This window comes from Heptranchias perlo, chromosome 18 (genome assembly GCF_035084215.1).
Source record: "Heptranchias perlo isolate sHepPer1 chromosome 18, sHepPer1.hap1, whole genome shotgun sequence".
NCBI classification, from domain to species: domain Eukaryota; kingdom Metazoa; phylum Chordata; class Chondrichthyes; order Hexanchiformes; family Hexanchidae; genus Heptranchias; species Heptranchias perlo.
This window is the reverse complement of record NC_090342.1, coordinates 46,153,136-46,218,280: the sequence shown is the minus strand read 5'-3', so window position 1 is coordinate 46,218,280 and position 65,145 is coordinate 46,153,136. Positions and strand designations below refer to the sequence as shown.

General features: G+C 42.1%; 1 protein-coding gene across 1 annotated transcript; it reads right to left on the bottom strand.

Annotated features, from left to right (window-relative positions):
- Positions 1 to 4,993: 4,993 nt before the first annotated feature.
- Positions 4,994 to 54,863, bottom strand: fam3c (FAM3 metabolism regulating signaling molecule C). Its single transcript, XM_067999854.1, has 10 exons — positions 54,674 to 54,863; positions 39,016 to 39,068; positions 20,777 to 20,881; positions 16,085 to 16,114; positions 15,104 to 15,227; positions 13,113 to 13,171; positions 12,525 to 12,575; positions 10,144 to 10,228; positions 8,917 to 9,043; positions 4,994 to 6,959 (listed from the first exon to the last, which is right to left on the bottom strand). The coding sequence occupies exons 2-10, from the start codon at positions 39,026 to 39,028 to the stop codon at positions 6,870 to 6,872; spliced, it is 684 nt and encodes a 227-aa protein (XP_067855955.1). The 5' UTR covers positions 39,029 to 39,068; positions 54,674 to 54,863; the 3' UTR covers positions 4,994 to 6,869.
- Positions 54,864 to 65,145: the final 10,282 nt, after the last annotated feature.

Genomic DNA, 65,145 nt, shown 5'->3' with positions numbered 1-65,145 from the left:
CGTTCAACTATTAATTCAGTTAATCAATAAACTTTGTAGTAACCAAACTTTGAATGGCAAATCCTGGCTAAGGCCTTGCTCACCTGGCAATCGGGCCTGAAATCTATTCAGTTGACTAAACTTCTCTGTTGTGAAGAGGCCCTCTGAACATACCTGTTCGATACTCCATACATTGATACATCAATAGTGACAAAAGGGGCAACGACTCTCCTAATCTGGCAATAACTGACATGTTGCTTCTGATTCTTCATCTTGAGATAGGAGGGTCTTTGGTTATTACTAAGTAACAGTAACTACACTTCAAAAGTACTTCATTTGCTGTAAAACGCTTTGGGACATCCTGAGGTCATGAAAGGCGTGATATAAAATGTTTGTTCTTTCTAAGTGAAGCAGCTCAACGGATGAAGCTTTTTTTTATTGTATGTTACCTTGGCTCAATGATAGCATTCTTGACTATCAAAAGCTTGTAGATTCAAGCTTCACTTCAGGATTTGGGCACATAAACTACACTGATGCTTTATTACATAGTACAGTAATATCAGATGTGTATCATTCTGATGAGACATTAAACTCATACCCCATCTGCCTGTCCAGGTGGATGTAAAAGGTCCTGTGGTACTTTTTGGAAGGAGGGCAGGAAGTTCTTCTGGTGTCATGACCAACATTCATCCCTCAACCAACACCACCAAAAATAAATTAGCTCCTCATTCGTCACATTGCAGTTTGTGGAATCTCGCTGTGTACAAATTGGCTGCAGTGTTTACCTATAAAAAGCAGTGTCTACAATTCTAAGTTAATTCACTGGCTGTGAAGCACTTTGAGATGTGAAAGGCACCATATATATGCAAGTTTTATTTTGTATGGCTCCAATCATCCCTATAGATAACCCAGGGGACTTTAAAAGGAGCTAGACAGCAAGCAGGAGTGAAGAAATTGGTTGGGGGGGGTGGTGATAAAGAGACCAAAGTTACACATGCATTTGAGAAAGTATAGAGCAACATTAAGGGTAGGTAGCTGCTCCTGTTCACTGACTTACTTGGTGCTACCTCCTCAAGCTTACTAATTGCGTCCTCCACGATATGGGTGGCTATGCTGGTCTTTGTTGGAGAGGGACACAAGATCCTGACTTGTTCTGACTGGTACTGCTGCCAGGCTGCTTTCCCAGGACTACAATGACAATGTTGACACAAGAGGTACCTTCTAGCAGAGCAGTAATAGTGTGAGATCTTTGCATACTCTTGTGGCAGTGTGTGTTAAGGAGGACATGACATGAGTATATAGTACTAGCCCTTCCCTTGGAGGAAGCGTGTGACTTCACCTTTCCCCTACTCCCTCCAGGCTCATATATACAAGGAACTCCATGGTGGCTCCTCCAAGGGAGTCAAGAGCTTGGGATTTTTGAGTTCTGCTTCAGTTTGGCTCTCTTCCCTTGTATTCTAAGACCATAAGGAATAGGAGCAGGAGTAGGCCATACGGTCCCTCAAGCCTGCTCTGCCATTCAATAAGATCATGGCTGATCTTTGACCTCAACTTGTTTCCCACCCAATCTCCATATCCCTTGATTCCTGAGACCCTTTTTCCTGAGACTATGCTCTCCAGTTCTAGACTGTCGAGCCAGGGAAAATAGCCTCCCAGCATCTACCCAGTCAAGCCCTCTTAGAATCTTGTATGTTTCAATGAAGCTCCTGTGTGATCAGGTTTACAACTAAGTTACCTGATGTATAAAAGATGCTATGAAAGAGCTGTAAAGGAATGTCAAGGCTTGGCATCGGGAGGCAGTAAATGTGAGTTGGCAAGCATTACTTTTTTACATGGAATCTTAGCCCATCTACCTGGTGCATGATAATATTAGGTAATCTGACCGTGCCAAATTCTTTAAAGTGTGCCATCTTCACTCAAATCTGCTCACAGGTACTGCACACAGCATTCAGCCTGGCTGTCACCTCCTGCCAGGTATGGTGCATTGTTGTGTTCTAGCAAGGACAACTTGGACTACCAAACAGGGCAACCCTTCTCTCATCCACCTAATAGCCCAACACATCCATTCTACCAGGCATCACCTACAAATTCCATTTTGTGCCTCCACATTTATTTTGCTAGCCACTTTCTTTGCTCCAGAAAGCATTTGAAAAGGCTGAAAATAACATTTTAAACACTTACAGCCTTTTTTTTTAAGGCTAAAGAAACTTGCTGCTATATGCAGCCACTGACCTTTACGTGATTGCATCCCTTTAATTTCCCCCAAATTTAATAGCTACAGTTTTGTGCTATTTTCTGCCCCCCCTCTTTACAGCAAACTGCTAGTACAAACTAGATAAGTAAATTCAATACATTGACTGACTTCACGAGAAAGAATTTGGACTTTGATGTTTTTAGCAAGTGATACATTTGCAGATTCCAGGCCCCGTCCAGCTTTGCCTGGACCAGAACCTCTACTCTATAGTCTGCAGTTATGGATTGATTTTAAAAAAAAATCTCCATTGATCCATCATTCTATAGTCAACAGGAGGGTTGCTCTCAGGTTTCTGTAATGTAGCTACGAAGATGGCCACTGGAACCAGTGTGGCACAGCCCATTCATGCACGTCGGTGAATTGTGAAGTGACATCTCATTTTGGGGTACAGAGCTGCACTTGAAAATGATGTCCTACAGGTATCTGATCATGCTGGACAACTCAGTAATGGTAGAAAGACACTAGCACAGAGCTGGACAGCAAAGCGGTCAGAAAATCTCTCAGTAAATCAGTCACAGCATGACCGATGGATCTAGGATTTGTCCAGTTTAAATTCATATGAAATTCTATATTTTAATACGTTAATTTATAATAGTTCAAAGAGCAGCATGCTGCTTTAGATGTATATATGTGTGTATGATCTTAATAGCCATGAAAATCTAAACATGCTGTACAAAGCATCATTTTTTTCAACTTGATATATTTTTTCCCTGATCAATAAAACTATTTTAGGTTCCAGTATTCATGTTGTGAAGAACACAACTATTCAAGTTTAAAAGGAATGGAAAAGCATAGTAAACAGGCACACATCCACATAAAGTCATGTAATCGTTAGTGTGGCGACTTTTTAAAAAACTTTGCCAAATTAAATTGGGCCATCCAAGGAATTTCAATCAGTTGATCTTCAGTATGATTTTAACCCATTAAAGATAAGATTCACACTTGCTTTCCCACACTGGATATCAACATGATATCACCAATTTAAATGGTTCTGTCCAGGGACAGTGCCCTCCCCTAAAGGATTACCATTTGTTTTCTCTCTGGAAAACAACAATGAAACTCGGGTAGCACTGTGTCACGGTATAAGATTAAGAACTAGATCCAGCAATCCTCCCGGTCACTAAGGGAAAGCCCGGGTGTAGGAAATAGAGAACGTTGGTTCAGTGTATATAATTAAATAAATTATATGAAATGTTGTTTTCCCTTTGTTGGCCATTTCAAGGACAAGGCAAAACGCAGGGAACGATGTGCAACCTGCCAGGGTAGTACGAGAATACAGAATGTGTGAGTTTTGTAGCCTTCAGTGTGTGGAATATCACAACTGGATGAAAGATGGTATGGGAGAATGAGTGTTGCTCACTAGAAGCTATTCTGAACAATGTGTCTATGCCGCTCCATTAGAACATCATGATTCTACATGTCCACCTCCTCCTCTTCCTTCCCCTTTTGGTGTGGGCCTGCAGTATACTTGTCTCTTTGAAATTGTGCAGCATATAGCAGACACCAATGATTTTGCACAGCTCAGATGGACTGTACAGCAGCGTTCCATCTGATCAGTTTAATCGGTACTGTTGCTTCAGCGTCCGAAGTGTTCCAACATTGATTCAAGTGGTGCAATAAGCCTTGTTGGATCTAGACTCTACTGCTGTGATGGGGTTTCAAAATGGGGAAGAGCCTTGGTTCCTCAAAAAACACTCATTCTGTTGGCACCAAACAATGCGGGCACTGTCGACTACTGCAGAATGAAAGCATCATGGGTGCTCCAGGAATAACAGCAGTAACATGAAGGACATCAAAAGGAGTGGTATCCTTTCTGTTGATGTATGCATTGGGGTTGTCTGAGGAGCCCTTATGGACACATAGGGTATCAAAGATCCTCGGTCATAGAAATCTAATGTCATGCTGACAGCAGAAACAGAAAGCACTGACCCAGTCATCTGATGTTGCAGCAGATGGCATAGCATGGTCGCTGCATCTGCAGGGAAGTTGAGATGCTGAAAATAGGTCTTCTGTGACATATCATGGTGGGAGTCACATGGTCTGTACAGACCAATCCTGGATATTAGTGGATGTGTACATATCATATGGCCTCTCTTTAAACCTGCAGATGCCATCCCATCATGAAATGCTCCTCATCCAGATCATGCAGCAGTAGAGGAACTGACACTGCACATCTCATCCTCCCAATCTTCCTAGACGCTATTCGGGTTGCTTCAGTGATCTGCTACTTTAAATACAGGTGCAGCATAGCAAAAGTGATGATGCAAAAAGGCAACTGCAGGGAGCCCAAAATATATTTGCAAAATGTACAATGTAGAACCTTCCAACTGCTCCTAGCAAACAAAAGTTACATAACACAACCCAAGCAACCAGAAACTGCCTAAAGAGGGCCACTGAGCAGTGCACTTAGTCTTTATGGGCAAATCCAGCACTGTGCACAGATCTTCACCTGAATTCAGGAAATGCGATGTGGGGTTTGAATTTGCTTATTTATGTGTGTTAAAAAAAAAGAGGCCAGTGGCTCGAGAAACCCTCAAATCGCATATTGTGAAGCTCAATTCTCCAACCCGTCCCCACTGCCCGTGAGGCCCTACACCACTGGCTGGGCCTCATAAAATGGACCCTAATGTGAATTCTTACTATACCCATTCATTGCATTCAGTGGAGGAGACAGCACATCTAGTAACAAAGCAATAAATCTCTGCACATCCATGCGCTAATTTGTGCTTTGTTTCCAAAGCTTAAAAAAAACATACACAGTTAATTTCAATTTGATTTATTTATCTCTATATTATAATGTTATTTTGAATTCCATTTGAGTTCTGTTTTTAAAACCAATTAGTGTAAAGAAAGCCAAATTCATACATATTGCTTCTAATCTTTTACAATTAGTAAAAAAGAAGCCCAAAATGTCTGACTTAGAAAATGACTGGAAAATTCCATTCCCCCCTTCCGAAAAACACAAACAACCATTTTGTTTTACCTCTATTTACATTTCCCTTATGCATCGATAGATGGTTTCTAAACATATCAATATTCACAGTTAAACAGTGGAGTGCTCTCAATTACACACCAAAATGATGAACCTAACACACTGTGCAATGGGCCAGTGATTCATTTTGTAAGTAAACAGAAACAAGCAGAAAAGCAATCACACTTTACACTGAACGATGTCCGCATCATTACAAAAATGCATAGTGGCCTTTGCAGCAGTTAGTCTGCGCAGGATTTTCTCAACAGATGATTATAAAAATTACTGAGATGGTCTGGTAGAATTATTCACATAACTGAAAAATGGAAAGTACTCAGTTCTGAAGGAAGTTCTTCTACAAAGGATTATTAAAAGCCGTGGTTTCACTTACATTTCCATGTATATTAATACACAAATTTTGAAATTGGGGCCGCTGGGCCTTCGGATTTCTGTCATCAACTTTTTGCACTGCTTTTGTGTTCGTTGACTGATTAACACATTTCTTTAAAATTAGGATACAGTAACAGAAATAGACATCTCCTGCAACAATTGTTTTTCCTTAGGGTTAGGTGACACTGTCTTGTGGAAATTAGGCAATGGGGTTCTCCAGGAATGTCATATCATGGGGTTCCCTCCCCACACAAAGTCTGAAAACCAGCATGCTAACATTGATGAGCTTTGCTTAGACAGGGAAGCTACTAAATCAGATGTGCTGTATTACAGAAGCACCAGAAAGTTGCTTCATTTGGTCTCAGCATTAAACCAAAAATAAGTATTTTTCACTACTTCCACACCTACAAGGCTTTAAAAAACAGAATAAATAAATATACCCAAACATTACTTCTCATCGGTCTGTAATGCTGCATAAATTCACTTGCGTTCAGAAGTACACAATCACAACTCACTATATTGGGGGGGGAGAAAACATTTAAGAGTAGAATAATCATTTTTTGTTGCAAGCATTAGGAATAGAGAATTATTTATTTTAAGGACAATTATAAATCAATTATACGCTTAGTTACAAGTGCTGCTGATCAGCTGATGCCCATTTCAGAACACTGTTCCCAGACACAGCAACGGGCTACTATTTTGACATGCTAGCTTTGCAAGATCAACTTCAAGTATAAAAACTGTCGACAATATATTTCATTTGCCATGATCTCCTGTATATTTGTAGACCAGCAAACTGCAATACAATGGATCATTTAAATTCAGCCTTTAGGAAAACATAACGGGCAACTCATTTCCAACCAATTTTATTCACATTCTTTGCAGTTTGTATGAAACAGACTGCAGGAGTGAATCCAGCTTAAAACATCACACAGGCACATCTAGTTCAACAAAATATTTGTTGTAGAAAAAGAGAACACATTAACTTTTTTGTTCAAGTATGGACCCCAGATTCAGACACAAAGGTTCAGCAGATTTTTAAAAAAAATCTAAGCAGAAGTATTATCAGAACAACTGAAAACGGTACAACTCCAAGCACTTAAAAAAAAATGTTTAGCTCCCATTTCAGGGCCAAGGGTCTAAACTGCTGATCAATCAACCGTTAATTTTAAAATAAAAATGGATTTGAGACTTAATAACCAGCTTTGGACAACACGAAACAAGGAAAATTATAACTTCAAAATACAACTTTTTTTTGCCATGGTGTACATGGCTTTATTCCTTTTTCAGAGGAACACATCCTTCCATTTCTAAAACTTCTGGCCAGCCTTCGTATTTGTTTGTATCTTTATTATTCTTTATGTGCTGCAAGTGAAAAAGATTTATATTAGAACGCACACAATGCAGTCCAATCTATAATGTTAGGAAATCTTATGACTGCCTGTCTCCAAAATCTTACTTCCTGTTTATGTGTCAACTTTTATCACAATAAATTCCTATGTCCACATTTATAATGGAAACCACCGATGTAAATCTGTCACACTGTAATTGCACACTCCCACCAGTGGTGGCTCTATAGCACCTCAGTTTTGCATCTCCCAACTCCTCAAGCAGTACTGCACAGAAACTCCTGTGCTCCAACCAACTCTACTTCCCAAATTACCCAATATTTTGTTATACTATAAATAATATGGACACAGTTTATGACTTTGAAATGGGGACTGTATTACATCTGCATGCCCTGGTCCAATTATTTCATGCCCTTTAACCCTACATCACCTGAACTCTACAGTTGGCCTTGACTCTCTATGGGCAACACCACAAGATAAATCTTAGTCATTAATCTTCTGCTATAGGTGGGGCATTGAGAAAAGTTTTCATGGCCATAGTTCCCTAAGTTCTCATCCAGGTCAGGGAAGAAAATAACAATTTAAGCAAAATCCCAGAAACATGTTTAAATGCTCCACCACACAGACAAGAAAGGACCATGGTTTAATCTGAGCTAAGTATGCTGATCCCAGCAAGCATACTGGCACAGTACCCTACAATTGGCCTCACTGTCCTCGGCCTGGGGAAAAAAATTAAAAATCACCAGTCCGGGGGTGGGGGGATATACTATTTCCCCCACCCCCTTTCTTTTTTGAAGGCAGTAACACATGCTATGGGTCATGGCCCTCTGAAAACTGACCCAAGTTGCCATTCTTCATGTGAGCCTCCGCAGCATGTAGCAGCCAGTTAATCAAACATGAGTGAAGTCATCAGGCTGATCCCAACACCTCAGTCAATGTTCATAGGGATCCAGTAGGGTTTGTTGACCAGTAACCATGCACACTAGCTCAGGTCAGTGTTTCCTTCACTGTCAGGGAGGCCAATCATAGGGCCATTATTGGTGCCGTGGCAGATATCAACTAACTCAGCCCTGGTCAGAGATCAAATCTGAGGCCCCTCTGCTCTGTGTGGCTTAATTTCACACCATGCAGAGCATTTACCTGCTGAGCTGAAAAATAATTTGTGATCTTAAGTTTATTCCCAATACACCCACGTAATATCAAAATATTAACCTTACTATGTTTTCCTAACCAGTTTAAAAATACAATGTGTGGCAATGTCACTCTGGATCTTTTTTTAATACCCTAATTTAAATGTGATTCAAAATGCAAATATTGTTCATAGGTTAAAATAAAAGATAATGCACTGACGTCCTTACTTTGCTTGGCAACCTTTACTGAGCACAGGGAGACGCAAGGCTGTGGTTTTCAAGAGTTTTACACCACAGATATACTGAACACATTCTTCAAAGAAGTCCACTTCCCTCCCACTGGGAATTTCAGGAAAACCACTTTAAAATACAGTACTGCTGAAATTACATTGATATGTAATAGTTTTTACAACTCCCTTCGCCCCCATACAAGGTTGCATTCTTAATATTTAACACAATGTCCCTCGGGAGTCTTACATAGTCTCATCGTGACATTGAATCCCATTAAAGGAACTTGCATGATACGCTGGGATAAGTACAGATGCAAATATTCAAGAAAACATTCCCCTTCTCCTCCCCCTCCCCAAAAAAATCTCCCCCATTCTAACCAAAACTATCATACAAGCTGTGTACTTATTTATTTTAGCTTTCTCAGCACTAAAAATAGACCAACACCACATACAACGGTCTGATACTGCCATCTTGAAATTGCCATTGCAGAAAACTCAGTTTATGAGGCAAAATAGCATAGCTCAGCAAAGTTACAGGTCAAGGGAAAAAGCATAAAAATTCCCTTTAATATTTAACTTTTTTTAAAAAAAAGCTTTGAGACACTCAATTTACCTGTTCAAAAGGGCTCTTTGATTGAATCCCTTTCGCACCAACAAAAATCCAGTTGTCTCTGAAGCCGAGATTTGTGAAAGATGCACTCCCCAAGTCACTTACAAGCTTCCGTGCTTCATCATTAAGTCTGCAGCAAAGCAAAGATCATTTGAAACAAAACTAAAATAATCCACTTTTGCTGGAGTTAACTTAGCTCTAATGAACACACAATGCTTAGTTTAAAAGTGCACGATAGATTGACATGTGATTACAAGAATGCTTACTCTACCACAAATGAGCAAAATCAAATGTACATTGCTGACAGAATCAAAGTACAGCATCAGCACCCAACATTGGAAAAAGTACGCACGACGCTTGCAAATTGCCCTACAAATACAGACGGTTGTGTGGAAAAACGTGCACGTGAAGGCAAAGTGCCACAGGAAGTGCACAAAGAGAACCAATAAAGTCAAAAGATAGTTTAAAAAATAACACTTAAAATAAGTTTTGTACGCTGGCACGGTATTTTTAATAATGGGTTTCTACTTGAAGATACTAATTTCAAAAACAGCATTGTAAACCATTGGTCTTTTGAATAACATTTAAAAGATATGGAGGGGGGGATTTTTCTCTTTTGCACTTGGGCAGAAGCAACTGCCTGGGTGGAGTACACAGAGGAAAAATCAGGCAGGGTCTGTTGCGGGTGTGCAATCCTCTCTATCCAATTTACCTAGACCATTATTTAGCGCCCAAGAGAAAACCTTATCAGTCTCTCCTCTCTTAGGCCACTACTTGACCAAGAAGGTGGGCAGGCAAATAACCTTTGAGCCAATATCTATGCTGTTGTCCAATTTGTGAGCTTATTTCACCTCACAATCTTATTCCTTTACACCTCCACTGTAAATAAAGTGCGGTTTTCAGTCCTGCAATATTCTTGATTCGCATACTTCCCATATCCAACAATGACTCACTGAATTGACCTTTGGAGTTTGTAAACCCTCATATCTCAGAGGCCATTTACAAAATTTAAACATACATTATATAAAATATGCATGTATTTTAACATTGGATTTCCTTAATTTTTTAAAAAACATCTTTCCAACTCACAACAGAGTCACTTTGGAAAATGGTTGATTTAACAAGCTATTTTTTCAGATTAGTGCGTCACTGGAAATAAATTGACAGACTCTTCCTTGTTTAACTGGGCATAATACATTCTTCATTCATAAGGAGCTGGTAATTACTAACTTGGTTGCACTATCGTCATAAGTAGCCATAAACACTATTGTTCCATCCTGCAAGGTCTTCAGGAAATCAACGAAAGGCATTACATCTGTGGGGAAGACAAAGGTAACTCCATTATACTCAGATCGATATTCAACTGTGTCTACATTTACAAATACTGAATCAAATATTCCTCCCTAATTTGGAGTACAGCACTTAAGGCTCACTGTACTGTTTACAATTTAATAAATGCCAGTAGTGTATTGTAAACAACCATAAAGGGGTAAATTAATTCTTCCCCTCCCCCACCCTTTTAAAATTGTATTTCACTATAATTGGCTACCATGAAACCACTCAAGTGTCGAAATGTGATTCATTATAGGCACTGAGAGAAGTAGAGTTAAATAAATAGTACGGTTAAGTAAATGATACCGAAAGCAGTGCATCATTAATACTGATTACACCTCCTCCATCTGAGTTTATCACAAATATCAGATAAAAGGGAAGGAGGGAGAGTGATAAAGAGGGGCCATGACAGGCAGTTTATACCACCCAAGTGAAATAAGATTGAGTCATTTTTACTAGGGACTTATCACCTTTGTGGGTTATTACAGCTAAATTGAATTGGGGAAAAATTATAAAATTAGCAGCGCAAAACAGGATGATGAAACATAGCTTGTGTCCAAGCTTTGAAGCCATTTGATTTTTATGCAATGCTGCATTGAAAACAATGTACAAAAACATTCAAAGGGGGAAGTTACTCCATCATCACATTAGAACTACCCCGATGTAACAATTAGCAGTCTGTTTTAATAAAACAGCTCAAATCCTTAACAGCTGCCAGTTTAAGCAATGTTTATAATTACTATGGCTCCTTTTTTACACCATTCCCCACCTTAAAACAAACATGTGCCCACTCCTCTAAAAGCCCTTTCCAACCATAATCCCATCCTTAATCTCCCTTTCCTCTCCAGGGTCCTCAAACATGTAGTCACCGCCCAGGTCCACGCTCACCTCTTCCAACATGACCAGTTCAAATCTCTCCAGTCTGGTTTCCATGAAGACCATTTTGATCAAACTCACAGAAGACATCTTTAACGATGGTTATAATGACACGTTATTTCCCTTATCGTCTCTGCAGTATTTCTGTAGTGTTAACGCAATGACCACTTCATTTTCCTCAACAACTTCTCTATACTACCTCTCCTCTGTGATCCACCCTCACTTTGTTCCATCTACCTATCCCAACGCAGCCAGCACATCACCTGCATGGCTTCTTCTATCGCCCCTGCATAGTTACCTCCGAAGTAACAGAGATTCCATCCTTGGCCCCCTTATATTCCTTGACTTCGTGCTACCTCTTACTGACATCAATGACACCAAACTCTACCTATCTGCATGATAACCACTGTGCTGTCTGACATTAAGTCATGGGAAGAGTCAAAACTTTCACCAACTTAACGCTGACAAGAGCAAACCCATCTGTTCAGCTCCCAAATACACCACACCCTAGCACCTGATTCCATCCCCTCCCCAAATGGTTGTTCAGGCTAAACCCAATTGTGGGCAACTTTAATGTCCTGCTTGACACTCAGCTGAACTTCAAACCCCCTAACCGATTCATCACAGAACTTAATTCCGCAACATTGCCTGCCTCCACCTTCACCACTATAGTTGAAACTCTCAAACATGCCTATGCCAACTCTAGCCTCCTGAGCTCCATCCTACAAAAATGAATTCCAACACATTCATAACTCCTCGGCCTGCATCCTGTCCTGGGCAAATTCACCTATCACTCCAGTCCTCATCTGTTCCTCAATGCACTGAATACAAAATCTTTGTTCTTGCTTACAAATTCCCTCACATATTTGCCCCACCCTACCTCTGCAATCTTTCAGTCCTATGACTCAGTTTACATCCTCCACTCTTCCAGCTCGAGTCTTCTGTGCATCCACCCACCTTCTCTACTCCATTATCAGTGGCAGAGCACTCAACTGTTTCCACTCCACATTCTGGTATTCTCTCCCCAGCTTCAAAAGACTCCTCAAACACTACATCTTCGCATATGCATTGGGTCACGTACCCACAAATCATTTACTAGTGCTTCGTGCCCATTTCTCCTTTGTGAGGTGCCTTGGGACATTTAACTTTGTTGGAGATATATGAATGCAACTTGTGGTTAAAATAGAATTGTAGTGAGAACAACATTTTCTATTAACACAAAATCTGGGAAACCTCCAGCATGTGCACTTTTAATTATGTCTTCAAGATGCTTCTTCAAACTGCGAAATTTAAGTGCACTGAGCCTTTTCAAATATCCTCATGAATAACCAAAGCGTTGAAGATTATTAATAAGTTAAGAGTTTTTTTTAAAAACGACATAATCAAAAATGTAAAATCCATACCTGCACCCCACAGGTCGAAAACTTTAGTATCCAATAATTCACCAGTTTTACCTGAAAACAATCACAAATAGGAATAAACAAAAATGTACTAAAGCAACATAGAGAAGTTATTAAAGAAAAAAGGTACAAAAATACACAAAGACTACTTAACTGTAAAATTAACAATGGTCATGTTGCTAAGTAAATCAGCCGAGTTCAAAACCTAAGATTTTTTTCAATCTTTGAGGGGGGGGGGGGGGGGCTAGTGCTGCTTGTTAATATTCATTCTCCCAGCTAAGCATTGGGCCCTCATTCAAAATGGGTCACATATCTGTAAATGTCATGTGAATGATATCCAACAATTATGAATCAGGGTCTCGTTGATAGAGTTGTAAATAGAAAGCATGAAAATGTAAAATGACAAAAAAATAAGGAAACAACCAGATAAAGAAAAACAAAAAGAAAATAGGTCATTCGAACAAAAGCAAAGCTAATTAAATTTTCAGGAATCCGACTCTCTGATCTTACACAAAAAAAGCAGGATATTGCTGTATGAAGTAATTTTAATAACTAATCAGCAATTCAAACAGAAGAAGTTGATTCACTTACCATTTACTGTAGCAATATTCATTCCCCGACCAACATTGTTTTTAACACCACTCATTATTCTGCAATATAGTGAATTATCAGATTTCAGTAAAGGTTTATTTTCATGTTATTTACTCCACTTATAAAGGCTTATTTGTGGTCAAGTATACTTGCAGAGATCATGTTAACAGAATGCATGACAAGCCCCAGAAGTTCTGTTGTGTCCAGATAGAACTTAAATAAATGATTCCATTTTAACTGCATTTTTCTGCTCAAGGTAGGGAATTAGTTTGCATAGGGTGTAGTGTTCTTTGCTTGTTCTGAAAGCGTTGTGCATGTGAACCAACTGGTCTTATGTTGCATCTGCAGCACAAATGTAGTTCTGTGAAACAAAGGTTATCACACCAGTGCAGCACTGCTCGAGACACCTCGGTCAGTGTGGAGGGCAGTGCAGTAAGGGACGCCACAGTATTAGGAAATGCATTCTTTTACTTTTAAGTGGTGTTGACATGAATTTTACTTGATCCAAATTCAATTGAAAAAGATACATTTTTTAAACTACAATAGGGGCAAAGAATTTTATTTTAGTTATTTTTGATAAAATGTTGAACTTAAATGATTAGATTTATCACTCAATGACTTGTACTGTACTAGTCCAGTAGCATTTTTATCTACCTCATGAATGTGATTTTGATTCCTGTCTAAACAAATCAATTACATTCCCTCCCTCCCCACTTCCCCATGCTAATTAGTGTAATGGGAGACAGCAAAAGAGAAGTTTTGCTCAAAGTGAGGGATCTTATTACTGAGGATCAAACAATTTCCTACTTTTGCATGCAGTGTCAAGAGCTCTGAGTCAGGTGCAGCACTGGACAAATTCTAAGGTAATTTACACAGCCCCAACTGAGTAATCTGACCCCAAATTCAGAAGAGTACCTCTTCTACACTGGTGTAAATAATTCCTTCATCCACACCAACAATCCTTGGGGCCTTTCTGAGCAAAACCGCCAGTTAATTTTGTACTGGGGACTTGCACTCAAGAGGAATTAGTTCAAGGCTGCCCAAATCCAATTCACTTCAAGATTCTCACAGCGATCAGAGGGGGAGAAAAGTTTTCATCCCATACATTTCACGGGAGCTCTCCCGGTGTCGTGGTTAACATTTATCCCTTAATCGACAGCATCAAAATACAGATTATCTGACCACTTATCTCATTGTTGTCTGTGGAACCTTGCTATCCACAAAAGTGACTGCCATGTTTGCCTATAAAACAGTGGTTACACTTTTACCAAAAGTAATTCAATGGCTGTAAAATGGCATTGGGACATCTTGAGGTCACAAAAGGTGCTATTTAAAAGCAAGCTCTTTCTTTCTATAGACTTGAACCTAGTCTCCAGGGAACATAGCAACAGGAGTAGGCCATTCAGTCCCTCAAGCCTGCTCCGCCATTCAATTTGATCATGGCTGATCTGTACATCAACTCCATTTACCCATGTTTGCTTCAAATCCCTTGATACCCTTATCTAACAAAAATCTATTTATCTCAGTTTTGAAAGCTCTAATTGTCCCAGCATCCAGCGCCTTTTGGGGAGGGAATTCCAGATTTCTACTACCCTTTGTGTGAAGAAGGGCTTCCTGATTTCGATCCTGGAAGGTCTAAGCTCTAAAGCTCTAATTTTGAGATTATGTCCCCTCATTCAGGATTCCCCCACCAGAGGAAATAATTTCTCCACATCTACCCTAGCAAATCCCTTTAACATTTGAAACACCTCGACCAGATCACCCCTCAATCTTCTGTACTAAGGGAATACAAGCCAAGCTTATGCAACCTGTCCTCATAATTTAACCCTCTAAGCCCCAGGGCAGGGCAAGTCTTTGATACCACAGGGATGAAAACAGACATTAGAATGCCTAAAAATAAATTCCAGGATAATTCTCTAATTATTCCAAGTTACAAAACACTGGTTTATGTCTTTAATGTAATACAGGAGCAGAAATACATCAATACTTACATTCTATCTTCTACGCAGATTTTGGGTCCAACAACGTTTGCTGCTCCACTTGCCATTTTGAATGCAAAATGGTTCTCAGGGCAAGGCTTTGCAAGACTACATTTGTACTTTGGCGGTTTTGTTGCTAAGACAAAGGTTTACAGAACAGTTTCAAAAAAAGGCCTTCTTACCCACATACACAAATCACCAAATTAACAGATTATAACTACAAAAAAACTGAAGCTATTTCTTTGACAGGGCTGCAAGATGACTGATTCGCAGTTGAGGGTTATATCCTTTTGCTCCCTTTCTCCTGCAAAGCCATTTAACTCCCTTATTAGCCAATCAGAATGGGCCTTAAACTGGCTTCACATGTTGCAGAAACAAATGCCATGTTTCAGTTTCAGTATAGAAAGTCTCACCTCCACTTGAGTTGCAACCAAGCTGGTAGCCTGCTGATGGAGTAATGTTGAGTCAGCAGCAGATGGCAAAATGCCCCATACCCTAAATAAAGTTATAGCATGATGCATATTGAAGCTACTGTGAGTCCAATCACCCTGTTCGGTGAGGAACTAGTCATGCACTCATGCTACGTTCTGGCTGTGTGCATTGGGTAATCCTGTTTCTTCTGAACCTTGGAACACCACTTGATAACGAGCAATTACGAGGTGCGTGCATTGCTTTCAAGGCTGCACATGCTCAGTATTGCCGCAGGATATGGCAGAAGGTAGGCCGATTGGGAATTGGAAGGGGCAGGGCAGCATCATTCAACATGCCTCACTTGTGAAAGTTAGGTGTAACAAAGGCATTACTGCACAAGGGTTGCAACAGGGCACTCCCGATGGGCAGGGCACATAATTGAAGGTACAGAGTTACAAGTGTTCCTTTTTTTCTGGGAAGTGTGTTAAATATGCTTTTCCATTATGAAATAAGTTACTTGCTGCTACAGCCCAAGGTTTTTATAATCTTCAGGGTTTATGCTATTATTTGAAAAAAACTTACGCCGTACTTCCACTTCTGCTTGTGATCTAGCTGCAAAATAAAATCATTGAACTGTTAGCATATAAATCTTCCACTGCATGATTAATTTACTGATACAAGCATATATTCTGTAAACCCATAGCTTGAAATTAGACTCTAATTACATTTTCTTATTTTAAATGCATCCTAATGGAAGCTTCCATTAATTTGACATGGAAAGTAAGCATATACAGCTCTCTCCCATTATGCAGATAGGACGTTCACCTTAATGTAGGGAACGCTTTGGGTGCCTTGAAATGTAGAACATAACTGATGAAGTTAAAAGCAGACACTGGTTTCAGCTCTTGAAATAAAATGAAAAGGTTTGTTCTTAGTAATTTGGGTCAATCATGACAAATTACATCGTGGAAATTCATTTACCTGTCACGATGACAGGCTCCCCCAGTGGATAATTTTAACTGGCAAATAGTCCCCAAATTCTGGCTGAAAAAGATCAGCATTGTGGGATACAAGCACAAGCTGATGTATTGATTAATCTGATCTGTTCAAGCCACTTCCTCTAATCACATTATGGCTCTTCTGCTGCTTTATGAGAATGTGAGTGGCTTGCTCACAACTCTGGCAGCTGGTGAAAGGAGTTGTAGATTGTTTCTCCTCTAAAGAAAAGCAGTAAATTTGGACAATGGTAAAAGAATTAAAACCACGATGATTAAAAAGGAAGCAGACAGCCTGATAATGTATCAGTAACTGCTGCTTGACTGCTCGTGTCTGGACAGCATCATGTCCAACTTGTTTGACCTCACAACAACTTGCATTTATATAGCGCCTTTAATGTAGTAAAGCATCCCAAGACACTTCACAGGAGCGTTATCAAACAATATTTGACACCAATCCATATAAGGAGATATCAGGACAGGTGAATATAAGCTTGGTCATAGAGGTAGGTTTTAAGGAGTGTCTTAAAGGAGGAGAGAGGGGTAAGAGAGGCAGAAACATTTAGGAAGGGAATTCCAGAGCTAAGGGGCCTAGGCAGCTAAAGGCACGGCCGCCAATGGTGGAGCAATTAAAATCAGGGTTGAGCAGCATGTCGACACTCACTGCCCAAGCACATGAAGAATGGCCACTTGGGCAAAGCACTGGAGGGCACTCTTGAAACTGAACCCCAGTATGAGTCAGTACCTTGAAGTGAAGAAAGGAGAAAACTGGTGAGAGAAAACAAGAACCTATAGGACAGACTATTGTGCCTACGTCTTGAGTTTTGACTGGGCATCCATGAGGCACTGTGGGCCATCAGCAGCAGCAGAACTGTATTCCAGCACAATCTGTAACCTCATGGCCCGGCATATTCCTCACTCTACCATTACCAACAAGCCAGGGGATCAACCCTGGTTCAATGAGGAGTGTCGAAGAGCATGCCAGGAGCAGCACCAGGCGTACCGAAAAATGAGGTGCCAACCTGGTGAAGCTACAACTCAGGACTACATGCATGCTAAACAGCGGAAGCAACATGTTATAGACAGAGCTAAGCAATTCCACAACCAACGGATCAGATCAAAGCTCTGCAGTCCTGCCACATCCAGTCGTGAATGGTGGTGGACAATTAAACAGCTAACGGGAGGAGGAGGCTCTGCAAACATCCCCATTCTCAATGATGGCGGAGTCCAGCACGTGAGTGCAAAAGACAAGGCTGAAGCGTTTGCAACCATCTTCAGCCAGAAGTGCCGAGTGGATAATCCATCTCAGCCTCCTCCCGATATCCCCACCATCACGGAAGCCAGTCTTCGGCCAATTCGATTCACTCCACGTGATATCAAGAAACGGCTGAGTGCACTGGATACAGCAAAGGCTATGGGCCCTGACAACATCCCAGCTGTAGTGCTGAAGACTTGTGCTCCAGAACTAGCTGCACCTCTAGCCAAGCTGTTCCAGTACAGCTACAACACTGGCATCCACCCGACAATGTGGAAAACTGCCCAGGTATGTCCTGTCCACAAAAAGCAGGACAAATCCAATCCGGCCAATTACCGCCCCATCAGTCTACTCTCAATCAGCAGCAAAGTGATGGAAGGTGTCGTCGACAGTGCTATCAAGCGGCACTTACTCACCAATAACCTGCTCACCGATGCTCAGTTTGGGTTCCGCCAGGACCACTCGGCTCCAGACCTCATTACAGCCTTGGTCCAAACATGGACAAAAGAGCTGAATTCCAGAGGTGAGGTGAGAGTGACTGCCCTTGACATCAAGGCAGCATTTGACCGAGTGTGGCACCAAGGAGCCCTAGTAAAATTGAAGTCAATGGGAATCAGGGGGAAAACTCTCCAGTGGCTGGAGTCATACCTAGCACAAAGGAAAATGGTAGTGGTTGTTGGAGGCCAATCATCTCAGCCCCAGGGCATTGCTGCAGGAGTTCCTCAGGGCAGTGTCCTAGGCCCAACCATCTTCAGCTGCTTCATCAATGACCTTCCCTCCATCATAAGGTCAGAAATGGGGATGTTCGCTGATGACTGCACAGTGTTCAGTTCCATTCGCAACCCCTCAGATAATGAAGCAGTCCGAGCCTGCATGCAGCAAGACCTGGACAACATCCAGGCTTGGGCTGATAAGTGGCAAGTAACATTCGCGCCAGATAAGTGCCAGGCAATGACCATCTCCAACAAGAGAGAGTCTAACCACCTCCCCTTGACATTCAACGGCATTACCATCGCCGAATCCTCCACCATCAACATCCTGGGGGTCACCATTGACCAGAAACTTAACTGGACCAGCCATATAAATACTGTGGCTACGAGAGCAGGTCAGAGGCTGGGTATTCTGCGGCGAGTGACTCACCTCCTGACTCCCCAAAGCCTTTCCACCATCTACAAGGCACAAGTCAGGAGTGTGATGGAATACTCTCCACTTGCCTGGATGAGTGCAGCTCCAACAACACTCAAGAAGCTCGACACCATCCAAGATAAAGCAGCCCGCTTGATTGGCACCCCATCCACCACCCTAAACATTCACTCCCTTCACCACCGGCGCACTGTGGCTGCAGTGTGTACCATCCACAGGATGCACTGCAGCAACTCGCCAAGGCTTCTTCGACAGCACCTCCCAAACCCGCGACCTCTACCACCTAGAAGGACAAGGGCAGCAGGCGCATGGGAACAACACCACCTGCACGTTCCCCTCCAAGTCACACACCATCCCGACTTGGAAATATATCGCCGTTCCTTCATTGTCACTGGGTCAAAATCCTGGAACTCCCTTCCTAACAGCACTGTGGGAGAACCGTCACCACACGGACTGCAGCGGTTCAAGAAGGCGGCTCACCACCACCTTCGAGGGCAATTAGGGATGGGCAATAAATGCCGGCCTTGCCAGCGACGCCCACATCCCGTGAACGAATATAAAAAAAAATTTTTAAAAATGGCAAGTGCTGAAAAAATGTCAGATGTCGGCTACCAGAGAAGTTAGAAAAATTTCTTGAGGGTGAGCAAAATGTAAAATTCGCTACCACAAACTGTTGTTGAAACGGTGTCCATAAATTCTTTTTTGAGAGAATTATACAGTTGCTTGAAAGAGGAATATTAAAAGGTATGGGGAATAAGCATGAGTGGAATTAGACCAAGTGGCTAATGGAGAAATACAATGACCTTCTGGTACTTACCCAAGGGGCTATTATTTGTGTGTGGCCTTAAACTGTGGCCAAAGCAGAGCCTGATCCTGTTCTCACCTCATTTCTACACAAATGCACAAGCAACACTGGACAGCTACCAACAGCAGGAAGTGTCCTTGGTCGGAGGACAATGAAGTCAATTGGAGGACCGTCAGCAGTGCCCCAGATGGGATTACAGACTGAATCTGGGAACCTCCTGCTCCAATACCGCACTCAATGGGGAGGATTATATCCTTCCTTTAATCAACATCATACGTTAGAAGTTGTATTCAAAGTTGAAAAGTCCACACCATTGCAGTGATTCATCTGAACAGAAACTGTGTCCAGGTTCCACTAATAATTTTTTCTAGAATGGCTATAATGGCTTCAAATTACCACTCAGTCTTTCTCCTCTCCTGATGGTAAGAGTGCTCCACTGACAAAATTAAAAGCCGCACACAACTATTAACAACATTTGACTTGTGCAGCCAACCATAACTTGCAAGTACCACAGTTCTGCCCGAGGTACCTGGTTTATATTATTTATGGGCTTCCAACTATTAAAATTATTAAACACCAGGTTCTGGAAAATCATTTAATGCACAGAACAAGAGGGAAGAGAGAGAGAGAGAGAAAAAGAATCAGAGAGAAGTGGTCTCTGGGTGAATTCTAGTGTCTGGAGGCAGTTGACTACATAGAGTTCGGCAGTGTATTGGACTCCGGCAATTCACCAAACTGCTAGCCTATAGAGGTGCCAGGCCACAAAGATGGGTATAAACTACAGGGGGTGGGGGGGGGGGGGGAAGTCAGGGGGATACTTAACTAAACACTACTTGGCCAAAAAGAAACCAAAATTCAGTAATCAGCCACTTGACCAGTTTGCATTTAAGAATAATCTCTCAGCAACAGTTGTAACGAAACTTCATAACTGACTTACTATTCAAGCCCTCTACATGTTTATTTGTGAAAACAATTTATTTTTGTTTCATCTTCTGTTCTATGGCAAAACTTTGCATCGCATTTTATAATGAAAACTAGTATTTCAAGGCACCAGGTGTATGTATTAAAATACTTACCAAATATCGATCCTAAATTTGCATCTATTCTGATTTCAAATATTTGGAATGCGACATAACCCACCAACAAAAACACCACACCGACCATCACAAACTTTACTGCACCTGAAATATCAATAGAAAGAAAAACATCAATCTGAAACTCAGTTTCAGGATCCTGAAATAAGATACAACTAAGTTAACCGAGCTGGAAAGTTTTGAATAATATCAATAGGCATTAAGAGGGGAAGTTCCCCCAGTGCACCAGATGTAGCACAATTGTAAATATGTTCTTTCTGAACACATTTATCATTTTGCTACTTTTAGGACACAGGCGAAATCGTCCCCTCAAGTCTCTCCCCTCAGAAATTTACAAATACTGCGACAAATCCAGAAGAGATTAAGTCGTTGTGCAAAGCACTGTTCTCAAGCACAGCCAGTGATTGCTGGAACTAAATGAGGTGCAGTCTAAAGTGAGCATAGCTCTGAGTACACTTGGAAACCAGAACGACATTAAGTACAATAAGACCCAAATCTCTTTCAGCACTGTTGAAAACAGACTAATATTCAGACTCAATTACAACAGTGGATTAAAACCCAAACAATTTGATGTTTCTCTTACATTAGTATTAAAATCAGCAACTCTCTAGCTTGTGAGTTTTAGAAACACGGGAAAACTGGCATTTTAAAAACTGTTGCACACTTTTTTTGCGTACAGATTTTTAGGAAATATTTTACTGAAAACTTAATATTTTCAGTTGTGTTGACTGCATTTTTTGAAAATACTACATTCCAAGCAAACCTGAATGAAATGAGTGAATAATTCCTGCACAGTTTTTTCAGGTGTCCTGTCCTATGGAATAAAATAAAGCATTGAGTTAAATTGTAGTGCACACATAATCCTGGGATTAGTGGCAAATAAAACGTGCCTAAATATCAGTCACCACACTTCAAAAGTAATCTATTGTGTGAAGCTTTTCCAATCATTTCAAAACAAGAAGGTACCATATTAACGCAAGTATTTTATTCAGATCATTTTCTCTGTGTAAGCAGAGTGGTGAAACCAACCATGGGCCCTCAAATGGCATCACAGGAGTTACATACCAGCAAGATCTTGACTGGTATAGCATTTTTTGTAAATCAACCTCACCTTCAATATCTATCTACAATATGCACCCACTGACCTACTAGATTGTAAGATTATTATGTCTGCACACACTTTCTGCCCATCAAACCCAAAGGTCACATTGCTGTTTGGCTCAGGATACAACAGCAATAAATCTGAACCAAGGAGGCAGTGAAAGCGAAGAATGAAGCAGCAAATCAGAAAATATTGAGGATTTATGACAACAATCAATGCTGAATGGTCAGGAGAAAGGCCAATAAAAGAAAGGAGGAGAAAGCAAACCAATCCATTCTCTCCAAAAATTTCCTGCAGTTTGTTTCAATTGCCATCATGAATTTTCCCCCAGCTAGAAATGGCAACTAAAAACATGGATAGCAAACAAACTTTAAAAAATGTTATCGATTGTCATTAAAATACTTATTCTTACTCTCAGAATTAATTGCATAGTCTTTAGAAAATCCTAGAAAACATTTTCTCTCAGAGGCCTATCCCTGGGTCAGCAGCCTGGTGCTAAATTTACAATGACCGGAATCACTTATTTAGGTCAACAGTGCTGCCTTTTTCTTCCCTCTCCAAAATGATTCCAAAGCCAAACTACCCCAGTCCACCCCTATGCTCCCACAACCTGCCATTCCACAATTTTCCTAGCAGAGCTATTAGACAGAGTCCCCACAGTGCTTCCAGTGAGCCAAATCCCACATTCCCCTAGATTCCCCCACTTTTGCCAAACCTCATTCACGTCTCACCAGTACCACCAAAGCCCAGCAGCCTCCCTCCAATACTGCCAAAATCCAACTCCATGGCGTGCTCCCCTTTGGTACCCAGCTCCAGTATGCCCCCATGCTCCCAAACCCTGGGTTAGACATTCTTTGTTGCCAGTTCACCCCACTTCCCAGTGCTACAAAAACTGCTGGTACACACAATACTGCCAAACCCCACAACGATCTCCTCAGTACTGCCAGACCCAAGCACTTCCTCGACAGCGCACAAAATCCCCGGACCCGCCCTCCCACCCTAGTGTTCAAAAACTCTTAGACTCAAGTCCTAGCGCTGGTAGACTCTTGACACTTCCCACACCACAAGTACTCCGAGATCTACTCCCAGTGTTGCCAGACTAGAACCCCAGGCACCAAATTCACCAGACTGGAATTCTCAATGCTCCAGTAGCTTCCCTAATACTTTGAGCCCAGGGTCCATAAGACCATAAGAGATAGGAGCAGGAGTAGGCCATTCGGCCCCTCGAGCCTAATCCGCCATTCAATGAGCTCATGGCTGATCTGATTTTTACCTCAACTTCACTTTCCCGCCCTTTCCCCATATCCTTTAACTCCCTTGCTGATCAAAAATTTGTCTAACTCAGCCTTGAATGTATTCAATGACTCAGCCTCTACAGCTTTTTGGGGTAAAGAATTCCAAAGATTCACGACCCTCTGGGAGAAGAAATTCCTGCTCATTTCAGTCTTAAACGGGCGACCCCTTATTCTGAGACTATGCCCCCTAGTTTTAGATTCCCCCATGAGGGGTAACATCCTCTCAGCATCTACCCTATTGAGTCCCCTCAGAATCTGGTATGTTTCAATAATCTCCTCTCATTCTTCTAAACTCCAATGAGTATAGACCCAACCTGTTCAATCTTTCCTCATAAGACAACCCTTCCATACCCGGAATCAACCTGGTGAACCTTCTCTGAACTGCCTCCAATGCAAGTATGTCCTTCCTTAAATAAGGGCACCAGAACTGTACGCAATACTCCAGGTGTGGTCTCACCAGCAACCTGTACAGTTGTAGCATGACTTCCCTGCTTTTATACTCCATCCCCCTAGAAATAAAGGCCGATATTCCGTTTGCCTTCCGGATTACCTGCTGCACCTGTGTTTCATGTAGGAGGACACCCAGATCCCTCTGAACCGCAGCATTTTGTAGTATTTCTCCATTCAAATAATATTTTGCTTTTTTTATTTTTCCTCCCAAAGTGGATGACTTCACATTTTCCAACATTATATTCCATCTGCCAAATTTTTGCACACTTAACCTGTCAATATCCCTTTGCAGACACTTTGTGTCCTCATCACAACTTGCTTTTCCACCTATCTTTCTTTCATCAGCAAATTTGGCCACAAGACACTGTTCCTTCATCCAAGTCATTGATATATATTGTAAATAGTTGAGGCCCCAGCACTGAGCCCTGCGGCACCCCACTAGGTACAGATTGCCATTTTGAAAATGACCCTTTTATCCTGATTCTGTTTTCTGTTAGTTAGCCAATCCTCTATCCATGCCAGTATATTACCCCCAACATCATGAGCTCTTATCTTGTGCAGTAATCTTTTATGTGGCACCTTATCGAATGCCTTTTGGAAATCCAAATATACTGAATCCTTTGGTTCCCCTTTATCCACCCTGCCCGTTACTTCCTCAAAGAACTCTAATAAATTTGTCAGACATGATTTCCCCTTCATAATACAATCAAGGAGAGTCAACATGGTTTTGAGTCTCCAAATGTCCTGCTACTACTTCCTTAATAATGGATTCTAGCATTTTCCCAATGACAGATGTTAGGCTAACTGGTCTGTAGTTACTTGCTTTCTGTCTCACTCCCTTCTTGAATAGGGATGTTAAGTTTGCGGTTTTCCAATCCGCTGGGACCTTTCCAGAATCTAGTGAATTCTGGAAGATTACAACCAATGCATCCACTATCTCTGTAGCCACTTCCTTTAAGACCCTCAGATGCAAGCCATCAGGTCCAGGGGACTTGTCAGCCTTTAGACCCATTAGTTTACCTAGTACTTTTTCTCTCGTGATAGTTATTGTTTTTAGTTCCTCCCTCCCCTTTGCCCCTTGATTTTCTACTATTATTGGTATATTATTAGTGTCTTCTACTGTGAAGACAGATGCAAAATATCTGTTCAATTCCTCTGCCATTTCCTTGTTTTCGATTATTATTTCCCCAGTCTCATCCTCGAAGGGACCAATGTTTACTTTAGCTACCCTCTTCCTTTTTATATACTTGTAGAAGCTTTTACTGTCAGTTCTTATATTTCTTGCTAGTTTACTCTCAATTTATTTTCTCCCTCTATTATTTTTAGTCATCCTTTGCTGGTTTATAAAGTTTTCCCAATCTTCGGGCTTACCAGTAATGGGTCTCCCCTCAATGCTGTATATCCAGACTGCTACCAGATACTGGGACCACCAACACTGCCAGACCTGAGGCACCACATTCCACTCCGCAGCGCTAAAAAATCCCAGGTTCCCCCTCGGCAGGACTGTCAAACCCCAGAACAAGCCCCCCAATTCCATCAAGTTCCAGAACCCCCAATGCTGCTAAATCCCACAACTCAACCTCGAAACCTCATATCTAATTCCAATGTATTACACGTTGCCTACCATATTCCTGCATTGTCTGCACTAAGATAGATAAAAATTAAAGAAACATTTAATGGCCAATTACAATTTTCACAGAAAAATTACAATCACAGAAAAAAAACTGGTAAAAAAATCCCACATTATGTTATGAAAATACAACAATGTAACTTAATCACCTTAAATTACTCAGATAATAACGCTGTCACATGGCGCAATATCCCTGTCCTTCTAAAGGTGTGTATCCTCTGACTCACTGCGAGCAACATCAGAGACGACTGCCAATATCATAAAAATGATACGCGTGCACACTATTTCAGTCACAATTATGGGCAGATATTTTGTAAACAAAGCAAACTTCTGATTTTGCGCGACAGAAGACAAATACAGAAGACATGCAATTACTGCAAAGACAAACAATTTGACAACAGCTGAAAGCCACACAACCTGCGCTTGAAGTTAAATTTAACACACCCAGCATCATAATTGAAACACCCAACAGCTCATGCCATAAAGGCCACAGAATTGCGACATTTTCGCACAACTGCTCCCCACCCCATTGCACTGCCACTCGTCCTCTCATCCCCGCTGGCTAGGCCCAATGATGCACCGCAGAGTTCCTGGCATGCTTGTTCACTCATTGCCTGTTGTCCTCCTGCAGTCTGCTTACTCCTGCTCATCCTTTTACTTTCCAGCAATTATAAGTTTCTTCCTCCAGTCCTGCTAAGCTCCCCACTTGCTATCGCCCTGCCTTTCAATAAACACTCGTGCCAGTGCTGTTGAGCTTTTTTTTTCCTTTTAACTAAAGCTTCTCCCTCTGCTCCTCCTTTCTCCTCTCATTTCCACGCTTTTTACTTTCCTTCAATTAAAGTTCCACCCTCTGGTATCACTCAGCTTGCTCCTTGGCTACACTCTCCCTTTTACTTAAAGCTGAACTTTCCTGCCACGCTTTCTCATCTACTCACTATCTCCATTACACTATAACTTAAAACAACCTCTAAAGAAAATAAGACCATCAATCTCTCCAATCTGCTGCCCTCTGTAGCACTGAACCTCGTCCGCCGTGGCTCAGTATAGCACTCATCCGATCGTCCGAGTCAGAATGTTGTGGGTTTAAGTCCCACTCCAGAGACTTGAGCACAAAATCTAGACTGATACTCCAGTGCAGTACTGCACTGTCAGAGGTGCAGTCTTTCGGATGAGGCATTAAACCAAGGCCCTGTCTGTCCTCTCAGGTGGACGTAAAAGATCCCATGACACTAATTGAAGAAAAGCAGCGGCGTTCTCCCCGATGTCCTGGCCAATATTTGAACCTCAACCAACATCACTTAAAAAAAAATTATCTGGTCATTTATCACATTGCTGTTTGTGGGAATTCGCTGTGAGCAAATTGGCTGCCGCGTTTCTCACATTACAACAGTGACTACACTTCAAAATTACTTAATTGGTTGAAAAGCGCTTTGGGACATCCTGAGGTCATGAAAGGTGCTATATAAATGCAAGTCTTGCTTTCTTGTCAACAGCAGCAAATGCAGCTACGGTTCAGAGAAAATCCCCAGAATATAAGCCCCAAAATTAAACCCTCCCCGAGTTTCAACCGAACAAATAAAAATAAATACCATGCCTCAGCAACACGCGACACTTCAAATTCATGCAAAATTATCAATAAATGCTCATTAATTTAGCTCACTATCAGAGCCAGTATCTTCTTGGCCTACTCATAAGGCCTCAATCTCACTCTCGCTTTATAATTAGTTTTATGACCCTGAATATTAAATTACATTTCCTAAATAATTAGCATTTCAAACTTTTTCTTCCCTATTTGCAAATGTTAGTTTCAACTGTGTTCTGCATTTTCCTCTAATTTGTTTCATTTTATGTCTTTAACATTCAGAAATGTAATTACATTACCAAATAATTTCCCCAAAGCATTTCTTTTTCAAAAAATACCTATTTCATTCATTTTTCCACTTATCCTCTTGTAGTTAATTAAGACTTTCCATTGCTCAATCTTCGTAACATTTTTTTCTGCCTGCCAACTAAATCTCACCCGTCTCCTGCTCAAAAATTGTGACATACAATCAACGTAACTCGCCTCAGCCTCACCACTGCACTCTGACAGGGCGAGCACTGCTCACCAGAACTGCAAGCTAAACACAGCAACCAAACCCACACTGATCAGTCACCAACACCACACAAGACCCACTAACAAAGAACCTTTTAGATCAAGCGTAGTCACTGTTATATAGGCAAACACAACAGCCAATTTGCACACAGCAAGATCCCACAATTGCAAAACAAATGACCAGTTAATCTGTTTTGGGTGTTGGTTGAGGGATAAATGTTGGCCAGATCACCAGGAGAATTCTTTCAAATAGTCCCATGGGATCTTTTATGACCACCTGACTAGGCAGACAGATCCCTGGTTTAACGTCTCATCCAAAGGATGACACCTCTGATAATGCAGCAATCCCTTAGTACTGAAGTATCAGCCTAAATTATGTGCTCAAGTCCTCAAATAGGGCTTGAACCCACGACCTTCTGACGTAGAGGTGACAGTACTACCACTAAGCCAAGCTGAGAAAATACTTAACTAGTAAATGAACCTATTGCAAATGACGATCTTGTACATCACATATGTGCGTCTATTCTTACACTTAAACTTATAGGTTGTGGTTTGATCTCAGCAAAAGTTACAGGTGCCCATACAACAAACCCAAATGCTTTCCTGATGCAGACTGAATCATTCGTGTTACTTAACCAAAAGGGTCCAAGATTTTGTAACAAGTCAAGTTGCAAAATAAGTTTAGCAAGTTTTTCACCACCTGTGGGATTCTTCGTTGGGAAAATGCTGGAATCCATTATTAAGGAAGTGGTAACAGGTCATTTAGAAAACAATATGATTAGGCAGAGTCAACATGGTTTTATGAAAGGGAAATTGTGTTTGACAAATTTATTAGAGTTTTTTGAGGATGTAACTAGCAGGGTAGATAAAGGGGAACCAGCAGATTTAGTATATTTGGATTTTCAAAAGGCTTTTGATAAGGTGCCACATGAAATGTTAAGCAAGATAAGGGCTCATGGGGATGGGGGAAAATATATTAGTATGGATAGAGAATTGGTTAACAGACAGAAAACAGTCTAGGGATAAACGGGTCATTTTCAGGTTGGCAGGCTGTAACTAGTGGGGTGCCGCAAGGATCAGTGCTTGGGCCTCAACTACTTACAATCTATATTAAAAGACTGAGATGAAGGGACCACGTGTGATGTATCCAAGTTTGCTGACGATACAAAGCCAGGTGGGAAAGTAAGCTGTGAGAAGGATGCAAAGAGTCTGCAAAGGGATAGAGACAGGTTAAGTGAGTGGGCAAAAAGGTGGCAGATGGAGTATAATGTGGGGAAATGTGAGGTTATTCACTTTGGTAGGAAGAATAGAAAAACAGAATATTTTTAAAATGGTGAGAAACTATTAAATGTTGGTGTTCAGAGAGATTTGGGTGTCCTCGTACAAAAAGCAAAGTTAGCATGCAGGTACAGCAAGCAATTAGGAAGGCAACTGGCATATTGGCCTTTATTGTAAGGGAGTCTTGCTACAATTGTACAGGGCTTTGATGAGGCCAAACCTGGAGTACTGTGTACAGTTTTGGTCTCCTTATTTAAGGAAGGATATACTTGCCTTAGAGGCAGTACAACCAAGATTGACTAGATTGATTCCTGGGATGAGAGGGTTGTCCTCTGAGGAGAGATTGAGTAGAATGGATTTATACTCTCTGGAGTTTAGAAGAACGAGAGGTGATCTCATTGAAATAGCTAAGATTCTGAGGGGGTTTGACAAGGCAGATGCTGAGAGGTGGTTTCCATTGGCTGGAGAGTTTAGAACTAGGAGTCATGATCTCAGGATAAGGGGTCAGCCATTTAAGACTGAGATGAGGAAAAATTTCTTCACTCAGAGGGTTGTGAATCTTTGGAATTCTCTACCCTAGAGGGCTGTGGATGCTGAGTCGTTGAGTATATTCAAGGCTGAGATAGATAGATTTTTGGAATCTAGGGGAATCAAGGGATATGGGGATCGGGCAGGAAAGTGGAGTTGAGGTTGAAGATCAGCCATGATCTTAGTGAATGGCGGATCGGGCTTGAGGGGCCGTATGGCCTACTCCTGCTCCTTTTTCTTATGTTCTTGCAGTCTCTTATGACCCAAATAATTACTGTGGCAAAACACCCAATTTATATTTACCGTCTCAATAATATCATTGCCCGGGAACACCATGAGAAATATCTACACCATTCTCAGACTGCATTAGTTAATTCTTCATAAATAATGAACCATTTTACATTGAAAAACAGGTCCGAAATCCAAGCACAGATAGCTGAAAATGTTGCATAAACAGGATTCTGAGATGTTTGTACATAACATTAGAAAATGAAAGAATAAGCCTTTTGTGCAAGGATGAAATATGTACAAACAATGGCAGTATTTTTTTTAAGTTATTTGACTTTTGTATTTAAATTTACTTGTTTTATTGCAGTTACTAGAATCTTGCCTTCCATCCAATCTTATACATGCTGAATTTGAAGGGAAACAGGACCGAAATGAAATTAAATTAAAGCAGTGAGCTGGAAAAAAAAAGCTACTTCTCGGAGAGAAACTGAGCTGAAATACAATCCCTTCCCAATTGTTTACTGCTAATAACATATAAAGTGGAAAAAACAAAAATTTGAGTAATAAAATGTTAACATGAAGATTGGAGCCATAAATGATACATTTTTTTTTAAATAACAGAACAATCTTATTTCTTTTTTTAAAAAATTCGTTCATGGGATGTGGGCGTCACTGGCAAGGCCAGCATTTATTGCCCATCCCTAATTGCCCTCGAGAAGGTGGTGGTGAGCCACCTTCTTGAACCGCTGCAGTCTGTGTGGTGAAGGTTCTCCCACAGTGCTGTTATGTAGGGAGTTCCAGGATTTTGACCCAGCGACAACGAAGGAACAGCGATATATTTCCAAGTCGGGATGGTGTGTGACTTGGAGGGGAACGTGCAGGTGGTTTTGTTCCCATGTGCCTGCTGCCCTTGTCCTTCTCGGTGGTAGAGGTCGTGGGTTTGGGAGGTGCTGTCGAAGAAGCCTTGATGAGTGGCTGCAGTGCATCCTGTGGATGGTACACACTGTAGCCACAGTGCGCCAGTGGTGGTGGAGGGAGTGAGTGAATGTTTAGGGTGGTGGATGGGGTGCCAATCAAGCGGGCTGCTTTGTCCTGGATGGTGTCGAGCTTCTTGAGTGTTGTTGGAGCTGCACTCATCCAGGCAAGTGGAGAGTATTCCATCACACTCCTGACTTGTGCCTTGTAGATGGTGGAAAGGCTTTGGGGAGTCAGGCGAGTCACTCACCGCAGAATACCCAGCCTCTGACCTGCTCTTGTAGCCGCAGTATTTATGTGACTGGTCCAGTTAAGTTTCTGGTCAATGGTGACCCCCAGGATGTTGATGGTGGAGGATTCGGCGATGGTAATGCCGTCGAATGTCATGGGGAGGTGGTTAGATTCTCCCTTGTTGGAGATGGTCATTGCCTGGCACGAATGTTACTTGCCACTTATCAGTCCAAGCCTGAATGTTGTCCAGGTCTTGCTGTATGCGGGCACGGACTGCTTCATTATCTATGGGGTTGCGGATGGAACTGAACACTGTGCAATCAACAGTGAACATCCCCATTTCTGACCTTATGATGGAGAGAAGGTCATTGGTGAAGCAGCTGAAGATGGTTGGGCCTCGGACACTGCCCTGAGGAACTCCTGCAGCAATGTCTTGGGGCTGAGATGATTGGCCTCCAACAACCACTACCATCTTCCTTTGTGCTAGGTATGACTCCAGCCACTGGAGGGTTTTCCCCGATTCCCATTGACTTCAATTTTACTTGGGCTCCTTGGTGCCACACTCGGTCAAATGCTGCCTTGATGTCAAGGGCAGTCACTCTCAACTCACCTCTGGAATTCAGCTCTTTTGTCCATGTTTGGACCAAGGCTGTAATGAGGTCTGGAGCCGAGTGGTCCTGGCAGAACCCAAACTGAGCAGGTTATTGGTGAGTAAGTGCCACTCGACAGCACTATCGACGACACCTTCCATCATTTTGCTGATGATTGAGAGTAGACTGATGGGGTGGTAATTGGCCGGATTGGATTTGTCCTGCTTTTTGTCAACAGGACATACCTGGGCAATTTTCCACATTGTCGGGTGATGCCAGTGTTGTAGCTGAAATGGAACAATTTGGCTAGAGACACGGCTAGTTCTGGAGCACAAGACTTCAGCACTACAGCCGGGATGCTGTTGGGGCCCAGAGCCTTTGTCGTATCCAGTGCACTCAGCCGTTTCTTGATATCACATGGAGTGAATCGAACTGGCTGAAGATTGGCTTCTGTGATGGTGGGGATATCGGGAGGAGGCAGAGATGGATCATCTACTTGGCACTTCTGGCTGAAGGTGGTTGCAACCTGCAACCTGCAACAAAATAACATTGCTTTTAGGAGAGCAAATTAGTCTGCACTTTGTAAAATATCTTTTCATTCCACTGTTTATCCATTTCTTTCATTTTACATAGTCACTAGACTTCTCATCCTACTTTGCTCTCCTTCCTTAGATCAGTTTTTAATGTTTTCTTTTCCCTCTTCGTTCATTCCTTCCTTCCCAGAGTGCTGAGAAATTTGTGAGGCACTGACAATCATGAAGGAGTTTGTGGACACCGGTGAACCAACAATCAACAAAGACAATACAATGTTGAACTAATGTTTATGTATTAGAACATAAGAAATAGGAGTAGAAGTAGGCCACACGGCCCCTCGAGTCTGCTCCGCCATTCAATAAGATCATGGCTGATCTTCTACCTCAACTCCACTTTCCCGCCCTATCCTCATATCCCTCGATTCCTTTAATGTCCAAAAATCTATCGATCTCAGTCTTGAATATACTCAACGACTTGATCATCCACAGCCCTCTGGGGTTGGGAATTCCAAAGAAGTGAAGACTTTTTCCTCATCTCAATCCTAAATGGCCAACCCTTTATCTTGAGACTATGGCCCCTAGTTATAGACTTTCCAGCCAGGGGAAACTTGGGTGCAGTTTTGGGCTCCACACTATAGGAAAAATGTTGAGGTAATAGAGAGAGTACTGCATAGATTCACTCGAAAACTGTCTGGTTAGAGGAAACACAAATAAAGTCTTGTAAAATTGAGGCTGTTTTAATTCAAAGTGTTTAAAATTATGAAGGAAATGGATGGAATAGATAGGCTATTTCAAGCGATTGAGGGGACATAGATACAAGATGAAATGCAAGAGATTTAGGACAGAGAGCAGGAGAAACCTTTCTTTTTACACAGAGGGTTATGAGGGTGTGGAATGCACTACCAGAGTTAGTGATTAAAGCAGAGATCACGTCAACTTTTAAGAATGATTAGACAGGTGGTTAAAGGAAAGGGAAATAAAAGGATATAGGATCAGGGTAGACACATGGGCCTAGGATTACTGCTCTAGTAGAGAATAAACTGCAACACAGACTAGTAGTGCCAAATAGCTAGTTTCCATGTTGTAATTTCTATGTAATACATAGAATACAAGTCACAAGAAGTCATGACCAAACTGTATCGTGCTCTGATCAAACCACACTGAGTAATGCATCAGTTTCTGGTCACTGAGGCACAAGGGAGACACTCAAGCACTGGAGGCAGTGCACAGAAGAGTCACAGGGCTGGTCCTTGGTGTCAAAGGTCTGAGTTATAAGGAAAGGCTGGAGAGACTTAAGCTTTTCAGCCTAGAAAGGAGGCATTTGAGAAGTGATGTTACAGGTTCATAAAATAGTTGAGGGAATAAAAAAGCTAAACCTGGAATATTAATGTTAATTAGTAAGGAGGAGGACGAAGGGACATAAATAAATTCAAACTAGTAAAAGGTAAATTTGGGACCCACGTGAAGTGATCAATGAATGGAGTAGTGGAGGCAAGAACTCTGGATTCTATAAAGCAACATTATATACTGAAATGGTGAGACTTCTGGATGGTGAATGAAAATGGTTTGAATGGCCTTCCTTACCTTAACTATCTTGTGATCAGATAATTGAAGCATAGCTGTTAATCTAAACATTTTTTTAAAAATTCGTTATGGGATGTGGGCGTCGCTGGCAAGGCCGGCATTTATTGCCCATCCCTAATTGCCCTTGAGAAAAACATGAAGGCTGTGATTTGCAACTAAGAAAATGCACTACAATTTTCCCCTGCACATGATTCTCACTTCATTCCATCTCTGCAATGTTTGCATACAAGTACATTTGGTTTCCATTCCAATTTTCAATGCAAAGTGGTGCAGCCATATGCAGAAAAAACTGTAAGAGCCTCCAAGTTTGCCAGCCTAAGCTGAGGAAATCATAATTGTTGACGTGGCTGGAATTAACAGACAGAAATAAACTATAAAACTCCCCGTTTCAATAGAAAAATTATATAGGCTATAAATAACCCAGTCTGATCAAAGTCACCACAAAAGCAAGTCTGTCAATCAGAATTATATAAGACTTCACTAAGCACACGTCACTTAGTGTCAAAGTTGACACTAAACCTTCAGGTCAAAAAACATTCGTACTGCAGCTTGTTACCATGGTTTGGGCAACACTAACAGTCAGTATAACCTTTTAAAAAGCAGCATAAGGAAAATCAAATTAGTGGCAAGGTTATTACAATGGATCAATGTACAAATGTAAACAATTTTACAACACCACGTTATAGTCCAACAATTTTTATTTGAAATCTACAAGCTTTCGGAGGCTTCCTCCTTCGTCAGGTAAAATGAAGGAGGAAGCCTCCGAAAGCTTGTAGATTTCAAATAAAAATTGTTGGACTATAACTTGGTGTAGTAAAATTGTTTACAATTGTCAACCCCAGTACATCACCGGCATCTCCACATCAATGTACAAAAGCAAGGAGGGTCACCAAAAGCACACAGTTGGCTGAAGAGAGGGGCATTTTGGAAGGAGAACACGGCTAAAAATTCTGATGGTCAATGAAAAAGGCATATCAACTATTTTAATTATTAATTACTGTAATACTCTCAGTATATGTGACTGCATGAAGCATTCGTAACAAGATAGATGAATTAATGGCACAAAGAGATAAATGGCTTTGATCTAGTAGCCATTATTGAGACGTGGTTGCAGGGTGACCAAGGTTGGGAACTAAATATTGTAGGGTACTTGACTTTTAGAAAAGATAGGAAAAATAGAAAAAGTGTGGGGGAGGGGGGCTGGTGGCCCTGATAATAAAGGAGAGATAATGGCAGTAGTGAGAAGGGATCTTAGCTCAGAAAATCAGGGTGCAGAATCAGTATGGGTGGAGCTAAGAAATAACAAGGGACAGAAAACGCTGGTGGGAGTAATTTATAGGCCCTCAACAGTATTTATAGTGTTGGACAGAGTATAAATCAGGAAATTAGAGGAGCATGTTACAAGGGAAATGCAATAATCGTGGGGACTTCAATCTTCAGATAGACTGGGCAAACCAAATTGGCAAAAGAAGTTTGGAGGACAAGTTCATGGAATGCATTCGAGACAGTTTTCTAGAACAATATGTCGAGGAACCAACTAGAGAACAGGCTATTTTAGACCTTGTATTGTGTAATGAGACAGGGTTAATTAGTAATCTTATAGTAAAGGATCATCTGGGGCAGAGTGATCATAATATGACAGAATTTAATATTGAGTTTGAGAGTGATGTAGTTAAGTCCGAAACTAGGGTCTTAAATTTAAACAAAGCCAATTATGTAGGTATGAGGGGCGAGTTGGCTAAGGTAGATTGGGAAATTAGATTAAAAGACATGACGGTAGATAAGCAATGGCAAATATTTAAAGAAATAATTCATAATTCTCGACGAATATACATTCCCTTGAGGAATAAAAACTCCACAGGAAAAGTGGTCCAACCGCGACTAACTAGAGAAGTTAAGGATAGTATTAGATTAAGAGACTTACAATGTTGCCAAAAAGAGTCGTAAGACTGAGGATTGGGAGGGTTTTTAGAAATCAGCAAAGGATGACCAAAAAATTGATAGAGGGAGAAAACAGGAGAGTAAACTATCAAGAAATATAAAAACAAATTGTAAGACCTCTACAAGTATCCTTTAGCGAAAGCAAACGTGGGTCCCTTGGAGGCAGAGACAAGAGAAATTATAATGGGGAATAAGGAAACGACAGCGACATTAAGCAAATATTTTGTACCTGTCTTCACAGTAGAAGACACAAAAAACATACCAGAAATAGTAGGGAATCAACAGTCTAATGAGAGTGAGGAACTTAAAGTAATTAAGATTAGTAAAGAAAAAGTACTGGAGAAATTATGGGACTAAATGCCTAAAAATCCCCTGGACCTGATCGCCGACATCCTAGGGTTTTAAAAGAGGTGGCTGCAGAGATAGTGGATGCATTGGTTTTGATCTTCCAGAATTCTCTAGATTCTAGAACGGTACCCATGGATTGGAAGATAGCAAATGTAGCACTGCTATTCAAGAAAGGAGGGAGAAAGAAAACAGGGAACTATAGGCCAGTTAGCTGGACATCAATAGTGGGGAAAATGCTAGAATCTATCAAGGACGTACTAACAGGGCACTTAGAAAATCATAGTATAATTAGGCAGAGTCAACACGGTTTTATGAAAACGTGTTTGACAAATCTATTAAGAGTTTTTTTTTGAGGGTGTAACTAGTAGGGTAGAGAAAGGGGAACCAGTGGATGTAGTATATTTGGACTTTCAAAAGGTATTCGTAAAGTGCCACACAAAAGGTTGTTATACAAGATTAGGGCTTATGGGATTGAGGGTAATATATTAGCATTGTCTGAGGATTAGTTAACGGACAGAAAACAGAGAGTAGGAATAAATAGGTTATTTTCGGGTTGGCAGGTTGTAACTCGTGGGGTGCCGCAAGGATCATTGCTTGAGCCTTAGTTATTTACAATCTATATCAATGACTTAGGGACCAAGTGTTATGTATCCAAGTTTGCTGACGACACAAAGCTAGGTGGAAAAGTAAACTGAGGAGGACGCAAAGAGGCTGCAAAGGGATAGAGACAGGTTAAGTGAGTGGGTGAGAAGGTGGCAGTTGGAGTATAATGTGGGGAAATGTGAAATTATCTACTTCGGTAGGAATAGAAAAGCAGAATATTTTTTTAAATGGTGAGAGACTAAGAAATGTTGGTATTCAGAGGGATTTTGGTGTCCTTGTACACGAATCACAGAAAGTTCACATGCATGCACAGCAAGCAATTAGGAAAGCAAATGGTATGTTAGCCTTTATTGCAAGGGGTTGGTGTATAAGAATAAGGAAACCTTGCTGCAATTACATAGGGCTTTGGTGAGATCACACCTAGAGTACTGTGTACAGTTTTAGTCTCCTTACTTAAGGAAGGATATACTTGCCTTAGAGGGTGTGCAACAAAGGTTCACTGGATTGATTCCTGGGATGAGAGGGTTGTCCTGTGAGGATAGATTGAGCCTATATTCTCTGGAGTTTAGAAGAATAAGAGGTGACCTCATTGCAACGTATAAAATTCTTAGAGGACTTGACAGGGTAGATGCTGAGAGGCTGTTTCCCCTGGCTGGAGAATCTAGATCTAGGGGTCGTAGTCTCAGGATTAAGGGGTCAGCCATTTAGGACTACGGTGAGAAGGAATTTCTTCACTCAGAGGGTTGTGAATCTTTGGAATTCTCTACCCCAGAGGGCAGTGGATGCTCAATCGTTGAGTACATTTAAGACCGAGATCGATAGATTTTTGGACACTAAGGGAATCAAGGGATATAGGGATCAGGTGGTAAAGTGGAGTTGAGGTAGAAGATCAACCATGATCTTATTGAATGCAGAGCAGGCTCGAGGGCCTACTCCTGCTCCTACTTCGTATGTTCAGCATGTTGTGTGCCTCCAAAGATATGAAGAAAATGTGGTTTCAGCTGGCAGATTACAGAGCAAAGGCAAGCATTTTGCCCATTGATGCATCCAGTCAACATTAACTTTTGCTTCCCCAAAAAATCTTTTGCAGCTTTATCTTTTTATTGATATGAATTTTGCAGTCATATTAGATCAACAATGCAGTATTTTACTCTTAAAATATTATTACAGAAGATAATCAAAATTAAAATAGTGACTATTATCTTTCCTTCCCTCCACCTTTAGTATTGCGAGCTGCATTTTCCTTCCAAAATATTTATATTTTGGTGCATTATTTTGAAAGGAAGTAAATGAGTGGGAAGAAATCCTTTTTAATCATGCTTCATCTCAGAAATGGGATTTAATAATGTTTCACACATCAAGAGCATCACCACAAATCAAAACCCTCCCCAATATCACTTCACCCAGACCAGGAGCAGCAGCAAGTCAACTGTAATAGGAGTATTTCAAGATTATCCTTGATTGACTAAGCATTCTCTTGGATGCTGAATGAATTTGCTTTTGACTAAAGACAAGAATAGACGTTTTCAAGAGAGTAGACACAAATTGATTGGGACTCGTGCATTTCAAACTGCATTCTCCTTAGCTGGATTTTATAAACTATTAATTTGTTCTATAAAATGCCATTGCAAACATCAAACCTATTGTCATTCTGAACTAGGAAGGGATGTTCTATGCATTGATGTATGCTGGTTTACAAACTAGCAAATAGTCACTGTTTCATGCAATATTCTTATGCAGTAATTCTCATACAGTAATGCAGTAGAGCATGAACAGCTTAAAGCTTAACTGAACTGTCGCTTTGATTATCAATGCACTGGATTTTGAACTCATCTCTTATTAATTCTCAACTAGTTGCTGCCCACTTCTAGATTATACTAATCTTCAACCGTCCATATGCATCTGGACAACAACTTTCTGAATTAGACTCCTAGAAATAGGTGAAGTACTCCAAGAAGTGATACTAAAAATTTACATATAAAAACAAGAAGAATTTGTTTCAGTTTTGAAAAAGTTTATATTATTGCATACAAAGCTGATCCTGAGAGAAGATTAATCAACTACTTCAATTGTACATTGTAAAATTAAGATGGGATCAGACCAATGAAGTGTATCAGAAACAGACCACCAGCTGATTGGGCTCATTTTCAATTAGAGTGCAAATTTACAATAATTTGTTCCCTTGAACAGAAGTGAGCAAAGATATTACATGATACAGTGTGCCCTCAAGTGACAATCTCTTTTTCCTAGGGTTGAAGCCAGGACAGTGCACTTCCTGCACATTCAAGCTAGTCTTTCAAGCAAGACTCCTAATAACTTCCCAGTAACAATGGTACCAATTAGCATCTGTGTAGGGAGCAGCCCACTTACATTGAGACCCTTGCTCAAAGCATAATGTAAATTTTCAAACTCCCACCCTGATTATTTTTTGTATTCAAGGTGAAGGATATCAGTGCTGAGAAATGGGACACCTTTCCAACTATGGAATCCTTTTGACAGCAATCGTCCCCAAAAACGGTACAATGGCCAGATGCTGAGTAAAATACCCTTATCTCTGCCAAAAATGTATCTTAATTGCACTCTTGTGCCATCAAACCAGTGTGACCTCTTTTACAATTTACCACAAGTCACCTGTATGACCTCAGTGCTGCAGATTGCCAATTTAAAGCAAATCAATGTACAGTATAGGTAGTTCTGTGGTGTCCCAAATTTAATTTCAGATGGTTGTCTTGCTGTGCAACATTTTCCACTGTAAAGCAAAGGCTTATGTAAATGCGATTCAATGCAGCAGATCCTTGGTTGTACCTTACCTCCTAGTCTCATTGTTCCAACTTTAATTGTATGTATCTGCCAGCTCAAATACCTGTAAAGAAAAAAAAAAATCTAAAGTTGATTCCAGTAATATAAAATGCTTTTAAAGAGAAAGAAATCATAATATTTGTGGTTTAAAATAAGACTCCAATAGAACTATTATGAATCTACACATCATGTTTACACTTCCATTGTTCAAGGTATATTGTGCCAGCACTGCTTTTTTTAATTGAAAAACCTAAACCTGAAATACAAGTCTTCACCAATGCTCAGAAAAATAGGAGAGAAAGCAAAGTAAATAGAGCAGTGACTCGACAACAGAAAACGTGTTTTAAAAAACTGTTGCGGCAAGCAGTTCCACAGTCTGAAGGTATGAAACGGTGCAGAGTCTCAAGTCTTGACTTCACACAGTGAAGAGGAGAAGGAGGCTATCAGGATTTATTTAGAACTGTAAAAGCTGAAGAGAGTGTAAATGAGCACAACAATCAACTTCAGCATCCCTGGATTAGGAAGGGGGAAAAATAAAAACCAGAGTTCCCACGACTGATCGCTATCCATTATCGCCTAGATCATGTACAGACATGAACTAATTACTTGGGTGTCACCTTTGACCGGTTGCTAACCTACAAAAACCAACTTCTGTAAACTGCTGAGAAAGTAAAAACCGGAAATAACCGAATCGCCAAACTTGCCGGCTCTAACTCGGGTGCAAACGCCTCCACTTTACTGATCTGATCCCGCTCTTTGCTATTCAGTTGCGGAATATTGCGTTCCTGTTTGGGCTCACTCACCACATACTAAGCTGGTGGATACTCAACTGCATGCTACTGTGCATCCTGTGTCTGATGCATTGCCCCAACTCCCCTCCCACGGTTATCCTCCACATCTTTGCCATTCAGATGTAGTAACATAATTGGTGAATAGACTTTGTGACAAAATTATGTTGCCAATTCACTCTGATTTGTTCTATGTACCAACAGTGCGGCTCTCTTCAACACCCCCAATATGGTCAACCTTTCTTGATTCCTTTGACTTTTCCTTACCAACACGGTGGTGTGAAGAGTGGACAGCAGATGCTCCTAGAAATCATATCATCTCCAACTCTAGACTGACAACCAAGTTTCAACTGACCAGGTCAGAGGTTGGGCACTTCTCAACCACTTTCAAACTGGACAAGGACAGTGCAACTCAAATCTTCACCTCTGGGACCTTTGTGACGATGACAAACGCCCTTGCTGACAAATACAAACCATGTCTCATGTAGGTTTTAGACACATTAACATAAATGTCTAATGTACATTCACATAAAATGGCTGATCTAACATGCATTATGGGAAAATGAAGCTAGCTCAAGTTAGAAATACGGTCAAGAATTTCAATGCAGAGACGTAGCCAAGGCAACACTGATAAGACTTTGCTGAGATTGGCTAGCTAAAATCTTTCATGAGATAAGGAATAAGAACAGGACAATGCCCACCATTAACCATAATATGCTTAATAAAGAGTGAGTAATAAAATATATTGTGGGATTTTATACCTATGATTGTAAAATTTAAGAAATAATAGCATTAATAGTAGACAAAGTTAGTTATGGGATAATGAGAAAATTACTGAAGGAAAGCAACTGAATGCTGCGAGGCACCAAGAAACATGTCTGTGTGAAATATAGATAAGAAAGGAATCCAGTTGCAGCACTGTCACCAAGCTTAAAATCAAGGTCTGTCACATGACTAGGATTGTTCACAAGAGAGTATAAAAGTGAGGGTAACTGATGTAAGGGGGCAGCTTGAACTGAAGACACAAAAGGTTCAATCCAGCAGGCTGACTGTTTTAGATTACTGTAGATGCGCAGAACTTGCATGTTTACCATAATTGATGTATCATGGTAAACATGCAAGTTCCGCGCAGTAGACAGGAAATCTGCTAATTTTATAATTTCTTAATAAAGTATTAAAGTTGCTGACACTAGACACTCAAACCTATTAGTCAGCTAGAATCTTAGTGAATCTTACATCCCACATCATCGAATCATGCCCACTAACTAAACTACCTGGTGGCCTATGCACCTCACATGCTGATGATGACAACACTCTAAGGTGGCTGGAATTATACGCCGTGTCTGCATATGCAAAATAAATAAATGCATGAACACTGGGCGAGATTAGGGTGGCCTTGGCTGGGATATGCAGCCCTCTCCCCCAATGTCACTGTCTAGTCTCAGACATGGAAAATGACATTAACATGAGCTAGCAGCTTCAGGAGAGCAGGGGAATGAAAAAAACCATTAAAATTGGCTGTAGGATTTCCCCCCTCCTCTTTTCCTCATTGCCTCAAGAGGAGAAACACTTCCTGGAACCCTGCCATTGCATATTCCCTGGTAAACACAATAGGTTTAGTACAAATGTAAAGAAAAGCCTGCAAATCTGAAAGAAAATGCTGGAAATACACAGAAGGTCCACCCGCATCTATAAATAGAAAAGACAGGTTAACGTTTTCAGTGCAGACCCTCCGTCAGAGCTGTTCCAGCAGAGGGACTACACTCGAAACATTAACCTATCTTTTCTATTTATAAATGTTAAATGACTGAGTACTGACAGCATCTTTTGGTTTTATTTCACAATAGGTTTAGTGCTGGGTCTGTCACCGGAGAGGTGATATGACTAGCACAGTGAAAAGGCATACTGCAGCAACTCAGACAAAGGTCAAAAAAAGGGCCCAAGAAACCTTTAGCCTGACTGCATAAAGGCTCTATTTCAAGATTTAAAAGATTCAGCCACCTGGACTTTTGTTTGTATTTGCTTTGGATAGTCAAGCCTAAAAATATTTGTTTGACAAAATACTGAAGAACCAAATGTCATAACACAAAGGCTTGATTCACACTGTAAAAAACACCTATGGAAATACCCCATTAATAGCAAGATGCTTCACCTGATGACCCACTGATAACTTGTCAATACCTTGTGTATAGCCTCATTCAAATCCTTAGTGAGTTGCGAAGTAACATCTCATACTGCAGACAACAATGCCATTCCTCTACTGGTTCATCAAAATCAAAAGGCAAATTGTGCAATGCTATAAATACATAGATAGAAGATTAGATACAAGAGATTTAGGACAGAGAGTAGGAGAGTTGTGAGGCATGGAATGCACTAGTGAGTCGATGGATGAAGCAGAGATTACGTCAACTTCTAAGCACAGGTTGGAACGGTGGTTAAAAGAAAGAAATATAGGGGCTTGGGAACATGAGATCGGGGCAACTGCTCACGTGGAGGATAAACGCCAATGCAGATTGGTTGGACTGAACAGCCTGTTTCCCTGTCGTAATTTCCATGTAAGTTGCGTAAATCCTGTCAGCTTGACTCCATTGGTAGCACTCATCATTGTGAGCAACCCATAGATATTACTTGGTAACAAATTGCAAGACAAAATGTCGCCAGAACTCCACCACATGCTTAGAGAAAAGACACAGCACACTGGTTGAACCAATGTAAATATCATATTTTAATGCCAACACTTAAGATTGCATCAGCACACAGATCACACCCGCAGGTCCCCACATCATAAGACAAGTGTCTGCAATAAAGTACTGTTGTAAATTATATCAAGTGAAGCCATAGCTGTGCTCACTGCCACATTACATACAAAAGAGGAACAATTAGGAAAAGTATTTTTGAAAAGATAATTTAATAGTAACATCTACTGACCTTTGGAAAGATAGTTACACATACAGGATAAAGAGGCCCACCCGCCACACATGCGGCCCTCAACTCCCCAATGTGACTGTTCAGAGGACTCAAGGGAACTCCTGAGAGCTACATCTCACACCTGCCCGGGAAAGTGTTACTTTTTTGCTGGTTTCTGATTCATTTGATCAGATTAAGTGTAGAGTTAAAGCCAATCTACTCCATAAACTGCACCCAGGCAAATTCAGATTTGTGGCATTTCGATTAGTAATACTGGAGAGAGAAAAATGTACATTTATACAGCTCTTCAGAACCAACAGATTATATTTGAAGTGCTGCCACTGTTACACCGGCAAATGTGACAGCCAATTTGCCCATAGCAACTAAGACGAATGACCAATTAATCTGTTTGTGGCAGTGCTGCCTGAGGTAGGAATACTGACTGGCCGTTCTGTGGAATTATTTGCATCCACTTGAACCAGTGAAACAAGGAAATAGTGAATTAAATCCCAAGAGCGAAGCTTAAGCTGTTTACAAATGTCATCTAAACACAAAATCTTATCCTATTTACCTTAATGAGAGGTCTATGGGGCAGATGCAGAGTGTGGACACAGTACGTCAAAGAGACACCCACAACCTCCGTACACTGCACTCCTTTATTTAATATTTCTCCCATGAACACACCTAGTCAAGCCTGGAATCCAGTGATTCCAGTCCCTAAAATGGAGATCCAACAGAAACTTGAGACCCATGATGCAATCAGGTGAAGCGATCTGATGATATATATTAAAATGTTCCATTAACTAGACGAGTATGGATTGTATGCAAGCACTGAATGCCGGCTTATGCTGTATTATTATAAAGACTTTCTGGTGGCAGAGTGGTTGTAGTTGACCTTTCACATATAGGACCAGAGTGTAAAACAGCCCAAGTTGATGGGATAAATATCTGTTAGGGTGGGTGTTAGGCTCTTAAGTGCAATGAGTTTGACTTATCTATTCAGGTTTTAGTGGCTTTGATCCCACAGGCCGGGACTGCCCATAATTGTAGTGGAGCACACTTGGAGCCTACAGTTAAGGCCCATTATTGTACATTTTCAAGGGAAGATTAAGGCACCTTTAAATTCAAGAGTGCAGTCGCCAGCAGCTGTACACTTCAGTAAAAACCACAAAGAGGTACCGATGAAGGTCGTCTATCTCAGCCTTTCACAGGAATCCATGATTCAGCATCTAACTTTCTCTTACATACAACTGACCCAATCTATCTGGAATTGGCCGCATTGCGGACACGAAAATGGCAGTCCACAAGTCTGACACCAGTTGCTGTAACACTGGCTGTTGTTAATTCTTCCCTTTCAGGTGGACGTAAAAGATCCCATGACACTATTCAAAGAGGAGCAGGTGAGTTCTCCCCAGTGTCCTGGTCAATATTTATCTCTCAACTAACATCACTAAAACAGATTATCTGGTCATTACATCATTGTTGTTTGTGGGACCTTGCTGTGTGCAAACTGGCTGCCGCGTTTGGTAGATTACTACACTTCAAAAAGCACTTCATTGACTAAAGCGCTTTGGGACGCCCTGAGGTCGTGAAAGTCACTATTTAAATTTACATGAGGGACAATCAGATCTCCAAATTACACACTGGAGCTCATCTGACCAACATGTGCCTGGAAAGGAAAAAGGAAAAAGCAGTGCATGCAAGTCACTGTCACCAGACAGGAATGTTAAGAACAAGAACTGCAAAACCAACTTTTCTCTGCAACCTTTGTCAACTTGAACTGTGGATGCTCAATACTAACACAGACACAAAAGTGAGGATGAGAGAAAGGGTACGTGAGAGACAGGGTAGAAAACAAGGTGTACTGGTTAGAGTAGTAATGTCAGGGTGGAGGAAGTTCAGTAGGGCATTCCAAGGGATGAATGCTGGGTCCACCACTATTTCTAATTTACATCAACATGGATTCAGAAACTCAATGCAAATTGGACAAATTTGCAGACAATGTCAAACTAGGCAGCCCAGAAATTACAAAATGAGTTGAACTGCCTAAGTGGGCTTAACAATGACAAAAGAAATTTACATAGAATTATACAACACATAAACAGGCCATTCGGCCCAACAGGTCTATGATGGAGTTCATGCTCCACACAAGCCACCTACCACCTTCGTACAGACAAATGTAAAGTACTGCACGTAGGAATGGGCGACACACATACTCTCTATGAATTGTGTTGAAATAGCTATGGATGAAGTTGAAAGAGATCTTATAGTCTTTACAATAGGTGCAATCAAGAAAGTTAACAGAATGTTGAACTACATAGCCAAAACAGCAGAATACAAGTTAGAGGAAGTTGAGATCAAACTATACAGCACTCCAATCAGACCACACCTTGAGTAATGTGTCCAGTTCTCAAGATCAAGAAACGAGACGGACACTAGGACCACTGCTTTTCTTGATATATATTAATGACTTGGATGTACAGGGCACAATTTCAAAATTTGCAGATGACATAAAACTTGGAAGGGTAGTAAACAGTGAGGAGGATAGTGACAGACTTCAAGAGGATATAGACAGGCTGGTGGCATAGGCAGACAAGTGGCAGATGAAAATTAACGCAGAAAAATGCGAAGTGATACATTTTGGTAGGAAGGACGAGGAGAGGCAATATAAACGAGAGGGCACCACTCTAAAAGGGGTACAGGAACAGAGAGATCTGGGGGTATATGTGCATAAATCATTGAGAAAGTGGTTAAAAAAGCATACGGGATCCTGGACTTTATAAATAGAGGCATAGAGTACAAAAGTATGGAAGTCATGATGAACTTTTATAAAACACTGGTTGAGCCACAACTGGAGTATTGTGTCCAGTTCTGGGCTCTGCACTTTTGGAAAGATGTGAAGGCCTTAGAGAGGGTGCAGAAGAGATTCACTAGAATGATTCCAGGGATGAGGGACTTCAGTTATGTGGATAGACTGGAGAAGCTGGGGCTGTTCTCCTTGGAACAGAGACAGTTGTGAGGAAATTTGATAGAGGTATTCAAAACCATGATGGGTCTAGACAGAGTAGAGAGAGAGAGAAACTGTTCCCACTGGTGGAAAGGTCAAAAACCAGAGGACGTAGATTTAAGGTGACTGGCATAAGAACCAAAGGTGACATGAGGAAAAACTTTTTTTTACACAGCGAGTGTAATGCACTGCCCGAGGGGGTCGCAAAGGCAGATTCAATCACTGCCTTCAAAAGGGAACTGGATAGGTATTTGAAAGGAAAAAAAATTGCAGGGCTACAGGGATAGGGTGGGGGAGTGGGACTAGCTGGATTGCTCTTGCATAGAGCCAGCATGGATTTGATGGGCTGAATGGCCTCCTTCCGTGCTATAACCATTCTATGATTGTGATTTAAACGCTGGAGGCAGCACAGAGTAAAGCCATGAGGTTAATCCCTTTTATTCGGGTTCTAAATTATCAGGTTAAACAGAGCAGTTTTGGGCTTTTGTTAAATGGTCGAGATCAAGTGAGGAATCAATTTTGTATTAAGCCCCAAGGCTAAAAGCCTGCAGAACTTTGCTGATGGTGGCAGTCTTAACAGAGGTCACAAGCAGCCTGAATTTCAAGGTTAAACAATACATAAGAGTACATTTAGATCTGAACTTCCTCACAATTCATGCATGCTTTGCAACTTAGAGACTATCTTCTCTGTAGTATTGCCATAATAGGTACATTCGATGCTTTGCTGAACCTAAACACCAGCAGCTCCTGCTCAGCCCTGGTATCACAGACATGTTCTGTGGCACTATCACCGTGCAAAATGGAATAGATTCAGAACAGATCGAGCAGCTCAAAACTGGGCATCCATGAGGCGCTGTGGGCCATCAGCAGCAGCAGAATTGTATTCCAGCACGATCTGTAACCTCATGGCCCGGCATATTCCTCACTCTACCATTACCAACAAGCCAGGGGATCAACCCTGGTTCAATGAGGAGTGTAGAAGAGCATGCCAGGAGCAGCACCGGGCGTACCTAAAAATGAGGTGCCAACCTGGTGAAGCTACAACTCAGGACGACATGCACGCTAAACAGCGGAAGCAACATGCTATAGACAGAGCTAAGCAATTCCACAACCAACGGATCAGATCAAAGCTCTGCAGTCCTGCCACATCCAGTCGTGAATGGTGGTGGACAATTAAACGACTAACAGGAGAAGGAGGCTCTGTAAACAACCCCATCCTCAATGATGGCAGAGTCCAGAAGACAAGGCTGAAGCCATCTTCAGCCAGAAGTGCCGAGTGGATGATCCATCTCGGCCTCCACCCGATATCCCCACCATCACAGAAGCCAGTCTTCAGCCAATTCGATTCACTCCACAATATCAAGAAACAGTTGAGTGCACTGGACACAGCAAAGGCTATGGGCACTGACAACATCCCAGTTGCAGTGCTGAAGGCTTGTGCTCCAGAACTAGCTGTGCCTCTCGCCAAGCTGTTCCAGTACAGCTGCAAAACTGGCATCTACCCAACAATGTGGAAAATTGCCCAGTTATGTCCTGTCCACAAAAAGCAGGACAAAGCCAATCCGGCCAATTTTTTTTAAAAATTCGTTCACGGGATGTGGGCGTCGCTGGCGAGGCCAGCATTTATGGCCCATCCCGAATTGCCTTCGAGAAGGTGGTGGCGAGCCGCCTTCTTGAACCGCTGCAGTCCGTGTGGTGACGGTTCTCCCACAGTGCTGTTAGGAAGGGAGTTCCAGGATTTTGACCCAGCGACAATGAAGGAACTGCGATTTATTTCCAAGTCGGGATGGTGTGTGACTTGGAGGGGAACGTGCAGGTGATGTTCCCATGTGCCTGCTGCTCTTGTCCTTCTAGATGGTAGAGGTCGCAGGTTTGGGAGGTGCTGTCGAAGAAGCCTTGGCGAGTTGCTGCAGTGCATCCTGTGGATGGTACACACTACAGCCACAGTGCGCCGGTGGTGAAGGGAGTGAATGTTTAGGGTGGTGGATGGGGTGCCAAGCGGGCTGCTTTATCTTGGATGGTGTCGAGCTTCTTGAGTGTTGTTGGAGCTGCACTCATCCAAGCAAGTGGAGAGTATTCCATCACACTCCTGACTTGTGCCTTGTAGATGGTGGAAAGGCTTTGGGGAGTCAGGAGGTGAGTCACTTGCCGCAGAATACCCAGCCTCTGACCTGCTCTCGTAGCCACAGTATTTATATGGCTGGTCCAGTTAAGTTTCTGGTCAACGGTGACCCCCAGAATGTTGATGGTGGGGGATTCGGCGATGGTAATGCCGTTGAATGTCAAGGGGAGGTGGTTAGACTCTCTCTTGTTGGAGATGGTCATTGCCTGGCACTTATCTGGCGCGAATGTTACTTGCCACTTATGAGCCCAAGCCTGGATGTTGTCCAGGTCTTGCTGCATGCGGGTTCGGACTGCTTCATTATTTGAGGGGTTGCGAATGGAACTGAACACTGCAGTCATCAGCGAACATCCCCATTTCTGACCTTATGATGGAGGGAAGGTCATTGATGAAGCAGCTGAAGATGGTTGGGCTGAGGACACTGCCCTGAGGAACTCCTGCAGCAATGTCCTGGGGCTGAGATGATTGGCCTCCAACAACCACTACCATCTTCCCTTGTGCTAGGTATGACTCCAACCACTGGAGGGTTTTCCCCCTGATTCCCATTGACTTCAATTTTACTAGGGCTCCTTGCTGCCACACTCGGTCAAATGCTGCCTTGATGTCAAGGGCAGTTACTCTCACCTCACCTCTGGAATTCAGCTCTTTTGTCCATGTTTGGACCAAGGCTGTAATAAGGCCTGGAGCCGAGTGGTCCTGGCGGAACCCAAACTGAGCATCGGTGAGCAGGTTATTGGTGAGTAAGTGCCGCTTGATAGCACTGTCAACGACACCTTCCATCACTTTGCTGATGATTGAGAGTAGACTGATGGGGTGGTAATTGGCCGGATTGGATTTGTCCTGCTTTTTGTGGACAGGACATACCTGGGCAATTTTCCACATTGTCGGGTAGATGCCAGTGTTGTAGCCAGTTGTTATCGCCCCATCAGTCTACACTCAATCATCAGCAAAGTGATGGAAGGTGTCGTCGACAGTGCTACCAAGCGGCACTTACTCACCAATAACCTGCTCATCGATGCTCAGTTTGGGTTCCGCCAGGACCACTCAGCTCCAGACGTCATTACAGCCTTGGTCCAAACATGGACAAAAGAGGTCAATTCCAGGGGTGAGGTGAGAGTGACTGCCCTTGACATCAAGGCAGCATTTGATCGAGTGTGGCACCAAGGAGCCCTAGTAAAATTGAATGGGAATCAGGGGGAAAACTCTCCAGTGGCTGGAGTTATACCTAGCACAAAGGAAGATGGTAGTGGTTGTTGGAGGCCAATCATCTCAGCTCCAGGACATTGCTGCAGGAGTTCCTCAGGGCAGTGTCCTCAGCCCAACCATCTTCAGCTGCTTCATCAATTACCTTCCCTCCATCATAAGGTCAGAAATGGGGATGTTCGTTGATGATTGCACAGTGTTCAGTTCCATTCGCAACCCCTCAGATAATGAAGCAGTCCGTGCCCGCATGCAGCAAGACCTGGACAACATCCAGGCTTGGGCTCATAAGTGGCAAGTAACATTCGCGCCAGACAAGTGCCAGGCAATGACTATCTCCAACAAGAGAGAGTGTCTAACCACCTCCCCTTGACATTCAACAGCATTACCATCACCGAATCCCCCACCATCAACATCCTGGGGGTCACCATTGCTGTGGCTACACAGCAGGTCAGAGGCTGGGTATTCTGTGGCGAGTGACTCACCTCCTGACTCCCCAAAGCCTTTCCACAATCTACAAGGCACAAGTCAGGAGTGTGATGGAATACTCTCCACTTGCCTGGATGAGTGCAGCTCCAACAACACTCAAGAAGCTCAACATCATCCAGGACAAAGCAGCCCATCCACCACCCTAAACATTCACTCCCTTCACCACCAGCCCCTGTGGCTGCAGTGTGTACCATTCACAGGATGCACTGCAGCAACTCGTCAAGGCTTCTTCGACAGCACCTCCCAAACCCACGACCTCTACCACCTAGAAGGACAAGAGCAGCAGGCACATGGGAACACCACCAACTGCACGTTCCCCTCCAAGTCACAAACCATCCCGACTTGGAAATATATCACCGTTCCTTCATTGTCGCTGGGTCAAAATCCTGGAACTCCCTTCCTAACAGCACTGTGGGAGAACCTTCACCACACGGACTGCAGCGGTTCAAGGCGGCGGCTCACCACCACCTTCTCAAGGGCAATAAATGCTGGCCTCGCCAGCGACGCCCACATCCCATGAACGAATTTTTAAAATGACAGATGTTTAGAGAGCTTACAGCTTCCCAATAATGACTGGTATGAGCTGGTGCAAAGTGCATATAGGTCAAGAAATGTACATGAAGTAATGTGGTTAGAAAGGTATAAAAAGGGCGGGATTGTAATGCAAAGTTGGTAGAAGGAAGAGATTTAGAGAGTGAAACTCAATGGCTGTAACGTGTGATCTCCTACAGAAAAGCTTCGACGCGTGTTGTCTGAGACTATGTTCACATAACCCTTAATGAACTTGTAAGTGTTTGACTCCTGCATCTGGAACTCTCATTTCTGGTATGTAAACAAGGACTGCAGCCTCTGCCTATCACTGCACGTTTCAACCTGGAATGGAGATGTCGGGGCGATGATCTTGGAGAGATATAAGATAGTTAATGGCACAGTAAAGTTAATCTGGCATACTACTGTAAATTATATTTAAGAGTAGGAAAAGTGGACACAGGTTCTAACTAGAAAAAGGTCATCATAGAATTGATAAATAAGTTGTTCTTCAAATAGACAGTTATCAACTCCTGAAATGGACTTATTGGCAAAGGATTGGAGGCAAAACCTTGGAATCATTTAAGAAACAATTAGATGCAGCAATGGGATTATTCTGGATAGATAGGTTAAGATGGGCCGAATGTTAAGTAGCTTATGATCTTGTGGTAAATCACCATTTCCCTCCATAGATATCCCTCACCTTGAGCAAATAATTCCCTTAGACCCTATTTTTTAAAAAAAAATTCTTTTGTATAGCTATTTGTCAGAATCAATCCAATAAAAGCAAGAATACTCCCTCAAGAAGAATTTTTCCAAGTGCCTCTGACCTTTGTATGCTGGTGGCAACAAAAGTAAATATAAACTCTGCCAATAGCACAGACGGTGGGTTACCCATTTAGGTTTGGCAACAGGTGGGCTTGATCTCAGTCCCCACTACACACGACAGCAATGCAATGCTGCCGTTGCTGGCCTGTACTGATCGTACCCTGACATCGTTGAAGGTCTATAAAGTTGCCAAGGACAACTCTGCACTAACTGAGCATCTGCGAGATGCAAGCAACTGCAGCTGCTTTAAAGACCTATCTGCAATTCTGGAATAGCTGCTCAGAGTTGGCAGGAGGTGAACTGGCTCCACCTACAGAACTGTTCTTAGTGGAAGCGACTCATTTAAATCATCTGCCAAAGTTTTCACCATCCACGGTATAAAAAAAATGGAACTAACCATCACCATTTGAACATCACAGACAACGTCAATGACATCAAAGAAATTCAGTATCAAATTCCGCAAGATGCACTGAATATCTGAAAGTACACAGCATTTATGAAGGGAAGTATGATAAATAAATGTTGGGCAATCAGTGTCACAGGTTACCTCCCACAGCTGGCACTTGCACAACATGAATGTTTGAGCCGAGAATGAGAACTGAAGGCTGCTCATATCCATCTACAAACATCTGTGTATATAACTGACAACAAATATGTTCTCTTTTGAACATTGATGGAGCAGTATATTATTCTTAAACCACTGGTCAGAGCCTGATTTATGCTTTTAATTTTGAGCCTTGAAATGATTTTGCTACTATGAAATTTAACAGTTCTGCCTTTGGGGAAAAGTCTTCAAACTCTTCCAACTAGCAGATATGGGGATGGTGCCATAGGACTGGAGGATTGCAAAATGTTACAACCCTGTTCAAAAAAGGGGAGAGGGATAAAACCGGCAATTACAGGCCAATAATCCGGGACAAAATAAACTGGCACTTGGAAAAGTATGGGCTAATAAATGAAAGTCAGCACAGATTTCTTAAAGGAAAATCATGTTTGACTAACTTGATTGAATCATAGAAAGGTTACAGCACGGAAGGAGGCCATTCGGCCCATCGAGTCCACGCCGGCTCTATCCAAGAGCAATCCACCTAGCTGATTGAGTTTTTTGATGAAGTAATGGAGAGGGTAGCACGGTTGATGTTGTGTACATGGACTTTCAAAAGGCATTTGGTAAAGTATCACAGAATAGACTTGTAAGCAAAATTATAGCCCATGGGATTAAAGGGATAGTGACAGCGTAGATACAAAATTGGCTAAGGGACAGGAAGCAGAGTAGTGGCAAACTGTTGTTTTTCAGACTAGAGGGAAGTATACAGTGGTGTTCCCCAGGGGTCAGTATTAGGACCACTGCTCTTTTTGATATGTATTAATGACCTGGACTTGGGTATAGAGGACATAATTTCTAAGTTTGCAGATGACATGAAACTCACAAATGTAGTAAACAATGTGGAAAATAGTAACAGACTTCGGGAGGACATAGACAGACTCGTGAAATGGGCAGACAGATGGCAGTTGAAATTTAATGCAGAGAAGTATGAAGTAAGGAGGGGGCAATTTTAGCCAAAAGGAGAGCCAGCAGCACTGGAGAAAATAATTCAGGAAACAATGAGCAGTGCAGTGTCAGAGGACAAACACTCAAATACTGATGACCAGTTTCTCTTCTGATTCTTTAAAAAAATATATTTACTGCAATCTATTTAATGTGTCAACCTTGGCACAGTGGTAATGCTATTGCATCTGAGTCAGAAGGTCATGGGTTAATACCCCACTCCAGGATTTGAACATGCCTTTCAGCCTTCTAGGCACCCCCCCACCAAAGCTCTGGAATTCCCTCCCTAAACCTATCTGCTTCGCTCTCCTCCTTTAAGACCCTCGTTAAAACCTACCTCTTTGATCAAGCTTTTGGTCACCTGTCCAAATATCTCATTATGTGGCTTGGTGTCAAATTTTGTTGGATAATGCTCCAGTGAAGCACCTCAGGTTGTTTTAATACATTAAAAAGGTGCTATATAAATGCAAGTAGTTGTCGTTGCAAATATTTTTTAAAATCCTTCCTACCATCATCTTGGACCTGCATATATTAAAGTATCGGAACTTCTTTATTCAGAGGTACTTTTGCCCCCCTTGCCACCACCTTTAGCTTTAACAATTAACATAGTACATACAAGGAGGGACAGGTAGGCTTGCAGCTCTTCTAAAAAGTGTAGTTTTGATATAGTGGCTACCATGGAGTCCCAGGAGAGGAGTACTACATAGGAGTATCACATCAAGGCTCCAATATTTGAACTCAAACTTAAAAGCTAATAATTTACATTATACATCAAACTTACTTTCTTCCAGTTTTTCTCACCATCTCTCCTGAATTTGCTGACTTACCAAGTTAGTTCCACATACATTGCTTGCCTTTCACTGCTTTGCTCAAATTGCCATTCTTCATAAAGGTGAACCCACTAAGTTCCCACCAGTCAGTCTCCTCCCCAACACAGCCAAACATTACCAATGCTTGCCGATGTACACACAAGTACTTTCTGCAGCACAGGTCACAATATCACTCAGGAGCAGGAATGCTGGCTAATTATTTTTTAATCTAGCCTTGGGGAACAGAAGCCAATTATTGTGCCCCGATTGCTGTCTTGGCTAAGAAGAACTCAGCACAAACCAGGAATCACATCCAAGACTGCCTGATGTGTGAGGCTTAGTACCTGTCCACATAGCCACAAGAATGTTCCAAGGCACTTCAGTAAGAGAGGGTACAGAGTCTTTGTTAGGAGAGGTAACCAAAAGCTTGGTGAAAGAGACACTTTTTGAGAAGACTTCGAAAGGTGGAGAGCAAGATGGGGTTTGAGGAGGGAGTCCCAAAGACTAGGCCCAAGTCAGCTGAAGGGTTTGCCACGCAAGGTGAGGGAGAACAAAGTTTGATCTGCTCGATGTGGTCCGGCCAAAAGAAAGTAGCGCTTAATATGGAAGCTATTGGAGCACCTACGCCCATGATTAGCTTTATAAAGCATTCCAGTTTTAAAAGACGATTCATAAGATTTTGCTTTTAGATAACTCGATAATGGAATTTAACTATTTCAGCTCACATTTTCGTTGTGGGACATTTTGTGTGAACAAAATAATTGTTGCATTTACCTATATAACAAGGACTACGCTTCCATAGCAATTCATTGGTTGCAAAGCACTTTGACACATTCTGAAGGTGTGAAAGGCGCTTCCTCACAGGAGCGGGGGCTCGGTGTAGGGGGAAGGGGGACAAGTCCGGGGGGGGGGGGGGAGGGAAGAAGGGAAGAGAAGGTGTGGGGGAGGGGAGAAAGAGGGGGAAAGAGGGGGGGAGGGGATGGGAGGACAAGTCAGGGGGGGGGGAGGAGAAGGGGGGGGGAGGAGAAGGGAAGAGAAGGTGTGGGGGAGGGGAGAAAGAGGGGGAAAGAGGGGGGGAGGGGATGGGAGGACAAGTCAGGGGGGGGGGAGGAGAAGGGGGGGGGGAGGAGAAGGGGGGGGGAGGAGAAGGGGGGGGGAGGAGAAGGGAAGAGAAGGTGTGGGGGAGGGGAGAAGGGGGGAGAAAGAGGGGAGAAAGAGGGGGGGAGGGGATGGGAGGACAAGTCAGGGGGGGAGGGGAAGGGGTACAAGTCAGGAGGGGGGGGGTTTGGGGAGGGGTTTAGGGTTGGTGTCGGGAGCTTGGGTTAGGAGCCCCTCCTCCTCGCCCTCTGAAGCCATCAGCCTGTCCAGAGGCTCAGGGACGGACTGGCCGGAGGGACGGACCTGTCACCGGCTGAACAGAGCCCGCTCGACCCGTCACTCACCTTCAGCCCCGGGCCGTGAATATGTGTCTGTCTCTCTCTGCGCCCTCCTGTCCTGTCCTGTCCGATCCGATCCACAGCCCCGGGCAGGCGGCCCACGATCCAACCGCTCACTCCGGCTCCGCTTAACCCAAATGCGACTCGAGCCGAGCTCCGCGCACCGCCGAGCGCCAGCGGGCGTGTCCAGGAAGAGCCCACTAACCCCGGAACCAACGTGCTCGCCCTCGCCACCGCCACCTGCAGGACACAGGCACAACCGCTCACAGCACCTGCTACTTTCACACAGAGCGTGCCTTTTTAAAAAAAAATCAAACAAGACTGAAGGATCATTACCAAGAAAACAAATTCGCAAGGTTAAAGAGGCACAACTGATGGAATAATTTAAACATAATTTGAACAAAAACAAAATGAAACTTATAATCTAAATCATATTATTGTGTGTGTTCTCTCAGTCCTGTCCTTTTCTGTTTTTCTTTCCAAGTTGAATCTGTTAACAATTTCACTTCCAACACACTTCTACCAACATAAAAATCCCGATTGCTGGTCTAATTTGCAGCATTTTTCCTTGGAGATCTCTAAAGCCTTTGACAGGGTCTGGAACCATGCCCTTTCCACTCATCATCCATCCTTTACAGATGATTCCATTACAGTCCATCAACTTTCTTCAGACCACTCTCTCTCTCTGTGCACACAAGTTTAATGCCTTTGGTTGCGCCAAGACTGAATCACCATTCTTGACCTTCTCCACGCTCTTCAATGGGGCAGTGAAATATTGCTCACTTCGAAAACGCAGGGGTGCATTTTAACTTTTAATTTTCCACCTGCCATTGACAGCAAAAGGCTGATTTTAACCGCCAGGCCTTGTTTAAATGATGCCGTGTTCAATTCCCACCTGGAATGGGTGGGATGAGGGTGTCTCATGGCCACTGGTGTCTTTCCAAGTAAATAGTTCAGATGTCTTCAAGGTCAAATTGGATAAGTATCTCAAAGAGAAACACAGCATTTGTTCCAACTCCAAGGACAGCAGGAAGGTGAACTAGATGGACCTATGGTTTTGTCCAACCTTGAGACCTTCTATGTTTCTATAACACACTCTATTTTGCAGCCTGGAAAAATTGCCTGCTAAGATTGCTCTTGCACAAAATGTTGCAATGGACCTATTAAGGAGGGGATAAAATCATATAACATTATTTAATTGGATTGGAGATAACATTTCCTGGCTTTTCCACCAGAATCATACTGTTCATTCTCTGAGCCCCATCTGGATGGGGTTGAGGGAGTCTCTATGCACTTAGAGGGGTGGAAGCTTTTAACCCATTTTTTAAAAAAAAATTACTTTCTGGACATTTTTATCATGATGCACTTTTTATCTGTTCTCATGGCAAGATGGCACCTCATGCAAAGAAACGGATGTAAACTGAAGTTGGGGTTGAAATTATTGAAATTCAACGGACAGAAAATCATGGCCATGGCTGATCTGCATTGGCTGCAGATGAGGTTCCCCACCATCTATGTCTATGTGGAAAATGTTGTGGAGATGCCGGTGATGGACTGGGGTTGACAATTGTAAACAATTTTACAACACCAAGTTATAGTCCAGCAATTTTATTTTAAATTCACAAGCTTTCGGAGGCTTCCTCCTTCGTCAGGTGAACGATGTGACATCGTTCACCTGACGAAGGAGGAAGCCTCCGAAAGCTTGTGAATTTAAAATAAAATTGCTGGACTATAACTTGGTGTTGTAAAATTGTTTACATATGTGGAAAATGATCTCTTAGATGGCCTAGCTTCCTTTGTAAGAGGGCTGGCTGGACTTTTTTTGCATAGAACAGCATGGAGAGAGTACGGGGAGATGAAGCCACAGGTGTCCTACAAGCTCAGGGCTATGTCTGGTTCTCTTTCTCAGTCCCTCTCACAAAGACATACACACAACCTCACTAACCATTAGTGTCTTGTAATGAGAATCCTGTTTGAAGTTTATCTTGGATCTTACATTCTAACGTTTGTTCCTTTTCTGTCATCATGGGCCTGGAAGAGCAGCCTGACAGCATTGCTAAGCAGCTCAGAACAAGACAGCAGCTCGCAGCACCCTGGGCTCCTGTTATCAATGTTTATGATCATCCCATCTCAAAAGGGTACCACTAGTGAACTTAAGGGGATAGCACTGGGTGAGACAGAGTGTAGAGGTGATTCAGAGTTCCCTGGGTAGCCCAGGAACTCCCCCATACATACTCCCTTGATGTAGAAGGAACGGGCTGGAAATGTGCCCACACCCCATCTCCCCTTTACTGTAAAGAGGCAGGACGTACGAAACAAAGTAGGATCCCAGAGGAACTAGGTTCTGCTCCATTTTCCATTCTCCAATCCATAGATCCACTGACATTCTGCCATGGCCCAAACCAGAACTTTGGGCCTTTTATTTCTTTCATCTACATTTATTTTGCCTTCCCTTGTTTTTTTTCCAACCATTTAGAAAAACTGAAAAAAACTTTGAATCTAATTGCAAGAAGGCTGAAACAATTTTCATTTCTATATGAGACCACTTTCCTTGAAGTGACTACATCCCTTTAAGGTGTACTACAGCCCTTTAAAGGCCGCTGAAGCGTGCATTTCCCAGTGCCCCCTTCCCATTTTGTGAACTCTCACCGGTGGACAAAAAAAGGGAGGGTACTTGCAACAAAGGTAAATGGTCAGATCTCAGCTCAAGATATGCCCACAGCAATCCAGTCTTGCCGAGTCTGAAAAATCTACCCTTGTAAGATCATTATCAAAAGTGTAAAGCATATTATTGAAAAGAAATGTCAACTGCAGGGTTCCTGCACATTTAAAGGCCAATCCTTCTGGTCTCCTGTCAAGTTGCCTTGGAAAACATCTCGTAATTTTCCTTTTCACTCCTATTTCAACTCCATCGTTCAGGTGATAGTTTTCCCAAAGAGAAGGCTAACATTACTGATTCAAAACATCTTAACAAATAGCCTCCCTCCATTTCTCTATTCTGTTGCACCACTACGATTAACATCACATTCTATCCCCACTGGATCCTCTGCTTTCTAAACTCCAATATGAACTCTTGTTCTTCTATTTTCCTCATGACGTATACATCTTCACCATTTCTTTAGTCCCCTTTGCTCCCAGTCCAACATTCTTTCAGCTTGGTTATTTTCTACTCTTCATCATATCCATAAGAACACTCCTTACCCTTCCAATACCATCCCATTGCCCTAACATTTTATAGAATCATAGAAATGATACAGCACAGAAGGAGGCCATTCGGCCCATCTTGCCTGTGCCAGCACTTTGAAAGAGCAATCCAATTAATCCCACTCCCCTGCTCTTTCCCCATAGCCCTGCAATTTTTTCCCCTTCAATTATTTATCCAATTGCCTTTTGAAAATTATTATTGAATCTGCTTCCACCACCCTTTCAGGCAGTGCATTCCAGATCATAACATATCATATTGTAGAGTTATGCCAGCTGCTGTTAACTCTCAAATTATCCCTCATTATGAAAGTTCTGATATACCAGTATGGTTTTTGGTGTGCCCGCTTAACTGATGATATTCTTGCTATGTCACGCACCTTTGCAACTGTACTTTTGTAGACTTGGTTGATTGTTTAATCATTGGCTTGGAGATCTTAAAGCCTTTGAAGGTGCACTCCTCAACAGGCTCTTCTGTGCTGGAGCCATTGGCTGATCATCTGATTATTTCTCCATGAACTTAGATTTTTCCCAAGGCTGTGTTTTCTCTCTCACTCCAGGGTATATTTATAAATTTGTTGAGAACATAAACTTAGCAAGCGCCATTGGTAGATTATGGGTTATGGTCTACAGCTTTGGTCAACAACACGTACCACAGACCATGATGGCCCTAGAAAGTCCCAGTGTAAGAAAGGTTATAAATAGACAAAGTTGCGTTTATTCTAAAAAAAAGGACTTACAAAAATTGGTTATTTATTCTGCTACTTTTATCAAATAGTCAGCCTCAGTCTCACTCACTCTGAAAGAGCTGAGTCTTGGCAGAATTTTCTCGAGTGATGAAAGCAAAATTTGCTGTAACAGGTTAATTCAATAAAGATAATTAATGTAAATAGAAAATAAATGTTCTCCTTTACAAGCTTTCTGCCTTGATGCATTCTGAAAACATTTCATCAAACTCTGTGAAAATTAGTCAGTACTTTTCACAGTTGTAAACGTTCCTTTTGGCAGCCAGCGCACTTGGTAATGGAATTTATTGGCAGTAGATTGACTATCATTTTGGTCTCCTAACTTTAATTTTTTATTTGCTTTAACATTGTCCCACAACAACTTGTGGGATGTAGGACTCTTAACCCTATTCACATTTAGATGCTTCCTACATTTAGTTCAATGATCCCAAAAGAAGTCCCACAATCAGCATCCCCATTATCCACTGGCTAGGTCTATTTCCTCCTATGTGGAATGTCACCTGGAAGCTTTTTCCTCAATATGTTGGACTAGGGAGCACTGATAATGTTTTTCTGGTAGAAGCATAACCAAGTCAATGAGGTGAATAAAAAAAACTGATTGGATTTCTGTTCTGAAGGTAGGATAATGTTATGGTCATAAATAGTATATTTCCCACAAAGTTTACACTAATGCTGATATAGATAAATGAAAATGGAATAGCTTTCATTTCATGGGCTGCCAGATATAAACCAGGCTTTCTGCTTTCTTTCCTTTGCATACATAAAACTGAAAACAATACAAGCAAATATCTAAGTGTTTGCATGGATATATTTTAGGTGTCAGCTGTGGTTCATTGGTAGCTCTCTTGCCTCTGAGTCAGAAGGTTGTGGGTTTAAATCCCACCCCAGACCTGAGCACAAAATCTAGGCTAACACTTTGGTGCAGTACTGAGGGAGTGCTGCACTCTCGGAGGTGCCGTCTTTTGGATGAGACGTTAAACCGAGGTCCTGTCTGCTGTCTCAGGTGGACATAAAAGATCCCATGGCACTATTTTGAAGAAAACCTGGGGGCTTCTTCCCGGTGTCCTGGCCAATATTTACCCCTAAACTAACATCATCGTATAACGGGGCTTGAGCTGATCACTGGCAGAGCCTGGCGATTTTCTTCCACACTAGGCTGCGTGCCCAATTTTGTAAATCGAACTGAGCTTGGTCTAGCAAGGCTCCATGTCATAGTGAGAGCCTCACAAATTCAAGGCTATGTTGTAGAGCCTCAAGATGTGCTACTGGGGCTCCAATTTTCTTTGGAGTGAGTTTCTCTAGCGGCTGCATTATTAATTGGCAACATGGCCGCTGTGAGATAAATGAACTCAATCCCACTGTTTATTGCTTCGACAACACTCTAGACCTATCAGCGGCGAGACCACTCTTACTGTGCAATAGGTTGCAGGACTGCAGAATGTAGTTATGGACTTTCACAAGCAAGGAAACCCCTCCTCCCCTTGCCCTACAAGTGCCCAGTCAACATAGACACCATGGGTCTAATTTTAACCTAACCCGCTGTGTGGGAGAGGGGTTCGCTTAGTTCATCCGGCCAATTTACACTCCGTCTGACTTTACTCTCCATTGAAGTCAAATTGGTCGGGCTGTAAAATGCTGATCCCATCAAGTCAGCTTTCCGCCAGGCGGGATGAGTTAAATTAGCCCCTATGATTTTCCACGAATGAAACCCAGAAATAGATCCATTGTTCTTAAAAATTCTTTTGCTGCATTTTCTTATTCTTACTGTACAGGCTTCATTCACACAGCTCTATGGAGAATTCAGAGCTCCACGTAATAAACAGAAAACAAGAGCTGCAGAAATTTGTCCAACAGCAAATTGAAACTAATAATGAACCCCCACCCCCTGCCCCCCAAGGGTTGACTTGTGTTCACTGTACTCGTGTGGTGCCGGAAAAGCACTGTCGCTGCCGCAGTAAACAAATAACACTGGTAGAGGACTCCTTGTATAAAGTGATCCTCTTAAAGTGCTTGACAAGAAGGAGAGATGGATGCCACGCTGAAACTAAAACACTTTGTGGTTGGGAAGGAACAAAGAGTCATATTTTTAGGAGGCTTTTGAAAGCAGGGAGCATGGTTTTGGAAGAGAGTTCCAGACAGCAGAGAGGAACACTGAGGAATGAGCCTCCGACACGAAGCTGAGGAACAGGAGACAAGCAGCAATTTGGACTCAAGAGGAATGGACGGTATTGGACGGGATGCATGGGGAAGTTTCCAAATAAAATAGAGCTTTGGAGGCAATTGAAAATGGGGATTTCAAGTAATTGGTTGGCAAAAGGGACAATTAAAAAAGCTGTCATTATGTTGGTTTGAGTTGTCAACCATGTGAGAAAGTAAAAGTGCCAGTTTTCAAATTAATCCAACAAGAACAAAGCACCAGTACTCAATCCCTACTTGTGGTATAAATAGAATTTATTGTACACTACAGCAAGTTAACCTGCCATACTATTTTAGTATTTGATGGTCATTATAATATATGTATAATAAATAATATAATATAATATATAAAATACAATGCACTTACTTATGTATTGCCTAGACTACCTGTAACCAGTGGCCACACAACAGAATCGCTTTCCTGACTTCCAGCTCACCCTGTTGGGCATGAGTTTAATACAAACACATGGTAAAAAAAAGTACAGGTCACCTTGTTTTTTACATACCCAATGCACAGTAAAAGAATGATGACACATCTCCTCTACTTACAGCCAAACGTCAGAACGCCCTTGCAGAGGTTCACAGCAGTCTAAACGGTTCTGTTACATTAAGTACACAAAGAACATTCTGATCTCATTAGGAATTCACTTCAAGCCATAATGATTTCTCTCCACTCCTACTTTTCTGCCAAAAACCAGCGACAACTTTGATAAGGCAGAGTAAGCCGTTGTTGGTGTACGGACTATTACAGTTATTCCTTAAATACGCCTAAGATCAAATGTCTTCAGTCTATGTAAAATTAATTAAATAACATGCCTACCATTTTACAGTCGCAAATATAGCTGATATAATTTACACGGGCAGTAATGCAAAATGGGCCCAGAATTTCCTGGAATGGGAATGTTGTCTATGACCTACGCTGTAAATTATGCCGTTTTGTGAACTTTCTCCAAAGATTCCTGGAAAGTAATTTGAATTTGCCGCAGCGAGCGGAGCGGCGAATCAGTGACTTCAAGAGCAGCTCAGCCAATGGCCTCCCCCCATCTATATCAATTAAACAGATCGATATTGGCTTGAATGGAGTCATAGAATTCTAAATTTCAAATCCTTTCACTATGCTGCTAAATTTGATCACTTGCAGAACATTGTTGTTTGAATTATGGACAGATTCAGTTCCTGCATTCAGACTTCAGGAACAGTGTAAGTTGCAGATTTTTTGTTTACCATTTATTTAGATGATCGCATTAGTAATTTATACGACCTAATAAGTCTCAGATTAAACAAACGGGGTTGGGGGGGGGGGCGTTGAAGCTAGACAATATTATGTCGATTTCTCGGGCGTGAAATAGGTACAAATAGATCCAGTATCAGGGGCCCAAGGGTACCTGAAATATGTCCAGCGCCGTATTGGATCGGGCGATATTTAAGTGTGCCTGGTGGCCGCCTTAAACAGATGTTTGCCCCCTTGCATGTGCTCATGAGGGCCTGTTTTAAGGACCCCTCTCTGAAATTGGTCATTGGCCAGCTGAGTGGTGGTGTGCAGTTTGGCGTATCCTGAAATCAAGGCTTGTCACCATATCATTAGTTGCCAGCCGATAGTGAGCATTTCTGTCCTATAAATCAATCGCTTCAATATACGTGGATTACATGAACCTTATTTTGTTCCGACTGTTCAGATATCTTACTGCGGCAGGGATGAAACCCATCTGTTCAAAGTCAGATTATTAAAAACTTGCTTTTATCCTTTCCAGGAACTGTCACAGTAATGAAACCACACTCTTCATATCTTTGCTTCACGCTACAGGGAGGATTCACTCACTGTCTCATGTGTGAAACCAGGTTGTGTTGTCAGAGCAGACGGACAAGTAATTTCTCTCCATGTCTGCCTTCTTTTGCTGAAGGCTAACGCTGGGTTTATGGCTCCGCATGGTTCCAGGAGCCATCTGGTACCACCCCCCAACAAGCGACAATTCATGTGTTAGCCTCCTCGACCTATTGAACCCCATGGGACATTACTGATAAGCCTGATCACATCCACACATGCAAAAGTAGATTTAGCATTTCTCTACTCCTTGTAGCTGCTGGGAGTGCATATCACAAAACTGCACACCCCAGCCCTTGAATTTATGGTCCATTAAAATGAATGGATGGATATTACCTCTGTAATATCGCCCATCTCCACTCTTACCTCAACCCATCTGCTGCTGAAATCCTCATCCGTGCTTTTGTTACCTTTAGACTTGACTATTCCAATGCTGTCCTGGCCGGCCTCCCTTCTTCCACTCTCCATAAACTTGAGCTCATCCAAAACTCTGTTGCCCGTATCCTAATTTGCACCAAGTCCCATTCACCCATCGCCCCTGTGTTCGCTAACCTACATTGCCTCCTGGTCCACCAACACCTTGAATTTAAAATTCTTATCATTGTGTTTAAATCCTTCCATGGCCTTGCCTCTCCCTACCACTGTAACCTCCTCCAGCCCTACAACCCTCCGAGAACTCTGCGTTCCTCCAACTCTGGCCTCTTGTGCATCCCCGACTTCCTTTGCCCCACCATTGGCTGTCTAAGCTCTGGAATTCCCTCGCAAAAGCTCTCGGCCTCTCCACTTCTCTCTCCTCCTTCAAACCTACTTCTTACATCAAGTTACATCGAAACTACAGCACAGAAACAGGCCATTCGGCCCAACTGGTCTATGCCGGCGTTTATGCTGTACACGAGCCACCTCCCTCCCCACCTCATCTAACCCCATCAGGATACCCTTCTATTCCTTTCTCCCTCGTGTAGCTTCTCCTTAAATGCATCGATGCTATTTGCCTCAACTATTCCTTGTGATAGCACGTTCTAAAATTAAATTAATACTAACAAATAAATAAATAAAAACTGTGTGTCGGGACTGTGATATATGGGAGTCTGTGGACAGCAAGACTGTCCCGGATTGTCACATCTGCAGGAAATGTCTCTGCCTTGAGTCACTCCAGCTCAGAGTCCTTGGGCTGCAGTGCAAGTTACAGACACTCTGATACATAGCTCAGACAGGGTAAGGGAAGTGGTGCTAGCCATTCACAATATTGGTAGCACCCCATGCTGGTGAGCAGCCACTCAACAGCACAACTAGGCCTGGCTGCTCGCAGAAATCAGGTAAATCAGCAGGCGGCATGAATGTTACATGCTGGCTGCATCTCAACGACTGGGCACAGGTTAATCGTGCACACGACCCCCGTGCCCGGTTTTGGGGGTTATCCAATTTAACCCCCTTCAGGTCTAGTATATATTTAGTAGACGGATTTTAGCTTGATTTTAAATTAATTAGTAATTAATTATTCTGATTATTTATTTAACTTTATTTATAGTCAAAGATGGAGCATGTATAGTAAATTAAAGACATAGTTTATTTTTCTCGGATTCCACCGCTGCCCACTTTGACCAAGCTTTTGGTCACCTGTCCTCATGTCCCCTTCTTTGCTTCGGTGTCAATTTTTGTCTCATTACGCTTGCTTTTTACTACGGTAAAGAAGCGATATAAATGCAAGTTGTTGTTGTTGAGAATCATGGGTTTGGTGTGTGCAATTGGCAGCAAAACAGAAATTCTGCCCTGTACTGCCCAGCAGGAGTCACTGGATAGTGGTCAGACGTGGGGAAGCCCGACTGATTCTTCTCTTTAAGCCGGGAGCAATCATATCAATGACAGCATCTTCACTGTGGCCCCATTTAAGATCAGCTAACTCAGCTTAGACTGTGGACTGAATCCTGGACCTTTCTGCATTGTACGGTTCAATACTACACCAGTTGCTGCCAGTGAAGGAGTCCAGTTTCTCGTGCCCTTAAGTATTATTTTAGAATTTAAATATTTCAAAGCAAACGATTTTACTATGATCGCAAAAACACAAACACCCATTCTAAAACTGAATGTTAGACAAGTCCAAATGCCTATTTCATTTATTTAAGGGGAAAGGGAGGTTTGGGGTAATTTTTACACTAAATGTTTACCCTTTTTAAAAAAGAAACATCTAAAACTTGTTAAAATCCTATTTTCCCTTTTTACTTACGATAAGCTTGAGGTGAAAGCTGCTTACTTTCTCTCATTTTTTCACTCCCATTTCATTTTTACCCTTTTTAGTTGCTGTTTTCTTATTTTTTTGTTTTCCTTTTCCTTTTATTCATATTTTTCTTCCTGCAGCTAAAGATTCTGCTGGTGAAAATTTGTCACTGTGTTGCAACCGTTTAGGAACATAGGAACAGGACTAGGCCATTTAGCCCCTTGAGCCTGTTCCGTATCAGTGTTGTTTTAACTTGGAATCGGTTTTACTGGCTACTGACCCCATTTTGAGGCAGTTA

Coding starts and splice junctions, on each gene's coding strand:
- fam3c (XM_067999854.1), bottom strand. Junction 12,576..13,112: donor GAATATTGCTACAGTAAATG/GTAAGTGAATCA, acceptor GATTGTTTTCAG/GTAAAACTGGTGAATTATTG. Junction 10,229..12,524: donor TTTCGACCTGTGGGGTGCAG/GTATGGATTTTA, acceptor TCTTCCCCACAG/ATGTAATGCCTTTCGTTGAT.